This window comes from Eleutherodactylus coqui, chromosome 8 (assembly GCF_035609145.1).
Source record: "Eleutherodactylus coqui strain aEleCoq1 chromosome 8, aEleCoq1.hap1, whole genome shotgun sequence".
NCBI lineage: Eukaryota > Metazoa > Chordata > Amphibia > Anura > Eleutherodactylidae > Eleutherodactylus > Eleutherodactylus coqui.
In genome coordinates, this window is record NC_089844.1 from 203,049,915 (window position 1) to 203,122,003 (window position 72,089).

The window sequence follows — 72,089 nt, forward strand, 5'->3', positions numbered from 1 at the left end:
GATGTCATAATGGAATTTTGCATTATGACATCATAATGGAATTTTACATTATGACATCATAATGGAATTTTGCATTATGACATCATAATGGAATTTTGCATTATGACATCATAATGGAATTTTGCATTATGACATCATAATGGAATTTTGCATTATGACATCATAATGGAATTTTGCATTATGACATCATAATGGAATGTTACATTATGACATCATAATGGAATTTTGCATTATGACATCATAATGGAATGTTACATTATGACATCATAATAGAATTTTGCATTATGACATCATAATGGAATTTACATTATGACATCATAATGGAATTTTACATTATGACATCATAATGGAATTTTGCATTATGACATCATAATGGAATGTTACATTATGACATCATAATGGAATTTTGCATTATGACATCATAATGGAATGTTACATTATGACATCATAATGGAATTTTGCATTATGACATCATAATGGAATGTTACATTATGACATCATAATGGAATTTTGCATTATGACATCATAATGGAATGTTACATTATGACATCATAATGGCATTTTGCATTATGACATCATAATGGAATTTTGCATTATGACATCATAATGGAATGTTACATTATGACATCATAATGGAATTTTGCAATATGACATCATAATGGGATTTTACATTATGACATCATAATGGAATTCTGCATTATGACATCATAATGGAATTTTGCATTATGACATCATAATGGAATGTTACATTATGACATCATAATGGAATTTTGCATTATGACATCATAATGGAATGTTACATTATGACATCATAATGGAATTTTGCATTATGACATCATAATGGAATGTTACATTATGACATCATAATGGAGTTTTGCATTATGACATCATAATGGAATTTTACATTATGACATCATAATGGAATTTTGCATTATGACATCATAATGGAATTTTGCATTATGACATCATAATGGAATGTTACATTATGACATCATAATGGAATTTTGCATTATGACATCATAATGGAATGTTACATTATGACATCATAATGGAATGTTACATTATGACATCATAATGGAATTTTGCATTATGACATCATAATGGAATGTTACATTATGACATCATAATGGAATTTTGCATTATGACATCATAATGGAATGTTGCATTATGACATCATAATGGAATTTTGCATTATGACATCATAATGGAATGTTGCATTATGACATCATAATGGAATTTTACATTATGACATCATAATGGAATTTTGCATTATGACATCATAATGGAATGTTGCATTATGACATCATAATGGAATTTTACATTATGACATCATAATGGAATGTTGCATTATGACATCATAATGGAATTTTGCATTATGACATCATAATGGAATTTTGCATTATGACATCATAATGGAATTTTGCATTATGACATCATAATGGAATTTTGCATTATGACATCATAATGGAATGTTACATTATGACATCATAATGGAATTTTGCATTATGACATCATAATGGAATGTTGCATTATGACATCATAATGGAATTTTGCATTATGACATCATAATGGAATTTTGCATTATGACATCATAATGGAATGTTACATTATGACGTAATAATGGCATTTTGCATTATGACATCATAATGGAATTTTGCATTAAGACATCATAATGGAATGTTACATTATGACATCATAATAAAATTTTGCATTATGACATCATAATGGAATGATACATTATGACATCATAATGGAATTTTTCATTATGACATCATAATGGGATTTTACATTATGACATCATAATGGAATTTTGCATTATGACATCATAATGGAATTTTACATTATGACATCATAATGGAATTTTACATTATGACATCATAATGGAATTTTGCATTATGACATCATAATGGAATTTTGCATTATGACATCATAATGGAATGTTACATTATGATGTCATAATGGAATTTTGCATTATGACATCATAATGGAATTTTACATTATGACATCATAATGGAATTTTGCATTATGACATCATAATGGAATTTTGCATTATGACATCATAATGGAATTTTACATTATGACATCATAATGGAATTTTGCATTATGACATCATAATGGAATTTTGCATTATGACATCATAATGGAATTTTGCATTATGACATCATAATGGAATTTTGCATTATGACATCATAATGGAATGTTACATTATGACATCATAATGGAATTTTTTATTATGACATCATAATGGAATTTTGCATTATGACATCATAATGGAATTTTGCATTATGACATCATAATGGAATTTTGCATTATGACATCATAATGGATTTTTGCATTATGACATCATAATGGAATGTTACATTATGACGTCATAATGGCATTTTGCATTATGACATCATAATGGAATTTTACATTATGACATCATAATGGAATTTTGCATTATGACATCATAATGGAATGTTACATTATGACATCATAATGGAATTTTGCATTATGACATCATAATGGAATGTTACATTATGACATCATAATGGAATTTTGCATTATGACATCATAATGGAATGTTACATTATGACATCATAATGGCATTTTGCATTATGACATCATAATGGAATTTTGCATTATGACATCATAATGGAATGTTACATTATGACATCATAATGGAATTTTGCATGATGACATCATAATGGGATTTTACATTATGACATCATAATGGAATTTTGCATTATGACATCATAATGGAATTTTGCATTATGACATCATAATGGAATTTTGCATTATGACATCATAATGGAATTTTGCATTATGACATCATAATGGAATTTTGCATTATGACATCATAATGCAATTTTGCATTATGACATCATAATGGAATTTTGCATTATGACATCATAATGGAATTTTGCATTATGCCATCATAATGGAATTTTGCATTATGACATTATAATTGAATTTTACATTATGACATCATAATGGAATGTTACATTATGACATCATAATGGAATTTTGCATTATGACATCATAATGGAATTTAAATTATGAGCTCATAATGGAATTTGGCATTATGACATCATAATGGAATGATACATTATGACATCATAATGGAATTTTGCATTTTGACATCATAATGGAATGTTACATTATGACATCATAATGGAATTTTGCATTATGACATCATAATGGAATTTTACATTATGACATCATAATGGAATTTTGCATTATGACATCATAATGGAATTTTGCATTATGACATCATAATGGAATTTTTAATTATGACATCATAATGGAATTTTACATTATGACATCATAATGGAATTTTGCATCATGACATCATAATGGAATTTTTCATTATGACATCATAATGGAATTTTACATTATGACATCATAATGGAGCTTTGCATTATGACATCATAATGGAATTTTTCATTATGACATCATAATGGGATTTTACATTATGACATCATAATGGAATGTTACATTATGACATCATAATAGAATTTTGCATTATGACATCATAATGGAATGTTGCATTATGACATCATAATGGAATTTTACATTATGACATCATAATGGAATATTGCATTATGACATCATAATGGAATGTTACATTATGACATCATAATGGAATTTTGCATTATGACATCATAATGGAATGTTACATTATGACATCATAATGGAATTTTGCATTATGACATCATAATGGAATGTTGCATTATGACATCATAATGGAATTTTGCATTATGACATCATAATGGAATGTTGCATTATGACATCATAATGGAATTTTACATTATGACATCATAATGGAATGTTGCATTATGACATCATAATGGAATTTTGCATTATGACATCATAATGGAATTTTGCATTATGACATCATAATGGAATTTTGCATTATGACATCATAATGGAATTTTGCATTATGACATCATAATGGAATGTTACATTATGACATCATAATGGAATTTTGCATTATGACATCATAATGGAATGTTGCATTATGACATCATAATGGAATTTTGCATTATGACATCATAATGGAATTTTGCATTATGACATCATAATGGAATGTTACATTATGACGTAATAATGGCATTTTGCATTATGACATCATAATGGAATTTTGCATTAAGACATCATAATGGAATGTTACATTATGACATCATAATAAAATTTTGCATTATGACATCATAATGGAATGATACATTATGACATCATAATGGAATTTTTCATTATGACATCATAATGGGATTTTACATTATGACATCATAATGGAATTTTGCATTATGACATCATAATGGAATTTTACATTATGACATCATAATGGAATTTTACATTATGACATCATAATGGAATTTTGCATTATGACATCATAATGGAATTTTGCATTATGACATCATAATGGAATGTTACATTATGACATCATAATGGAATTTTTTATTATGACATCATAATGGAATTTTGCATTATGACATCATAATGGAATTTTGCATTATGACATCATAATGGAATTTTGCATTATGACATCATAATGGAATTTTGCATCATGACATCATAATGGAATGTTACATTATGACGTCATAATGGCATTTTGCATTATGACATCATAATGGAATTTTGCATTATGACATCATAATGGAATGTTACATTATGATGTCATAATGGAATTTTGCATTATGACATCATAATGGAATTTTACATTATGACATCATAATGGAATTTTGCATTATGACATCATAATGGAATTTTACATTATGACATCATAATGTTATTTTGCATTATGACATCATAATGGAATTTTGCATTATGACATCATAATGGAATGTTACATTATGACATCATAATGGAATTTTGCATTATGACATCATAATGGAATGTTACATTATGACATCATAATAGAATTTTGCATTATGACATCATAATGGAATTTACATTATGACATCATAATGGAATTTTACATTATGACATCATAATGGAATTTTGCATTATGACATCATAATGGAATGTTACATTATGACATCATAATGGAATTTTGCATTATGACATCATAATGGAATGTTACATTATGACATCATAATGGAATTTTGCATTATGACATCATAATGGAATGTTACATTATGACATCATAATGGCATTTTGCATTATGACATCATAATGGAATTTTGCATTATGACATCATAATGGAATGTTACATTATGACATCATAATGGAATTTTGCATTATGACATCATAATGGGATTTTACATTATGACATCATAATGGAATTTTGCATTATGACATCATAATGGAATTTTGCATTATGACATCATAATGGAATGTTACATTATGACATCATAATGGAATGTTACATTATGACATCATAATGGAATTTTGCATTTTGACATCATAATGGAATGTTACATTATGACATCATAATGGAATTTTGCATTATGACATCATAATGGAATGTTACATTATGACGTCATAATGGCATTTTGCATTATGACATCATAATGGAATTTTGCATTATGACATCATAATGGAATGTTACATTATGACGTCATAATGGAATTTTGCATTATGACATCATAATGGAATTTTACATTATGACATCATAATGGAATTTTGCATTATGACATCATAATGGAATTTTACATTATGACATCATAATGGAATTTTGCATTATGACATCATAATGGAATTTTGCATTATGACATCATAATGGAATGTTACATTATGACGTCATAATGGCATTTTGCATTATGACATCATAATGGAATTTTGCATTAAGACATCATAATGGAATGTTACATTATGACATCATAATAAAATTTTGCATTATGACATCATAATGGAATGATACATTATGACATCATAATGGAATTTTTCATTATGACATCATAATGGGATTTTACATTATGACATCATAATGGAATTTTGCATTATGACATCATAATGGAATTTTACATTATGACATCATAATGGAATTTTACATTATGACATCATAATGGAATTTTGCATTATGACATCATAATGGAATTTTGCATTATGACATCATAATGGAATGTTACATTATGACATCATAATGGGATTTTTTATTATGACATCATAATGGAATTTTGCATTATGACATCATAATGGAATTTTGCATTATGACATCATAATGGAATGTTACATTATGACGTCATAATGGCATTTTCCATTATGACATCATAATGGAATTTTGCATTATGACATCATAATGGAATGTTACATTATGATGTCATAATGGAATTTTGCATTATGACATCATAATGGAATTTTACATTATGACATCATAATGGAATTTTGCATTATGACATCATAATGGAATTTTGCATTATGACATCATAATGGAATTTTGCATTATGACATCATAATGGAATTTTACATTATGACATCATAATGGAATTTTGCATTATGACATCATAATGGAATTTTGCATTATGACATCATAATGGAATTTTGCATTATGACATCATAATGGAATTTTGCATTATGACATCATAATGGAATTTTTTATTATGACATCATAATGGAATTTTTTATTATGACATCATAATGGAATTTTGCATTATGACATCATAATGGAATTTTGCATTATGACATCATAATGGAATGTTACATTATGACGTCATAATGGCATTTTGCATTATGACATCATAATGGAATTTTGCATTATGACATCATGATGGAATGTTACATTATGATGTCATAATGGAATTTTGCATTATGACATCATAATGGAATTTTACATTATGACATCATAATGGAATTTTGCATTATGACATCATAATGGAATTTTACATTATGACATCATTATGGAATTTTACATTATGACATCATAATGGAATTTTGCATTATGACATCATAATGGAATTTTGCATCATGACATCATAATGGAATGTTACATTATGACGTCATAATGGCATTTTGCATTATGACATCATAATGGAATTTTGCATTATGACATCATAATGGAATGTTACATTATGATGTCATAATGGAATTTTGCATTATGACATCATAATGGAATTTTACATTATGACATCATAATGGAATTTTGCATTATGACATCATAATGGAATTTTGCATTATGACATCATAATGGAATTTTGCATTATGACATCATAATGGAATTTTGCATTATGACATCATAATGGAATTTTGCATTATGACATCATAATGGAATGTTACATTATGACATCATAATGGAATTTTGCATTATGACATCATAATGGAATGTTACATTATGACATCATAATAGAATTTTGCATTATGACATCATAATGGAATTTACATTATGACATCATAATGGAATTTTACATTATGACATCATAATGGAATTTTGCATTATGACATCATAATGGAATGTTACATTATGACATCATAATGGAATTTTGCATTATGACATCATAATGGAATGTTACATTATGACATCATAATGGAATTTTGCATTATGACATCATAATGGAATGTTACATTATGACATCATAATGGAATTTTGCATTATGACATCATAATGGAATGTTACATTATGACATCATAATGGCATTTTGCATTATGACATCATAATGGAATTTTGCATTATGACATCATAATGGAATGTTACATTATGACATCATAATGGAATTTTGCAATATGACATCATAATGGGATTTTACATTATGACATCATAATGGAATTCTGCATTATGACATCATAATGGAATTTTGCATTATGACATCATAATGGAATGTTACATTATGACATCATAATGGAATTTTGCATTATGACATCATAATGGAATGTTACATTATGACATCATAATGGAATTTTGCATTATGACATCATAATGGAATGTTACATTATGACATCATAATGGAGTTTTGCATTATGACATCATAATGGAATTTTACATTATGACATCATAATGGAATTTTGCATTATGACATCATAATGGAATTTTGCATTATGACATCATAATGGAATGTTACATTATGACATCATAATGGAATTTTGCATTATGACATCATAATGGAATGTTACATTATGACATCATAATGGAATGTTACATTATGACATCATAATGGAATTTTGCATTATGACATCATAATGGAATGTTACATTATGACATCATAATGGAATTTTGCATTATGACATCATAATGGAATGTTGCATTATGACATCATAATGGAATTTTGCATTATGACATCATAATGGAATGTTGCATTATGACATCATAATGGAATTTTACATTATGACATCATAATGGAATTTTGCATTATGACATCATAATGGAATGTTGCATTATGACATCATAATGGAATTTTACATTATGACATCATAATGGAATGTTGCATTATGACATCATAATGGAATTTTGCATTATGACATCATAATGGAATTTTGCATTATGACATCATAATGGAATTTTGCATTATGACATCATAATGGAATTTTGCATTATGACATCATAATGGAATGTTACATTATGACATCATAATGGAATTTTGCATTATGACATCATAATGGAATGTTGCATTATGACATCATAATGGAATTTTGCATTATGACATCATAATGGAATTTTGCATTATGACATCATAATGGAATGTTACATTATGACGTAATAATGGCATTTTGCATTATGACATCATAATGGAATTTTGCATTAAGACATCATAATGGAATGTTACATTATGACATCATAATAAAATTTTGCATTATGACATCATAATGGAATGATACATTATGACATCATAATGGAATTTTTCATTATGACATCATAATGGGATTTTACATTATGACATCATAATGGAATTTTGCATTATGACATCATAATGGAATTTTACATTATGACATCATAATGGAATTTTACATTATGACATCATAATGGAATTTTGCATTATGACATCATAATGGAATTTTGCATTATGACATCATAATGGAATGTTACATTATGACATCATAATGGAATTTTTTATTATGACATCATAATGGAATTTTGCATTATGACATCATAATGGAATTTTGCATTATGACATCATAATGGAATTTTGCATTATGACATCATAATGGAATTTTGCATCATGACATCATAATGGAATGTTACATTATGACGTCATAATGGCATTTTGCATTATGACATCATAATGGAATTTTGCATTATAACATCATAATGGAATGTTACATTATGATGTCATAATGGAATTTTGCATTATGACATCATAATGGAATTTTACATTATGACATCATAATGGAATTTTGCATTATGACATCATAATGGAATTTTACATTATGACATCATAATGTTATTTTGCATTATGACATCATAATGGAATTTTGCATTATGACATCATAATGGAATGTTACATTATGACATCATAATGGAATTTTGCATTATGACATCATAATGGAATGTTACATTATGACATCATAATAGAATTTTGCATTATGACATCATAATGGAATTTACATTATGACATCATAATGGAATTTTACATTATGACATCATAATGGAATTTTGCATTATGACATCATAATGGAATGTTACATTATGACATCATAATGGAATTTTGCATTATGACATCATAATGGAATGTTACATTATGACATCATAATGGAATTTTGCATTATGACATCATAATGGAATGTTACATTATGACATCATAATGGCATTTTGCATTATGACATCATAATGGAATTTTGCATTATGACATCATAATGGAATGTTACATTATGACATCATAATGGAATTTTGCATTATGACATCATAATGGGATTTTACATTATGACATCATAATGGAATTTTGCATTATGACATCATAATGGAATTTTGCATTATGACATCATAATGGAATGTTACATTATGACATCATAATGGAATGTTACATTATGACATCATAATGGAATTTTGCATTTTGACATCATAATGGAATGTTACATTATGACATCATAATGGAATTTTGCATTATGACATCATAATGGAATGTTACATTATGACGTCATAATGGCATTTTGCATTATGACATCATAATGGAATTTTGCATTATGACATCATAATGGAATGTTACATTATGACGTCATAATGGAATTTTGCATTATGACATCATAATGGAATTTTACATTATGACATCATAATGGAATTTTGCATTATGACATCATAATGGAATTTTACATTATGACATCATAATGGAATTTTGCATTATGACATCATAATGGAATTTTGCATTATGACATCATAATGGAATGTTACATTATGACGTCATAATGGCATTTTGCATTATGACATCATAATGGAATTTTGCATTAAGACATCATAATGGAATGTTACATTATGACATCATAATAAAATTTTGCATTATGACATCATAATGGAATGATACATTATGACATCATAATGGAATTTTTCATTATGACATCATAATGGGATTTTACATTATGACATCATAATGGAATTTTGCATTATGACATCATAATGGAATTTTACATTATGACATCATAATGGAATTTTACATTATGACATCATAATGGAATTTTGCATTATGACATCATAATGGAATTTTGCATTATGACATCATAATGGAATGTTACATTATGACATCATAATGGGATTTTTTATTATGACATCATAATGGAATTTTGCATTATGACATCATAATGGAATTTTGCATTATGACATCATAATGGAATGTTACATTATGACGTCATAATGGCATTTTCCATTATGACATCATAATGGAATTTTGCATTATGACATCATAATGGAATGTTACATTATGATGTCATAATGGAATTTTGCATTATGACATCATAATGGAATTTTACATTATGACATCATAATGGAATTTTGCATTATGACATCATAATGGAATTTTGCATTATGACATCATAATGGAATTTTGCATTATGACATCATAATGGAATTTTACATTATGACATCATAATGGAATTTTGCATTATGACATCATAATGGAATTTTGCATTATGACATCATAATGGAATTTTGCATTATGACATCATAATGGAATTTTGCATTATGACATCATAATGGAATTTTTTATTATGACATCATAATGGAATTTTTTATTATGACATCATAATGGAATTTTGCATTATGACATCATAATGGAATTTTGCATTATGACATCATAATGGAATGTTACATTATGACGTCATAATGGCATTTTGCATTATGACATCATAATGGAATTTTGCATTATGACATCATGATGGAATGTTACATTATGATGTCATAATGGAATTTTGCATTATGACATCATAATGGAATTTTACATTATGACATCATAATGGAATTTTGCATTATGACATCATAATGGAATTTTACATTATGACATCATTATGGAATTTTACATTATGACATCATAATGGAATTTTGCATTATGACATCATAATGGAATTTTGCATCATGACATCATAATGGAATGTTACATTATGACGTCATAATGGCATTTTGCATTATGACATCATAATGGAATTTTGCATTATGACATCATAATGGAATGTTACATTATGATGTCATAATGGAATTTTGCATTATGACATCATAATGGAATTTTACATTATGACATCATAATGGAATTTTGCATTATGACATCATAATGGAATTTTGCATTATGACATCATAATGGAATTTTGCATTATGACATCATAATGGAATTTTGCATTATGACATCATAATGGAATTTTGCATTATGACATCATAATGGAATGTTACATTATGACATCATAATGGAATTTTGCATTATGACATCATAATGGAATGTTACATTATGACATCATAATAGAATTTTGCATTATGACATCATAATGGAATTTACATTATGACATCATAATGGAATTTTACATTATGACATCATAATGGAATTTTGCATTATGACATCATAATGGAATGTTACATTATGACATCATAATGGAATTTTGCATTATGACATCATAATGGAATGTTACATTATGACATCATAATGGAATTTTGCATTATGACATCATAATGGAATGTTACATTATGACATCATAATGGAATTTTGCATTATGACATCATAATGGAATGTTACATTATGACATCATAATGGCATTTTGCATTATGACATCATAATGGAATTTTGCATTATGACATCATAATGGAATGTTACATTATGACATCATAATGGAATTTTGCAATATGACATCATAATGGGATTTTACATTATGACATCATAATGGAATTCTGCATTATGACATCATAATGGAATTTTGCATTATGACATCATAATGGAATGTTACATTATGACATCATAATGGAATTTTGCATTATGACATCATAATGGAATGTTACATTATGACATCATAATGGAATTTTGCATTATGACATCATAATGGAATGTTACATTATGACGTCATAATGGAATTTTGCATTATGACATCATAATGGAATTTTACATTATGACATCATAATGGAATTTTGCATTATGACATCATAATGGAATTTTACATTATGACATCATAATGGAATTTTGCATTATGACATCATAATGGAATTTTGCATTATGACATCATAATGGAATGTTACATTATGACGTCATAATGGCATTTTGCATTATGACATCATAATGGAATTTTGCATTAAGACATCATAATGGAATGTTACATTATGACATCATAATAAAATTTTGCATTATGACATCATAATGGAATGATACATTATGACATCATAATGGAATTTTTCATTATGACATCATAATGGGATTTTACATTATGACATCATAATGGAATTTTGCATTATGACATCATAATGGAATTTTACATTATGACATCATAATGGAATTTTACATTATGACATCATAATGGAATTTTGCATTATGACATCATAATGGAATTTTGCATTATGACATCATAATGGAATGTTACATTATGACATCATAATGGGATTTTTTATTATGACATCATAATGGAATTTTGCATTATGACATCATAATGGAATTTTGCATTATGACATCATAATGGAATGTTACATTATGACGTCATAATGGCATTTTCCATTATGACATCATAATGGAATTTTGCATTATGACATCATAATGGAATGTTACATTATGATGTCATAATGGAATTTTGCATTATGACATCATAATGGAATTTTACATTATGACATCATAATGGAATTTTGCATTATGACATCATAATGGAATTTTGCATTATGACATCATAATGGAATTTTGCATTATGACATCATAATGGAATTTTACATTATGACATCATAATGGAATTTTGCATTATGACATCATAATGGAATTTTGCATTATGACATCATAATGGAATTTTGCATTATGACATCATAATGGAATTTTGCATTATGACATCATAATGGAATTTTTTATTATGACATCATAATGGAATTTTTTATTATGACATCATAATGGAATTTTGCATTATGACATCATAATGGAATTTTGCATTATGACATCATAATGGAATGTTACATTATGACGTCATAATGGCATTTTGCATTATGACATCATAATGGAATTTTGCATTATGACATCATGATGGAATGTTACATTATGATGTCATAATGGAATTTTGCATTATGACATCATAATGGAATTTTACATTATGACATCATAATGGAATTTTGCATTATGACATCATAATGGAATTTTACATTATGACATCATTATGGAATTTTACATTATGACATCATAATGGAATTTTGCATTATGACATCATAATGGAATTTTGCATCATGACATCATAATGGAATGTTACATTATGACGTCATAATGGCATTTTGCATTATGACATCATAATGGAATTTTGCATTATGACATCATAATGGAATGTTACATTATGATGTCATAATGGAATTTTGCATTATGACATCATAATGGAATTTTACATTATGACATCATAATGGAATTTTGCATTATGACATCATAATGGAATTTTGCATTATGACATCATAATGGAATTTTGCATTATGACATCATAATGGAATTTTGCATTATGACATCATAATGGAATTTTGCATTATGACATCATAATGGAATGTTACATTATGACATCATAATGGAATTTTGCATTATGACATCATAATGGAATGTTACATTATGACATCATAATAGAATTTTGCATTATGACATCATAATGGAATTTACATTATGACATCATAATGGAATTTTACATTATGACATCATAATGGAATTTTGCATTATGACATCATAATGGAATGTTACATTATGACATCATAATGGAATTTTGCATTATGACATCATAATGGAATGTTACATTATGACATCATAATGGAATTTTGCATTATGACATCATAATGGAATGTTACATTATGACATCATAATGGAATTTTGCATTATGACATCATAATGGAATGTTACATTATGACATCATAATGGCATTTTGCATTATGACATCATAATGGAATTTTGCATTATGACATCATAATGGAATGTTACATTATGACATCATAATGGAATTTTGCAATATGACATCATAATGGGATTTTACATTATGACATCATAATGGAATTCTGCATTATGACATCATAATGGAATTTTGCATTATGACATCATAATGGAATGTTACATTATGACATCATAATGGAATTTTGCATTATGACATCATAATGGAATGTTACATTATGACATCATAATGGAATTTTGCATTATGACATCATAATGGAATGTTACATTATGACATCATAATGGAGTTTTGCATTATGACATCATAATGAAATTTTACATTATGACATCATAATGGAATTTTGCATTATGACATCATAATGGAATTTTGCATTATGACATCATAATGGAATGTTACATTATGACATCATAATGGAATTTTGCATTATGACATCATAATGGAATGTTACATTATGACATCATAATGGAATGTTACATTATGACATCATAATGGAATTTTGCATTATGACATCATAATGGAATTTTGCATTATGACATCATAATGGAATGTTACATTATGACGTCATAATGGCATTTTGCATTATGACATCATAATGGAATTTTGCATTAAGACATCATAATGGAATGTTACATTATGACATCATAATAAAATTTTGCATTATGACATCATAATGGAATGATACATTATGACATCATAATGGAATTTTTCATTATGACATCATAATGGGATTTTACATTATGACATCATAATGGAATTTTGCATTATGACATCATAATGGAATTTTACATTATGACATCATAATGGAATTTTACATTATGACATCATAATGGAATTTTGCATTATGACATCATAATGGAATTTTGCATTATGACATCATAATGGAATGTTACATTATGACATCATAATGGAATTTTTTATTATGACATCATAATGGAATTTTGCATTATGACATCATAATGGAATTTTGCATTATGACATCATAATGGAATGTTACATTATGACGTCATAATGACATTTTGCATTATGACATCATAATGGAATTTTGCATTATGACATCATAATGGAATGTTACATTATGATGTCATAATGGAATTTTGCATTATGACATCATAATGGAATTTTACATTATGACATCATAATGGAATTTTGCATTATGACATCATAATGGAATTTTGCATTATGACATCATAATGGAATTTTACATTATGACATCATAATGGAATTTTGCATTATGACATCATAATGGAATTTTGCATTATGACATCATAATGGAATTTTGCATTATGACATCATAATGGAATTTTGCATTATGACATCATAATGGAATGTTACATTATGACATCATAATGGAATTTTTTATTATGACATCATAATGGAATTTTGCATTATGACATCATAATGGAATTTTGCATTATGACATCATAATGGATTTTTGCATTATGACATCATAATGGAATGTTACATTATGACGTCATAATGGCATTTTGCATTATGACATCATAATGGAATTTTACATTATGACATCATAATGGAATTTTGCATTATGACATCATAATGGAATGTTACATTATGACATCATAATGGAATTTTGCATTATGACATCATAATGGAATGTTACATTATGACATCATAATGGAATTTTGCATTATGACATCATAATGGAATGTTACATTATGACATCATAATGGCATTTTGCATTATGACATCATAATGGAATTTTGCATTATGACATCATAATGGAATGTTACATTATGACATCATAATGGAATTTTGCATGATGACATCATAATGGGATTTTACATTATGACATCATAATGGAATTTTGCATTATGACATCATAATGGAATTTTGCATTATGACATCATAATGGAATTTTGCATTATGACATCATAATGGAATTTTGCATTATGACATCATAATGCAATTTTGCATTATGACATCATAATGGAATTTTGCATTATGACATCATAATGGAATTTTGCATTATGCCATCATAATGGAATTTTGCATTATGACATTATAATGGAATTTTACATTATGACATCATAATGGAATGTTACATTATGACATCATAATGGAATTTTGCATTATGACATCATAATGGAATTTAAATTATGAGCTCATAATGGAATTTGGCATTATGACATCATAATGGAATGATACATTATGACATCATAATGGAATTTTGCATTTTGACATCATAATGGAATGTTACATTATGACATCATAATGGAATGTTGCATTATGACATCATAATGGAATTTTACATTATGACATCATAATGGAATTTTGCATTATGACATCATAATGGAATTTTGCATTATGACATCATAATGGAATTTTTAATTATGACATCATAATGGAATTTTACATTATGACATCATAATGGAATTTTGCATCATGACATCATAATGGAATTTTTCATTATGACATCATAATGGAATTTTACATTATGACATCATAATGGAGCTTTGCATTATGACATCATAATGGAATTTTTCATTATGACATCATAATGGGATTTTACATTATGACATCATAATGGAATTTTGCATTATGACATCATAATGGAATTTTGCATTATGACATCATAATGGAATGTTACATTATGACGTCATAATGGCATTTTGCATTATGACATCATAATGGAATTTTGCATTAAGACATCATAATGGAATGTTACATTATGACATCATAATAAAATTTTGCATTATGACATCATAATGGAATGATACATTATGACATCATAATGGAATTTTTCATTATGACATCATAATGGGATTTTACATTATGACATCATAATGGAATTTTGCATTATGACATCATAATGGAATTTTACATTATGACATCATAATGGAATTTTACATTATGACATCATAATGGAGTTTTGCATTATGACATCATAATGGAATTTTACATTATGACATCATAATGGAATTTTGCATTATGACATCATAATGGAATTTTGCATTATGACATCATAATGGAATGTTACATTATGACATCATAATGGAATTTTTTATTATGACATCATAATGGAATTTTGCATTATGACATCATAATGGAATTTTGCATTATGACATCATAATGGAATGTTACATTATGACGTCATAATGGCATTTTGCATTATGACATCATAATGGAATTTTGCATTATGACATCATAATGGAATGTTACATTATGACGTCATAATGGAATTTTGCATTATGACATCATAATGGAATTTTACATTATGACATCATAATGGAATTTTGCATTATGACATCATAATGGAATTTTGCATTATGACATCATAATGGAATTTTGCATTATGACATCATAATGGAATTTTACATTATGACATCATAATGGAATTTTGCATTATGACATCATAATGGAATTTTGCATTATGACATCATAATGGAATGTTACATTATGACATCATAATGGAATTTTGCATTATGACATCATAATGGAATGTTACATTATGACATCATAATAGAATTTTGCATTATGACATCATAATGGAATTTTGCATTATGACATCATAATGGAATGTTACATTATGACATCATAATGGAATTTTGCATTATGACATCATAATGGAATGTTACATTATGACATCATAATGGCATTTTGCATTATGACATCATAATGGAATTTTGCATTATGACATCATAATGGAATGTTACATTATGACATCATAATGGAATTTTGCATTATGACATCATAATGGGATTTTACATTATGACATCATAATGGAATTTTGCATTATGACATCATAATGGAATTTTGCATTATGACATCATAATGGAATTTTGCATTATGACATCATAATGGAATTTTGCATTATGACATCATAATGGAATTTTGCATTATGACATCATAATGGAATGTTACATTATGACATCATAATGGAATTTTGCATTATGACATCATAATGGAATGTTACATTATGACATCATAATAGAATTTTGCATTATGACATCATAATGGAATGTTGCATTATGACATCATAATGGAATTTTACATTATGACATCATAATGGAATATTGCATTATGACATCATAATGGAATTTTGCATTATGACATCATAATGGAATTTTGCATTATGACATCATAATGGAATGTTGCATTATGACATCATAATGGAATTTTACATTATGACATCATAATGGAATATTGCATTATGACATCATAATGGAATGTTACTTTATGACATCATAATGGAATTTTGCATTATGACATCATAATGGAATGTTACATTATGACATCATAATGGAATTTTGCATTATGACATCATAATGGAATGTTGCATTATGACATCATAATGGAATTTTGCATTATGACATCATAATGGAATGTTGCATTATGACATCATAATGGAATTTTACATTATGACATCATAATGGAATTTTGCATTATGACATCATAATGGAATTTTGCATTATGACATCATAATGGAATTTTGCATTATGACATCATAATGGAATTTTACAGTATGACATCATAATGGAATTTTGCATTATGACATCATAATGGAATTTTACAGTATGACATCATAATGGAATTTTGCATTATGACATCATAATGGAATTTTTAATTATGACATCATAATGGAATTTTACATTATGACATCATAATGGAATTTTGCATCATGACATCATAATGGAATTTTACATTATGACATCATAATGGAATTTTGCATTATGACATCATAATGGAATTTTGCATTATGACATCATAATGGAATGTTACATTATGACGTCATAATGGCATTTTGCATTATGACATCATAATGGAATTTTGCATTAAGACATCATAATGGAATGTTACATTATGACATCATAATAAAATTTTGCATTATGACATCATAATGGAATGATACATTATGACATCATAATGGAATTTTTCATTATGACATCATAATGGGATTTTACATTATGACATCATAATGGAATTTTGCATTATGACATCATAATGGAATTTTACATTATGACATCATAATGGAATTTTACATTATGACATCATAATGGAATTTTGCATTATGACATCATAATGGAATTTTGCATTATGACATCATAATGGAATGTTACATTATGACATCATAATGGAATTTTTTATTATGACATCATAATGGAATTTTGCATTATGACATCATAATGGAATTTTGCATTATGACATCATAATGGAATGTTACATTATGACGTCATAATGGCATTTTGCATTATGACATCATAATGGAATTTTGCATTATGACATCATAATGGAATGTTACATTATGATGTCATAATGGAATTTTGCATTATGACATCATAATGGAATTTTGCATTATGACGTCATAATGGAATTTTGCATTATGACATCATAATGGAATTTTGCATTATGACATCATAATGGAATTTTGCATTATGACATCATAATGGAATGTTACATTATGACATCATAATGGAATTTTGCATTATGACATCATAATGGAATGTTACATTATGACATCATAATAGAATTTTGCATTATGACATCATAATGGAATTTACATTATGACATCATAATGGAATTTTACATTATGACATCATAATGGAATTTTGCATTATGACATCATAATGGAATGTTACATTATGACATCATAATGGAATTTTGCATTATGACATCATAATGGAATGTTACATTATGACATCATAATGGAATTTTGCATTATGACATCATAATGGAATGTTACATTATGACATCATAATGGCATTTTGCATTATGACATCATAATGGAATTTTGCATTATGACATCATAATGGAATGTTACATTATGACATCATAATGGAATTTTGCATTATGACATCATAATGGGATTTTACATTATGACATCATAATGGAATTTTGCATTATGACATCATAATGGAATTTTGCATTATGACATCATAATGGAATTTTGCATTATGACATCATAATGGAATTTTGCATTATGACATCATAATGGAATTTTACATTATGACATCATAATGGAATTTTGCATTATGACATCATAATGGAATTTTGCATTATGACATCATAATGGAATGTTACATTATGACATCATAATGGAATTTTGCATTATGACATCATAATGGAATGTTACATTATGACATCATAATAGAATTTTGCATTATGACATCATAATGGAATGTTGCATTATGACATCATAATGGAATTTTACATTATGACATCATAATGGAATATTGCATTATGACATCATAATGGAATGTTACATTATGACATCATAATGGAATTTTGCATTATGACATCATAATGGAATGTTACATTATGACATCATAATGGAATTTTGCATTATGACATCATAATGGAATTTTGCATTATGACATCATAATGGAATGTTGCATTATGACATCATAATGGAATTTTACATTATGACATCATAATGGAATGTTGCATTATGACATCATAATGGAATTTTGCATTATGACATCATAATGGAATTTTGCATTATGACATCATAATGGAATTTTGCATTATGACATCATAATGGAATTTTGCATTATGACATCATAATGGAATGTTACATTATGACATCATAATGGAATTTTGCATTATGACATCATAATGGAATGTTGCATTATGACATCATAATGGAATTTTGCATTATGACATCATAATGGAATTTTGCATTATGACATCATAATGGAATGTTACATTATGACGTAATAATGGCATTTTGCATTATGACATCATAATGGAATTTTGCATTAAGACATCATAATGGAATGTTACATTATGACATAATAATAAAATTTTGCATTATGACATCATAATGGAATGATACATTATGACATCATAATGGAATTTTTCATTATGACATCATAATGGGATTTTACATTATGACATCATAATGGAATTTTGCATTATGACATAATGGAATTTTACATTATGACATCATAATGGAATTTTACATTATGACATCATAATGGAATTTTGCATTATGACATCATAATGGAATTTTGCATTATGACATCATAATGGAATGTTACATTATGACATCATAATGGAATTTTTTATTATGACATCATAATGGAATTTTGCATTATGACATCATAATGGAATTTTGCATTATGACATCATAATGGAATTTTGCATTATGACATCATAATGGAATTTTGCATTATGACATCATAATGGAATTTTGCATCATGACATCATAATGGAATGTTACATTATGACGTCATAATGGCATTTTGCATTATGACATCATAATGGAATTTTGCATTATGACATCATAATGGAATGTTACATTGTGATGTCATAATGGAATTTTGCATTATGACATCATAATGGAATTTTACATTATGACATCATAATGGAATTTTGCATTATGACATCATAATGGAATTTTACATTATGACATCATAATGTTATTTTGCATTATGACATCATAATGGAATTTTGCATTATGACATCATAATGGAATGTTACATTATGACATCATAATGGAATTTTGCATTATGACATCATAATGGAATGTTACATTATGACATCATAATAGAATTTTGCATTATGACATCATAATGGAATTTACATTATGACATCATAATGGAATTTTACATTATGACATCATAATGGAATTTTGCATTATGACATCATAATGGAATGTTACATTATGACATCATAATGGAATTTTGCATTATGACATCATAATGGAATGTTACATTATGACATCATAATGGAATTTTGCATTATGACATCATAATGGAATGTTACATTATGACATCATAATGGCATTTTGCATTATGACATCATAATGGAATTTTGCATTATGACATCATAATGGAATTTTGCATTATGATATCATAATGGAATTTTACATTATGACATCATAATGGAATTTTGCATTATGACATCATAATGGAATTTTGCATTATGACATCATAATGGAATGTTACATTATGACATCATAATGGAATTTTGCATTATGACATCATAATGGAATGTTACATTATGACATCATAATAGAATTTTGCATTATGACATCATAATGGAATGTTGCATTATGACATCATAATGGAATTTTACATTATGACATCATAATGGAATATTGCATTATGACATCATAATGGAATGTTACATTATGACATCATAATGGAATTTTGCATTATGACATCATAATGGAATGTTACATTATGACATCATAATGGAATTTTGCATTATGACATCATAAAGGAATGTTGCATTATGACATCATAATGGAATTTTGCATTATGACATCATAATGGAATGTTGCATTATGACATCATAATGGAATTTTACATTATGACATCATAATGGAATGTTGCATTATGACATCATAATGGAATTTTGCATTATGACATCATAATGGAATTTTGCATTATGACATCATAATGGAATTTTGCATTATGACATCATAATGGAATTTTGCATTATGACATCATAATGGAATGTTACATTATGACATCATAATGGAATTTTGCATTATGACATCATAATGGAATGTTGCATTATGACATCATAATGGAATTTTGCATTATGACATCATAATGGAATTTTGCATTATGACATCATAATGGAATGTTACATTATGACGTAATAATGGCATTTTGCATTATGACATCATAATGGAATTTTGCATTAAGACATCATAATGGAATGTTACATTATGACATAATAATAAAATTTTGCATTATGACATCATAATGGAATGATACATTATGACATCATAATGGAATTTTTCATTATGACATCATAATGGGATTTTACATTATGACATCATAATGGAATTTTGCATTATGACATAATGGAATTTTACATTATGACATCATAATGGAATTTTACATTATGACATCATAATGGAATTTTGCATTATGACATCATAATGGAATTTTGCATTATGACATCATAATGGAATGTTACATTATGACATCATAATGGAATTTTTTATTATGACATCATAATGGAATTTTGCATTATGACATCATAATGGAATTTTGCATTATGACATCATAATGGAATTTTGCATTATGACATCATAATGGAATTTTGCATCATGACATCATAATGGAATGTTACATTATGACGTCATAATGGCATTTTGCATTATGACATCATAATGGAATTTTGCATTATGACATCATAATGGAATGTTACATTGTGATGTCATAATGGAATTTTGCATTATGACATCATAATGGAATTTTACATTATGACATCATAATGGAATTTTGCATTATGACATCATAATGGAATTTTGCATTATGACATCATAATGGAATTTTACATTATGACATCATAATGTTATTTTGCATTATGACATCATAATGGAATTTTGCATTATGACATCATAATGGAATGTTACATTATGACATCATAATGGAATTTTGCATTATGACATCATAATGGAATGTTACATTATGACATCATAATAGAATTTTGCATTATGACATCATAATGGAATTTACATTATGACATCATAATGGAATTTTACATTATGACATCATAATGGAATTTTGCATTATGACATCATAATGGAATGTTACATTATGACATCATAATGGAATTTTGCATTATGACATCATAATGGAATGTTACATTATGACATCATAATGGAATTTTGCATTATGACATCATAATGGAATGTTACATTATGACATCATAATGGCATTTTGCATTATGACATCATAATGGAATTTTGCATTATGACATCATAATGGAATGTTACATTATGACATCATAATGGAATTTTGCATTATGACATCATAATGGGATTTTACATTATGACATCATAATGGAATTTTGCATTATGACATCATAATGGAATTTTGCATTATGACATCATAATGGAATGTTACATTATGACATCATAATGGAATTTTGCATTTTGACATCATAATGGAATGTTACATTATGACATCATAATGGAATTTTGCATTATGACATCATAATGGAATGTTACATTATGACATCATAATGGAGTTTTGCATTATGACATCATAATGGAATTTTACATTATGACATCATAATGGAATTTTGCATTATGACATCATAATGGAATTTTGCATTATGACATCATAATGGAATGTTACATTATGACATCATAATGGAATTTTGCATTATGACATCATAATGGAATGTTACATTATGACATCATAATGGAATGTTACATTATGACATCATAATGGAATTTTGCATTATGACATCATAATGGAATTTTGCATTATGACATCATAATGGAATGTTACATTATGACGTCATAATTGCATTTTGCATTATGACATCATAATGGAATTTTGCATTAAGACATCATAATGGAATGTTACATTATGACATCATAATAAAATTTTGCATTATGACATCATAATGGAATGATACATTATGACATCATAATGGAATTTTTCATTATGACATCATAATGGGATTTTACATTATGACATCATAATGGAATTTTGCATTATGACATCATAATGGAATTTTACATTATGACATCATAATGGAATTTTACATTATGACATCATAATGGAATTTTGCATTATGACATCATAATGGAATTTTGCATTATGACATCATAATGGAATGTTACATTATGACATCATAATGGGATTTTTTATTATGACATCATAATGGAATTTTGCATTATGACATCATAATGGAATTTTGCATTATGACATCATAATGGAATGTTACATTATGACGTCATAATGGCATTTTGCATTATGACATCATAATGGAATTTTGCATTATGACATCATAATGGAATGTTACATTATGATGTCATAATGGAATTTTGCATTATGACATCATAATGGAATTTTACATTATGACATCATAATGGAATTTTGCATTATGACATCATAATGGAATTTTGCATTATGACATCATAATGGAATTTTACATTTTGACATCATAATGGAATTTTGCATTATGACATCATAATGGAATGTTACATTATGACGTCATAATGGCATTTTGCATTATGACATCATAATGGAATTTTGCATTATGACATCATAATGGAATGTTACATTGTGATGTCATAATGGAATTTTGCATTATGACATCATAATGGAATTTTACATTATGACATCATAATGGAATTTTGCATTATGACATCATAATGGAATTTTGCATTATGACATCATAATGGAATTTTACATTACGACATCATAATGTTATTTTGCATTATGACATCATAATGGAATTTTGCATTATGACATCATAATGGAATGTTACATTATGACATCATAATGGAATTTTGCATTATGACATCATAATGGAATGTTACATTATGACATCATAATAGAATTTTGCATTATGACATCATAATGGAATTTACATTATGACATCATAATGGAATTTTACATTATGTGCATCATAATGGAATTTTGCATTATGACATCATAATGGAATGTTACATTATGACATCATAATGGAATTTTGCATTATGACATCATAATGGAATGTTACATTATGACATCATAATGGAATTTTGCATTATGACATCATAATGGAATGTTACATTATGACATCATAATGGCATTTTGCATTATGACATCATAATGGAATTTTGCATTATGACATCATAATGGAATGTTACATTATGACATCATAATGGAATTTTGCATTATGACATCATAATGGGATTTTACATTATGACATCATAATGGAATTTTGCATTATGACATCATAATGGAATTTTGCATTATGACATCATAATGGAATGTTACATTATGACATCATAATGGAATTTTGCATTTTGACATCATAATGGAATGTTACATTATGACATCATAATGGAATTTTGCATTATGACTAGAGATGAGCGAACGTGTTCTTAACGAACACTTACGCACCCGAACACCGGCTTTTCCGAGGACTTCCGTGTTCGCGCGTAAGTATTCGGGGGGCGCCGGGGGGCGGGGAGAGGCGCGGCGGCGCGGGCGGCAGCAGCGGGGAACAGGGGGGAGCCCTCTCTCTCTCCCTCTCCCCCCCACTCCCCGCCGCAACCCCCCGCGCTGCCACGGCGACCCCCGAACTTTTTTCGCCCGAACACGGAATTCCTCGCGAAGTTCGGTGTCCGGGCGAAAAGGGGCGGAGCCGAACACGTTCGCTCATCTCTAATTATGACATCATAATGGAATGTTACATTATGACATCATAATGGAGTTTTGCATTATGACATCATAATGGAATTTTACATTATGACATCATAATGGAATTTTGCATTATGACATCATAATGGAATTTTGCATTATGACATCATAATGGAATGTTACATTATGACATCATAATGGAATTTTGCATTATGACATCATAATGGAATGTTACATTATGACATCATAATGGAATGTTACATTATGACATCATAATGGAATTTTGCATTATGACATCATAATGGAATTTTGCATTATGACATCATAATGGAATGTTACATTATGACGTCATAATGGCATTTTGCATTATGACATCATAATGGAATTTTGCATTAAGACATCATAATGGAATGTTACATTATGACATCATAATAAAATTTTGCACTATGACATCATAATGGAATGATACATTATGACATCATAATGGAATTTTTCATTATGACATCATAATGGGATTTTACATTATGACATCATAATGGAATTTTGCATTATGACATCATAATGGAATTTTACATTATGACATCATAATGGAATTTTGCATTATGACATCATAATAGAATTTTGCATTATGACATCATAATGGAATGTTACATTATGACATCATAATGGGATTTTTTATTATGACATCATAATGGAATTTTGCATTATGACATCATAATGGAATTTTGCATTATGACATCATAATGGAATGTTACATTATGACGTCATAATGGCATTTTGCATTATGACATCATAATGGAATTTTGCATTATGACATCATAATGGAATGTTACATTATGATGTCATAATGGAATTTTGCATTTTGACATCATAATGGAATTTTACATTATGACATCATAATGGAATTTTGCATTATGACATCATAATGGAATTTTGCATTATGACATCATAATGGAATTTTACATTTTGACATCATAATGGAATTTTGCATTATGACATCATAATGGAATTTTGCATTATGACATCATAATGGAATTTTGCATTATGACATCATAATGGAATTTTGCATTATGACATCATAATGGAATGTTACATTATGACATCATAATGGAATTTTTTATTATGACATCATAATGGAATTTTTTATTATGACATCATAATGGAATTTTGCATTATGACATCATAATGGAATTTTGCATTATGACATCATAATGGAATGTTACATTATGACGTCATAATGGCATTTTGCATTATGACATCATAATGGAATTTTGCATTATGACATCATGATGGAATGTTACATTATGATGTCATAATGGAATTTTGCATTATGACATCATAATGGAATTTTACATTATGACATCATAATGGAATTTTGCATTATGACATCATAATGGAATTTTGCATTATGACATCATAATGGAATTTTACATTATGACATCATAATGGAATGTTACATTATGACATCATAATGGAATTTTTTATTATGACATCATAATGGAATTTTTTATTATGACATCATAATGGAATTTTGCATTATGACATCATAATGGAATTTTGCATTATGACATCATAATGGAATTTTGCATTATGACATCATAATGGAATTTTGCATTATGACATCATAATGGAATTTTGCATTATGACATCATAATGGAATGTTACATTATGACATCATAATGGAATTTTTTATTATGACATCATAATGGAATTTTTTATTATGACATCATAATGGAATTTTGCATTATGACATCATAATGGAATTTTGCATTATGACATCATAATGGAATGTTACATTATGACGTCATAATGGCATTTTGCATTATGACATCATAATGGAATTTTGCATTATGACATCATGATGGAATGTTACATTATGATGTCATAATGGAATTTTGCATTATGACATCATAATGGAATTTTACATTATGACATCATAATGGAATTTTGCATTATGACATCATAATGGAATGTTACATTATGACGTAATAATGGCATTTTGCATTATGACATCATAATGGAATTTTGCATTAAGACATCATAATGGAATGTTACATTATGACATAATAATAAAATTTTGCATTATGACATCATAATGGAATGATACATTATGACATCATAATGGAATTTTTCATTATGACATCATAATGGGATTTTACATTATGACATCATAATGGAATTTTGCATTATGACATAATGGAATTTTACATTATGACATCATAATGGAATTTTACATTATGACATCATAATGGAATTTTGCATTATGACATCATAATGGAATTTTGCATTATGACATCATAATGGAATGTTACATTATGACATCATAATGGAATTTTTTATTATGACATCATAATGGAATTTTGCATTATGACATCATAATGGAATTTTGCATTATGACATCATAATGGAATTTTGCATTATGACATCATAATGGAATTTTGCATCATGACATCATAATGGAATGTTACATTATGACGTCATAATGGCATTTTGCATTATGACATCATAATGGAATTTTGCATTATGACATCATAATGGAATTTTGCATTATGACATCATAATGGAATTTTACATTACGACATCATAATGTTATTTTGCATTATGACATCATAATGGAATTTTGCATTATGACATCATAATGGAATGTTACATTATGACATCATAATGGAATTTTGCATTATGACATCATAATGGAATGTTACATTATGACATCATAATAGAATTTTGCATTATGACATCATAATGGAATTTACATTATGACATCATAATGGAATTTTACATTATGACATCATAATGGAATTTTGCATTATGACATCATAATGGAATGTTACATTATGACATCATAATGGAATTTTGCATTATGACATCATAATGGAATGTTACATTATGACATCATAATGGAATTTTGCATTATGACATCATAATGGAATGTTACATTATGACATCATAATGGCATTTTGCATTATGACATCATAATGGAATTTTGCATTATGACATCATAATGGAATGTTACATTATGACATCATAATGGAATTTTGCATTATGACATCATAATGGGATTTTACATTATGACATCATAATGGAATTTTGCATTATGACATCATAATGGAATTTTGCATTATGACATCATAATGAAATGTTACATTATGACATCATAATGGAATTTTGCATTTTGACATCATAATGGAATGTTACATTATGACATCATAATGGAATTTTGCATTATGACATCATAATGGAATGTTACATTATGACATCATAATGGAGTTTTGCATTATGACATCATAATGGAATTTTACATTATGACATCATAATGGAATTTTGCATTATGACATCATAATGGAATTTTGCATTATGACATCATAATGGAATGTTACATTATGACATCATAATGGAATTTTGCATTATGACATCATAATGGAATGTTACATTATGACATCATAATGGAATGTTACATTATGACATCATAATGGAATTTTGCATTATGACATCATAATGGAATTTTGCATTATGACATCATAATGGAATGTTACATTATGACGTCATAATGGCATTTTGCATTATGACATCATAATGGAATTTTGCATTAAGACATCATAATGGAATGTTACATTATGACATCATAATAAAATTTTGCATTATGACATCATAATGGAATGATACATTATGACATCATAATGGAATTTTTCATTATGACATCATAATGGGATTTTACATTATGACATCATAATGGAATTTTGCATTATGACATCATAATGGAATTTTACATTATGACATCATAATGGAATTTTGCATTATGACATCATAATAGAATTTTGCATTATGACATCATAATGGAATGTTACATTATGACATCATAATGGGATTTTTTTATTATGACATCATAATGGAATTTTGCATTATGACATCATAATGGAATTTTGCATTATGACATCATAATGGAATGTTACATTATGACGTCATAATGGCATTTTGCATTATGACATCATAATGGAATTTTGCATTATGACATCATAATGGAATGTTACATTATGATGTCATAATGGAATTTTGCATTATGACATCATAATGGAATTTTACATTATGACATCATAATGGAATTTTGCATTATGACATCATAATGGAATTTTGCATTATGACATCATAATGGAATTTTACATTTTGACATCATAATGGAATTTTGCATTATGACATCATAATGGAATTTTGCATTATGACATCATAATGGAATTTTGCATTATGACATCATAATGGAATTTTGCATTATGACATCATAATGGAATGTTACATTATGACATCATAATGGAATTTTTTATTATGACATCATAATGGAATTTTTTATTATGACATCATAATGGAATTTTGCATTATGACATCATAATGGAATTTTGCATTATGACATCATAATGGAATGTTACATTATGACGTCATAATGGCATTTTGCATTATGACATCATAATGGAATTTTGCATTATGACATCATGATGGAATGTTACATTATGATGTCATAATGGAATTTTGCATTATGACATCATAATGGAATTTTACATTATGACATCATAATGGAATTTTGCATTATGACATCATAATGGAATTTTGCATTATGACATCATAATGGAATTTTACATTATGACATCATAATGGAATTTTGCATTATGACATCATAATGGAATTTTGCATTATGACATCATAATGGAATGTTACATTATGACATCATAATGGAATTTTGCATTATGACATCATAATGGAATGTTACATTATGACATCATAATAGAATTTTGCATTATGACATCATAATGGAATTTTGCATTATGACATCATAATGGAATTTTGCATTATGACATCATAATGGAATTTTGCATTATGACATCATAATGGAATTTTTTATTATGACATCATAATGGAATTTTGCATTATGACATCATAATGGAATTTTGCATTATGACATCATAATGGAATTTTGCATTATGACATCATAATGGAATGTTACATTATGACGTCATAATGGCATTTTGCATTATGACATCATAATGGAATGTTACATTATGACGTCATAATGGCATTTTGCATTATGACATCATAATGGAATTTTGCATTATGACATCATGATGGAATGTTACATTATGATGTCATAATGGAATTTTGCATTATGACATCATAATGGAATTTTACATTATGACATCATAATGGAATTTTGCATTATGACATCATAATGGAATTTTGCATTATGACATCATAATGGAATTTTACATTATGACATCATAATGGAATTTTGCATTATGACATCATAATGGAATTTTGCATTATGACATCATAATGGAATGTTACATTATGACATCATAATGGAATTTTGCATTATGACATCATAATGGAATGTTACATTATGACATCATAATAGAATTTTGCATTATGACATCATAATGGAATTTACATTATGACATCATAATGGAATTTTACATTATGACATCATAATGGAATTTTGCATTATGACATCATAATGGAATGTTACATTATGACATCATAATGGAATTTTGCATTATGACATCATAATGGAATGTTACATTATGACATCATAATGGAATTTTGCATTATGACATCATAATGGAATGTTACATTATGACATCATAATGGCATTTTGCATTATGACATCATAATGGAATTTTGCATTATGACATCATAATGAAATGTTACATTATGACATCATAATGGAATTTTGCATGATGACATCATAATGGGATTTTACATTATGACATCATAATGGAATTTTGCATTATGACATCATAATGGAATTTTGCATTATGACATCATAATGGAATTTTGCATTATGACATCATAATGGAATTTTGCATTATGACATCATAATGGAATTTTGCATTATGACATCATAATGGAATTTTGCATTATGACATCATAATGGAATTTTGCATTATGACATCATAATGGAATGTTACATTATGACATCATAATGGAATTTTGCATTATGACATCATAATGGAATTTAAATTATGAGCTCATAATGGAATTTGGCATTATGACATCATAATGGAATGATACATTATGACATCATAATGGAATTTTGCATTTTGACATCATAATGGAATGTTACATTATGACATCATAATGGAATTTTGCATTATGACATCATAATGGAATTTTACATTATGACATCATAATGGAATTTTGCATTATGACATCATAATGGAATTTTGCATTATGACATCATAATGGAATTTTACAGTATGACATCATAATGGAATTTTGCATTATGACATCATAATGGAATTTTTAATTATGACATCATAATGGAATTTTACATTATGACATCATAATGGAATTTTGCATCATGACATCATAATGGAATTTTTCATTATGACATCATAATGGAATTTTACATTATGACATCATAATGGAGCTTTGCATTATGACATCATAATGGAATTTTGCATTATGACATCATAATGGAATGATACATTATGACATCATAATGGAATTTTTCATTATGGCATCATAATGGGATTTTACATTATGACATCATAATGGAATTTTGCATTATGACATCATAATGGAATTTTGCATTATGACATCATAATGGAATTTTTAATTATGACATCATAATGGAATTTTACATTATGACATCATAATGGAATTTTGCATCATGACATCATAATGGAATTTTTCATTATGACATCATAATGGAATTTTACATTATGACATCATAATGGAGCTTTGCATTATGACATCATAATGGAATTTTGCATTATGACATCATAATGGAATGATACATTATGACATCATAATGGAATTTTTCATTATGACATCATAATGGGATTTTACATTATGACATCATAATGGAATTTTGCATTATGACATCATAATGGAATTTTGCATTATGACATCATAATGGAATGTTACATTATGACGTCATAATGGCATTTTGCATTATGACATCATAATGGAATTTTGCATTAAGATATCATAATGGAATGTTACATTATGACATCATAATAAAATTTTGCATTATGACATCATAATGGAATGATACATTATGACATCATAATGGAATTTTTCATTATGACATCATAATGGGATTTTACATTATGACATCATAATGGAATTTTGCATTATGACATCATAATGGAATTTTACATTATGACATCATAATGGAATTTTACATTATGACATCATAATGGAATTTTGCATTATGACATCATAATGGAATTTTGCATTATGACATCATAATGGAATGTTACATTATGACATCATAATGGAATTTTTTATTATGACATCATAATGGAATTTTGCATTATGACATCATAATGGAATTTTGCATTATGACATCATAATGGAATGTTACATTATGACGTCATAATGGCATTTTGCATTATGACATCATAATGGAATTTTGCATTATGACATCATAATGGAAGTTACATTATGACGTCATAATGGAATTTTGCATTATGACATCATAATGGAATTTTACATTATGACATCATAATGGAATTTTGCATTATGACATCATAATGGAATTTTGCATTATGACATCATAATGGAATTTTACATTATGACATCATAATGGAATTTTGCATTATGACATCATAATGGAATTTTGCATTATGACATCATAATGGAATGTTACATTATGACATCATAATGGAATTTTGCATTATGACATCATAATGGAATGTTACATTATGACATCATAATGGCATTTTGCATTATGACATCATAATGGAATTTTGCATTATGACATCATAATGGAATTTTGCATTATGACATCATAATGGAATTTTGCATTATCACATCATAATGGAATTTTGCATTATGACATCATAATGGAATTTTGCATTATGACATCATAATGGAATTTTACATTATGACATCATAATGGAATATTGCATTATGACATCATAATGGAATTTTGCATTATGACATCATAATGGAATGTTGCATTATGACATCATAATGGAATTTTACATTATGACATCATAATGGAATATTGCATTATGACATCATAATGGAATGTTACATTATGACATCATAATGGAATTTTGCATTATGACATCATAATGGAATGTTACATTATGACATCATAATGGAATTTTGCATTATGACATCATAATGGAATGTTACATTATGACATCATAATGGCATTTTGCATTATGACATCATAATGGAATTTTGCATTATGACATCATAATGGAATTTTGCATTATGACATCATAATGGAATTTTGCATTATGACATCATAATGGAATTTTGCATTATGACATCATAATGGAATTTTGCATTATGACATCATAATGGAATGTTACATTATGACATCATAATGGAATTTTGCATTATGACATCATAATGGAATTTAAATTATGAGCTCATAATGGAATTTGGCATTATGACATCATAATGGAATGATACATTATGACATCATAATGGAATTTTGCATTTTGACATCATAATGGAATGTTACATTATGACATCATAATGGAATTTTGCATTATGACATCATAATGGAATTTTACATTATGACATCATAATGGAATTTTGCATTATGACATCATAATGGAATTTTGCATTATGACATCATAATGGAATTTTACAGTATGACATCATAATGGAATTTTGCATTATGACATCATAATGGAATTTTTAATTATGACATCATAATGGAATTTTACATTATGACATCATAATGGAATTTTGCATCATGACATCATAATGGAATTTTTCATTATGACATCATAATGGAATTTTACATTATGACATCATAATGGAGCTTTGCATTATGACATCATAATGGAATTTTGCATTATGACATCATAATGGAATGATACATTATGACATCATAATGGAATTTTTCATTATGGCATCATAATGGGATTTTACATTATGACATCATAATGGAATTTTGCATTATGACATCATAATGGAATTTTGCATTATGACATCATAATGGAATTTTTAATTATGACATCATAATGGAATTTTACATTATGACATCATAATGGAATTTTGCATCATGACATCATAATGGAATTTTTCATTATGACATCATAATGGAATTTTACATTATGACATCATAATGGAGCTTTGCATTATGACATCATAATGGAATTTTGCATTATGACATCATAATGGAATGATACATTATGACATCATAATGGAATTTTTCATTATGACATCATAATGGGATTTTACATTATGACATCATAATGGAATTTTGCATTATGACATCATAATGGAATTTTGCATTATGACATCATAATGGAATGTTACATTATGACGTCATAATGGCATTTTGCATTATGACATCATAATGGAATTTTGCATTAAGATATCATAATGGAATGTTACATTATGACATCATAATAAAATTTTGCATTATGACATCATAATGGAATGATACATTATGACATCATAATGGAATTTTTCATTATGACATCATAATGGGATTTTACATTATGACATCATAATGGAATTTTGCATTATGACATCATAATGGAATTTTACATTATGACATCATAATGGAATTTTACATTATGACATCATAATGGAATTTTGCATTATGACATCATAATGGAATTTTGCATTATGACATCATAATGGAATGTTACATTATGACATCATAATGGAATTTTTTATTATGACATCATAATGGAATTTTGCATTATGACATCATAATGGAATTTTGCATTATGACATCATAATGGAATGTTACATTATGACGTCATAATGGCATTTTGCATTATGACATCATAATGGAATTTTGCATTATGACATCATAATGGAAGTTACATTATGACGTCATAATGGAATTTTGCATTATGACATCATAATGGAATTTTACATTATGACATCATAATGGAATTTTGCATTATGACATCATAATGGAATTTTGCATTATGACATCATAATGGAATTTTACATTATGACATCATAATGGAATTTTGCATTATGACATCATAATGGAATTTTGCATTATGACATCATAATGGAATGTTACATTATGACATCATAATGGAATTTTGCATTATGACATCATAATGGAATGTTACATTATGACATCATAATGGCATTTTGCATTATGACATCATAATGGAATTTTGCATTATGACATCATAATGGAATTTTGCATTATGACATCATAATGGAATTTTGCATTATCACATCATAATGGAATTTTGCATTATGACATCATAATGGAATTTTGCATTATGACATCATAATGGAATTTTACATTATGACATCATAATGGAATATTGCATTATGACATCATAATGGAATTTTGCATTATGACATCATAATGGAATGTTGCATTATGACATCATAATGGAATTTTACATTATGACATCATAATGGAATATTGCATTATGACATCATAATGGAATGTTACATTATGACATCATAATGGAATTTTGCATTATGACATCATAATGGAATGTTACATTATGACATCATAATGGAATTTTGCATTATGACATCATAATGGAATGTTACATTATGACATCATAATGGCATTTTGCATTATGACATCATAATGGAATTTTGCATTATGACATCATAATGGAATTTTGCATTATGACATCATAATGGAATTTTGCATTATGACATCATAATGGAATTTAAATTATGAGCTCATAATGGAATTTGGCATTATGACATCATAATGGTATGATACATTATGACATCATAATGGAATTTTGCATTTTGACATCATAATGGAATGTTACATTATGACATCATAATGGAATTTTGCATTATGACATCATAATGGAATTTTGCATTATGACATCATAATGGAATTTTACATTATGACATCATAATGGAATTTTGCATTATGACATCATAATGGAATTTTGCATTATGACATCATAATGGAATTTTGCATTATGACATCATAATGGAATGTTACATTATGACATCATAATGGAATTTTGCATTATGACATCATAATGGAATGTTACATTATGACATCATAATAGAATTTTGCATTATGACATCATAATGGAATTTACATTATGACATCATAATGGAATTTTACATTATGACATCATAATAGAATTTTGCATTATGACATCATAATGGAATGTTACATTATGACATCATAATGGAATTTTGCATTATGACATCATAATGGAATGTTACATTATGACATCATAATGGAATTTTGCATTATGACATCATAATGGAATGTTACATTATGACATCATAATGGCATTTTGCATTATGACATCATAATGGAATTTTGCATTATGACATCATAATGGAATGTTACATTATGACATCATAATGGAATTTTGCATTATGACATCATAATGGGATTTTACATTATGACATCATAATGGAATTTTGCATTATGACATCATAATGGAATTTTGCATTATGACATCATAATGGAATTTTGCATTATGACATCATAATGGAATTTTACATTATGACATCATAATGGAATTTTGCATTATGACATCATAATGGAATTTTTCATTATGACATCATAATGGAATGTTACATTATGACATCATAATGGAATTTTGCATTATGACATCATAATGGAATGTTACATTATGACATCATAATAGAATTTTGCATTATGACATCATAATGGAATGTTGCATTATGACATCATAATGGAATGTTACATTATGACATCATAATGGAATTTTGCATTATGACATCATAATGGAATGTTACATTATGACATCATAATGGAATTTTGCATTATGACATCATAATGGAATGTTGCATTATGACATCATAATGGAATTTTGCATTATGACATCATAATGGAATGTTGCATTATGACATCATAATGGAATTTTACATTATGACATCATAATGGAATTTTGCATTATGACATCATAATGGAATTTTGCATTATGACATCATAATGGAATTTTGCATTATGACATCATAATGGAATTTTGCATTATGACATCATAATGGAATTTTGCATTATGACATCATAATGGAATGTTACATTATGACATCATAATGGAATTTTGCATTATGACATCATAATGGAATGTTACATTATGACATCATAATGGAATTTTGCATTATGACATCATAATGGAATGTTGCATTATGACATCATAATGGAATTTTGCATTATGACATCATAATGGAATTTTGCATTATGACATCATAATGGAATGTTACATTATGACGTAATAATGGCATTTTGCATTATGACATCATAATGGAATTTTGCATTAAGACATCATAATGGAATGTTACATTATGACATCATAATAAAATTTTGCATTATGACATCATAATGGAATGTTACATTATGACATCATAATGGAATTTTGCATTATGACATCATAATGGAATGTTGCATTATGACATCATAATGGAATTTTGCATTATGACATCATAATGGAATGTTGCATTATGACATCATAATGGAATTTTACATTATGACATCATAATGGAATGTTACATTATGACATCATAATAGAATTTTGCATTATGACATCATAATGGAATGTTGCATTATGACATCATAATGGAATGTTACATTATGACATCATAATGGAATTTTGCATTATGACATCATAATGGAATGTTACATTATGACATCATAATGGAATTTTGCATTATGACATCATAATGGAATGTTGCATTATGACATCATAATGGAATTTTGCATTATGACATCATAATGGAATGTTGCATTATGACATCATAATGGAATTTTACATTATGACATCATAATGGAATTTTGCATTATGACATCATAATGGAATTTTGCATTATGACATCATAATGGAATTTTGCATTATGACATCATAATGGAATTTTGCATTATGACATCATAATGGAATTTTGCATTATGACATCATAATGGAATGTTACATTATGACATCATAATGGAATTTTGCATTATGACATCATAATGGAATGTTACATTATGACATCATAATGGAATTTTGCATTATGACATCATAATGGAATGTTGCATTATGACATCATAATGGAATTTTGCATTATGACATCATAATGGAATTTTGCATTATGACATCATAATGGAATGTTACATTATGACGTAATAATGGCATTTTGCATTATGACATCATAATGGAATTTTGCATTAAGACATCATAATGGAATGTTACATTATGACATCATAATAAAATTTTGCATTATGACATCATAATGGAATGATACATTATGACATCATAATGGAATTTTTCATTATGACATCATAATGGGATTTTACATTATGACATCATAATGGAATTTTGCATTATGACATCATAATGGAATTTTACATTATGACATCATAATGGAATTTTACATTATGACATCATAATGGAATTTTGCATTATGACATCATAATGGAATTTTGCATTATGACATCATAATGGAATGTTACATTATGACATCATAATGGAATTTTTTATTATGACATCATAATGGAATTTTGCATTATGACATCATAATGGAATTTTGCATTATGACATCATAATGGAATTTTGCATTATGACATCATAATGGAATTTTGCATCATGACATCATAATGGAATGTTACATTATGACGTCATAATGGCATTTTGCATTATGACATCATAATGGAATTTTGCATTATGACATCATAATGGAATGTTACATTATGACGTCATAATGGAATTTTGCATTATGACATCATAATGGAATTTTACATTATGACATCATAATGGAATTTTGCATTATGACATCATAATGGAATTTTGCATTATGACATCATAATGGAATTTTGCATTATGACATCATAATGGAATTTTGCATTATGACATCATAATGGAATGTTACATTATGACATCATAATGGAATTTTGCATTATGACATCATAATGGAATGTTACATTATGACATCATAATAGAATTTTGCATTATGACATCATAATAGAATTTACATTATGACATCATAATGGAATTTTACATTATGACATCATAATGGAATTTTGCATTATGACATCATAATGGAATGTTACATTATGACATCATAATGGAATTTTGCATTATGACATCATAATGGAATGTTACATTATGACATCATAATGGAATTTTGCATTATGACATCATAATGGAATGTTACATTATGACATCATAATGGAATTTTGCATTATGACATCATAATGGAATGTTACATTATGACATCATAATGGCATTTTGCATTATGACATCATAATGGAATTTTGCATTATGACATCATAATGGAATGTTACATTATGACATCATAATGGAATTTTGCATTATGACATCATAATGGGATTTTACATTATGACATCATAATGGAATTTTGCATTATGACATCATAATGGAATTTTGCATTATGACATCATAATGGAATGTTACATTATGACATCATAATGGAATTTTGCATTATGACATCATAATGGAATGTTACATTATGACATCATAATGGAATTTTGCATTATGACATCATAATGGAATGTTACATTATGACATCATAATGGAGTTTTGCATTATGACATCATAATGGAATTTTACATTATGACATCATAATGGAATTTTGCATTATGACATCATAATGGAATTTTGCATTATGACATCATAATGGAATGTTACATTATGACATCATAATGGAATTTTGCATTATGACATCATAATGGAATGTTACATTATGACATCATAATGGAATGTTACATTATGACATCATAATGGAATTTTGCATTATGACATCATAATGGAATTTTGCATTATGACATCATAATGGAATTTTGCATCATGACATCATAATGGAATGTTACATTATGACGTCATAATGGCATTTTGCATTATGACATCATAATGGAATTTTGCATTATGACATCATAATGGAATGTTACATTATGACATCATAATGGAATTTTGCATTATGACATCATAATGGAATTTTACATTATGACATCATAATGGAATTTTGCATTATGACATCATAATGGAATTTTGCATTATGACATCATAATGGAATTTTGCATTATGACATCATAATGGAATTTTGCATTATGACATCATAATGGAATGTTACATTATGACATCATAATGGAATTTTGCATTATGACATCATAATGGAATGTTACATTATGACATCATAATAGAATTTTGCATTATGACATCATAATGGAATTTACATTATGACATCATAATGGAATTTTACATTATGACATCATAATGGAATTTTGCATTATGACATCATAATGGAATGTTACATTATGACATCATAATGGAATTTTGCATTATGACATCATAATGGAATGTTACATTATGACATCATAATGGAATTTTGCATTATGACATCATAATGGAATGTTACATTATGACATCATAATGGCATTTTGCATTATGACATCATAATGGAATTTTGCATTATGACATCATAATGGAATGTTACATTATGACATCATAATGGAATTTTGCATTATGACATCATAATGGGATTTTACATTATGACATCATAATGGAATTTTGCATTATGACATCATAATGGAATTTTGCATTATTACATCATAATGGAATGTTACATTATGACATCATAATGGAATTTTGCATTATGACATCATAATGGAATGTTACATTATGACATCATAATGGAATTTTGCATTATGACATCATAATGGAATGTTACATTATGACATCATAATGGAGTTTTGCATTATGACATCATAATGGAATTTTACATTATGACATCATAATGGAATTTTGCATTATGACATCATAATGGAATTTTGCATTATGACATCATAATGGAATGTTACATTATGACATCATAATGGAATTTTGCATTATGACATCATAATGGAATGTTACATTATGACATCATAATGGAATGTTACATTATGACATCATAATGGAATTTTGCATTATGACATCATAATGGAATTTTGCATTATGACATCATAATGGAATGTTACATTATGACGTCATAATGGCATTTTGCATTATGACATCATAATGGAATTTTGCATTAAGACATCATAATGGAATGTTACATTATGACATCATAATAAAATTTTGCATTATGACATCATAATGGAATGATACATTATGACATCATAATGGAATTTTTTATTATGACATCATAATGGAATTTTGCATTATGACATCATAATGGAATTTTGCATTATGACATCATAATGGAATTTTGCATTATGACATCATAATGGAATTTTGCATCATGACATCATAATGGAATGTTACATTATGACATCATAATGGAATTTTGCATTATGACATCATAATGGAATGTTACATTATGACATCATAATGGAATTTTGCATTATGACATCATAATGGAATGTTACATTATGACATCATAATGGCATTTTGCATTATGACATCATAATGGAATTTTGCATTATGACATCATAATGGAATGTTACATTATGACATCATAATGGAATTTTGCATTATGACATCATAATGGGATTTTACATTATGACATCATAATGGAATTTTGCATTATGACATCATAATGGAATTTTGCATTATGACATCATAATGGAATGTTACATTATGACATCATAATGGAATGTTACATTATGACATCATAATGGAATTTTGCATTTTGACATCATAATGGAATGTTACATTATGACATCATAATGGAATTTTGCATTATGACATCATAATGGAATGTTACATTATGACGTCATAATGGCATTTTGCATTATGACATCATAATGGAATTTTGCATTATGACATCATAATGGAATGTTACATTATGACGTCATAATGGAATTTTGCATTATGACATCATAATGGAATTTACATTATGACATCATAATGGAATTTTACATTATGACATCATAATGGAATTTTGCATTATGACATCATAATGGAATGTTACATTATGACATCATAATGGAATTTTGCATTATGACATCATAATGGAATGTTACATTATGACATCATAATGGAATTTTGCATTATGACATCATAATGGAATGTTACATTATGACATCATAATGGCATTTTGCATTATGACATCATAATGGAATTTTGCATTATGACATCATAATGGAATGTTACATTATGACATCATAATGGAATTTTGCATTATGACATCATAATGGGATTTTACATTATGACATCATAATGGAATTTTGCATTATGACATCATAATGGAATTTTGCATTATTACATCATAATGGAATGTTACATTATGACATCATAATGGAATTTTGCATTATGACATCATAATGGAATGTTACATTATGACATCATAATGGAATTTTGCATTATGACATCATAATGGAATGTTACATTATGACATCATAATGGAGTTTTGCATTATGACATCATAATGGAATTTTACATTATGACATCATAATGGAATTTTGCATTATGACATCATAATGGAATTTTGCATTATGACATCATAATGGAATGTTACATTATGACATCATAATGGAATTTTGCATTATGACATCATAATGGAATGTTACATTATGACATCATAATGGAATGTTACATTATGACATCATAATGGAATTTTGCATTATGACATCATAATGGAATTTTGCATTATGACATCATAATGGAATGTTACATTATGACGTCATAATGGCATTTTGCATTATGACATCATAATGGAATTTTGCATTAAGACATCATAATGGAATGTTACATTATGACATCATAATAAAATTTTGCATTATGACATCATAATGGAATGATACATTATGACATCATAATGGAATTTTTTATTATGACATCATAATGGAATTTTGCATTATGACATCATAATGGAATTTTGCATTATGACATCATAATGGAATTTTGCATTATGACATCATAATGGAATTTTGCATCATGACATCATAATGGAATGTTACATTATGACGTCATAATGGCATTTTGCATTATGACATCATAATGGAATTTTGCATTATGACATCATAATGGAATGTTACATTATGATGTCATAATGGAATTTTGCATTATGACATCATAATGGAATTTTACATTATGACATCATAATGGAATTTTGCATTATGACATCATAATGGAATTTTACATTATGACATCATAATGTTATTTTGCATTATGACATCATAATGGAATTTAAATTATGAGCTCATAATGGAATTTGGCATTATGACATCATAATGGAATGATACATTATGACATCATAATGGAATTTTGCATTTTGACATCATAATGGAATGTTACATTATGACATCATAATGGAATTTTGCATTATGACATCATAATGGAATTTTGCATTATGACATCATAATGGAATTTTGCATTATGACATCATAATGGAATTTTGCATCATGACATCATAATGGAATGTTACATTATGACGTCATAATGGCATTTTGCATTATGACATCATAATGGAATTTTGCATTATGACATCATAATGGAATGTTACATTATGATGTCATAATGGAATTTTGCATTATGACATCATAATGGAATTTTACATTATGACATCATAATGGAATTTTGCATTATGACATCATAATGGAATTTTACATTATGACATCATAATGTTATTTTGCATTATGACATCATAATGGAATTTAAATTATGAGCTCATAATGGAATTTGGCATTATGACATCATAATGGAATGATACATTATGACATCATAATGGAATTTTGCATTTTGACATCATAATGGAATGTTACATTATGACATCATAATGGAATTTTGCATTATGACATCATAATGGAATTTTACATTATGACATCATAATGGAATTTTGCATTATGACATCATAATGGAATTTTGCATTATGACATCATAATGGAATTTTTAATTATGACATCATAATGGAATTTTACATTATGACATCATAATGGAATTTTGCATCATGACATCATAATGGAATTTTTCATTATGACATCATAATGGAATTTTACATTATGACATCATAATGGAGCTTTGCATTATGACATCATAATGGAATTTTTCATTATGACATCATAATGGGATTTTACATTATGACATCATAATGGAATGTTACATTATGACATCATAATGGAATGTTACATTATGACATCATAATAGAATTTTGCATTATGACATCATAATGGAATGTTGCATTATGACATCATAATGGAATTTTACATTATGACATCATAATGGAATATTGCATTATGACATCATAATGGAATGTTACATTATGACATCATAATGGAATTTTGCATTATGACATCATAATGGAATGTTACATTATGACATCATAATGGAATTTTGCATTATGACATCATAATGGAATGTTGCATTATGACATCATAATGGAATTTTGCATTATGACATCATAATGGAATGTTGCATTATGACATCATAATGGAATTTTACATTATGACATCATAATGGAATGTTGCATTATGACATCATAATGGAATTTTGCATTATGACATCATAATGGAATTTTGCATTATGACATCATAATGGAATTTTGCATTATGACATCATAATGGAATTTTGCATTATGACATCATAATGGAATGTTACATTATGACATCATAATGGAATTTTGCATTATGACATCATAATGGAATGTTGCATTATGACATCATAATGGAATTTTGCATTATGACATCATAATGGAATTTTGCATTATGACATCATAATGGAATGTTACATTATGACGTAATAATGGCATTTTGCATTATGACATCATAATGGAATTTTGCATTAAGACATCATAATGGAATGTTACATTATGACATCATAATAAAATTTTGCATTATGACATCATAATGGAATGATACATTATGACATCATAATGGAATTTTTCATTATGACATCATAATGGGATTTTACATTATGACATCATAATGGAATTTTGCATTATGACATCATAATGGAATTTTACATTATGACATCATAATGGAATTTTACATTATGACATCATAATGGAATTTTGCATTATGACATCATAATGGAATTTTGCATTATGACATCATAATGGAATGTTACATTATGACATCATAATGGAATTTTTTATTATGACATCATAATGGAATTTTGCATTATGACATCATAATGGAATTTTGCATTATGACATCATAATGGAATTTTGCATTATGACATCATAATGGAATTTTGCATCATGACATCATAATGGAATGTTACATTATGACGTCATAATGGCATTTTGCATTATGACATCATAATGGAATTTTGCATTATGACATCATAATGGAATGTTACATTATGATGTCATAATGGAATTTTGCATTATGACATCATAATGGAATTTTACATTATGACATCATAATGGAATTTTGCATTATGACATCATAATGGAATTTTACATTATGACATCATAATGTTATTTTGCATTATGACATCATAATGGAATTTTGCATTATGACATCATAATGGAATGTTACATTATGACATCATAATGGAATTTTGCATTATGACATCATAATGGAATGTTACATTATGACATCATAATAGAATTTTGCATTATGACATCATAATGGAATTTACATTATGACATCATAATGGAATTTTACATTATGACATCATAATGGAATTTTGCATTATGACATCATAATGGAATGTTACATTATGACATCATAATGGAATTTTGCATTATGACATCATAATGGAATGTTACATTATGACATCATAATGGAATTTTGCATTATGACATCATAATGGAATGTTACATTATGACATCATAATGGCATTTTGCATTATGACATCATAATGGAATTTTGCATTATGACATCATAATGGAATGTTACATTATGACATCATAATGGAATTTTGCATTATGACATCATAATGGGATTTTACATTATGACATCATAATGGAATTTTGCATTATGACATCATAATGGAATTTTGCATTATGACATCATAATGGAATGTTACATTATGACATCATAATGGAATGTTACATTATGACATCATAATGGAATTTTGCATTTTGACATCATAATGGAATGTTACATTATGACATCATAATGGAATTTTGCATTATGACATCATAATGGAATGTTACATTATGACGTCATAATGGCATTTTGCATTATGACATCATAATGGAATTTTGCATTATGACATCATAATGGAATGTTACATTATGACGTCATAATGGAATTTTGCATTATGACATCATAATGGAATTTTACATTATGACATCATAATGGAATTTTGCATTATGACATCATAATGGAATTTTACATTATGACATCATAATGGAATTTTGCATTATGACATCATAATGGAATTTTGCATTATGACATCATAATGGAATGTTACATTATGACGTCATAATGGCATTTTGCATTATGACATCATAATGGAATTTTGCATTAAGACATCATAATGGAATGTTACATTATGACATCATAATAAAATTTTGCATTATGACATCATAATGGAATGATACATTATGACATCATAATGGAATTTTTCATTATGACATCATAATGGGATTTTACATTATGACATCATAATGGAATTTTGCATTATGACATCATAATGGAATTTTACATTATGACATCATAATGGAATTTTACATTATGACATCATAATGGAATTTTGCATTATGACATCATAATGGAATTTTGCATTATGACATCATAATGGAATGTTACATTATGACATCATAATGGGATTTTTTATTATGACATCATAATGGAATTTTGCATTATGACATCATAATGGAATTTTGCATTATGACATCATAATGGAATGTTACATTATGACGTCATAATGGCATTTTCCATTATGACATCATAATGGAATTTTGCATTATGACATCATAATGGAATGTTACATTATGATGTCATAATGGAATTTTGCATTATGACATCATAATGGAATTTTACATTATGACATCATAATGGAATTTTGCATTATGACATCATAATGGAATTTTGCATTATGACATCATAATGGAATTTTGCATTATGACATCATAATGGAATTTTACATTATGACATCATAATGGAATTTTGCATTATGACATCATAATGGAATTTTGCATTATGACATCATAATGGAATTTTGCATTATGACATCATAATGGAATTTTTTATTATGACATCATAATGGAATTTTTTATTATGACATCATAATGGAATTTTTTATTATGACATCATAATGGAATTTTGCATTATGACATCATAATGGAATTTTGCATTATGACATCATAATGGAATGTTACATTATGACGTCATAATGGCATTTTGCATTATGACATCATAATGGAATTTTGCATTATGACATCATGATGGAATGTTACATTATGATGTCATAATGGAATTTTGCATTATGACATCATAATGGAATTTTACATTATGACATCATAATGGAATTTTGCATTATGACATCATAATGGAATTTTACATTATGACATCATTATGGAATTTTACATTATGACATCATAATGGAATTTTGCATTATGACATCATAATGGAATTTTGCATCATGACATCATAATGGAATGTTACATTATGACGTCATAATGGCATTTTGCATTATGACATCATAATGGAATTTTGCATTATGACATCATAATGGAATGTTACATTATGATGTCATAATGGAATTTTGCATTATGACATCATAATGGAATTTTACATTATGACATCATAATGGAATTTTGCATTATGACATCATAATGGAATTTTGCATTATGACATCATAATGGAATTTTGCATTATGACATCATAATGGAATTTTGCATTATGACATCATAATGGAATTTTGCATTATGACATCATAATGGAATGTTACATTATGACATCATAATGGAATTTTGCATTATGACATCATAATGGAATGTTACATTATGACATCATAATAGAATTTTGCATTATGACATCATAATGGAATTTACATTATGACATCATAATGGAATTTTACATTATGACATCATAATGGAATTTTGCATTATGACATCATAATGGAATGTTACATTATGACATCATAATGGAATTTTGCATTATGACATCATAATGGAATGTTACATTATGACATCATAATGGAATTCTGCATTATGACATCATAATGGAATTTTGCATTATGACATCATAATGGAATGTTACATTATGACATCATAATGGAATTTTGCATTATGACATCATAATGGAATGTTACATTATGACATCATAATGGAATTTTGCATTATGACATCATAATGGAATGTTACATTATGACATCATAATGGAGTTTTGCATTATGACATCATAATGGAATTTTACATTATGACATCATAATGGAATTTTGCATTATGACATCATAATGGAATTTTGCATTATGACATCATAATGGAATGTTACATTATGACATCATAATGGAATTTTGCATTATGACATCATAATGGAATGTTACATTATGACATCATAATGGAATGTTACATTATGACATCATAATGGAATTTTGCATTATGACATCATAATGGAATGTTACATTATGACATCATAATGGAATTTTGCATTATGACATCATAATGGAATGTTGCATTATGACATCATAATGGAATTTTGCATTATGACATCATAATGGAATGTTGCATTATGACATCATAATGGAATTTTACATTATGACATCATAATGGAATTTTGCATTATGACATCATAATGGAATGTTGCATTATGACATCATAATGGAATTTTACATTATGACATCATAATGGAATGTTGCATTATGACATCATAATGGAATTTTGCATTATGACATCATAATGGAATTTTGCATTATGACATCATAATGGAATTTTGCATTATGACATCATAATGGAATTTTGCATTATGACATCATAATGGAATGTTACATTATGACATCATAATGGAATTTTGCATTATGACATCATAATGGAATGTTGCATTATGACATCATAATGGAATTTTGCATTATGACATCATAATGGAATTTTGCATTATGACATCATAATGGAATGTTACATTATGACGTAATAATGGCATTTTGCATTATGACATCATAATGGAATTTTGCATTAAGACATCATAATGGAATGTTACATTATGACATCATAATAAAATTTTGCATTATGACATCATAATGGAATGATACATTATGACATCATAATGGAATTTTTCATTATGACATCATAATGGGATTTTACATTATGACATCATAATGGAATTTTGCATTATGACATCATAATGGAATTTTACATTATGACATCATAATGGAATTTTACATTATGACATCATAATGGAATTTTGCATTATGACATCATAATGGAATTTTGCATTATGACATCATAATGGAATGTTACATTATGACATCATAATGGAATTTTTTATTATGACATCATAATGGAATTTTGCATTATGACATCATAATGGAATTTTGCATTATGACATCATAATGGAATTTTGCATTATGACATCATAATGGAATTTTGCATCATGACATCATAATGGAATGTTACATTATGACGTCATAATGGCATTTTGCATTATGACATCATAATGGAATTTTGCATTATAACATCATAATGGAATGTTACATTATGATGTCATAATGGAATTTTGCATTATGACATCATAATGGAATTTTACATTATGACATCATAATGGAATTTTGCATTATGACATCATAATGGAATTTTACATTATGACATCATAATGTTATTTTGCATTATGACATCATAATGGAATTTTGCATTATGACATCATAATGGAATGTTACATTATGACATCATAATGGAATTTTGCATTATGACATCATAATGGAATGTTACATTATGACATCATAATAGAATTTTGCATTATGACATCATAATGGAATTTACATTATGACATCATAATGGAATTTTACATTATGACATCATAATGGAATTTTGCATTATGACATCATAATGGAATGTTACATTATGACATCATAATGGAATTTTGCATTATGACATCATAATGGAATGTTACATTATGACATCATAATGGAATTTTGCATTATGACATCATAATGGAATGTTACATTATGACATCATAATGGCATTTTGCATTATGACATCATAATGGAATTTTGCATTATGACATCATAATGGAATGTTACATTATGACATCATAATGGAATTTTGCATTATGACATCATAATGGGATTTTACATTATGACATCATAATGGAATTTTGCATTATGACATCATAATGGAATTTTGCATTATGACATCATAATGGAATGTTACATTATGACATCATAATGGAATGTTACATTATGACATCATAATGGAATTTTGCATTTTGACATCATAATGGAATGTTACATTATGACATCATAATGGAATTTTGCATTATGACATCATAATGGAATGTTACATTATGACGTCATAATGGCATTTTGCATTATGACATCATAATGGAATTTTGCATTATGACATCATAATGGAATGTTACATTATGACGTCATAATGGAATTTTGCATTATGACATCATAATGGAATTTTACATTATGACATCATAATGGAATTTTGCATTATGACATCATAATGGAATTTTACATTATGACATCATAATGGAATTTTGCATTATGACATCATAATGGAATTTTGCATTATGACATCATAATGGAATGTTACATTATGACGTCATAATGGCATTTTGCATTATGACATCATAATGGAATTTTGCATTAAGACATCATAATGGAATGTTACATTATGACATCATAATAAAATTTTGCATTATGACATCATAATGGAATGATACATTATGACATCATAATGGAATTTTTCATTATGACATCATAATGGGATTTTACATTATGACATCATAATGGAATTTTGCATTATGACATCATAATGGAATTTTACATTATGACATCATAATGGAATTTTACATTATGACATCATAATGGAATTTTGCATTATGACATCATAATGGAATTTTGCATTATGACATCATAATGGAATGTTACATTATGACATCATAATGGGATTTTTTATTATGACATCATAATGGAATTTTGCATTATGACATCATAATGGAATTTTGCATTATGACATCATAATGGAATGTTACATTATGACGTCATAATGGCATTTTCCATTATGACATCATAATGGAATTTTGCATTATGACATCATAATGGAATGTTACATTATGATGTCATAATGGAATTTTGCATTATGACATCATAATGGAATTTTACATTATGACATCATAATGGAATTTTGCATTATGACATCATAATGGAATTTTGCATTATGACATCATAATGGAATTTTGCATTATGACATCATAATGGAATTTTACATTATGACATCATAATGGAATTTTGCATTATGACATCATAATGGAATTTTGCATTATGACATCATAATGGAATTTTGCATTATGACATCATAATGGAATTTTGCATTATGACATCATAATGGAATTTTTTATTATGACATCATAATGGAATTTTTTATTATGACATCATAATGGAATTTTGCATTATGACATCATAATGGAATTTTGCATTATGACATCATAATGGAATGTTACATTATGACGTCATAATGGCATTTTGCATTATGACATCATAATGGAATTTTGCATTATGACATCATGATGGAATGTTACATTATGATGTCATAATGGAATTTTGCATTATGACATCATAATGGAATTTTACATTATGACATCATAATGGAATTTTGCATTATGACATCATAATGGAATTTTACATTATGACATCATTATGGAATTTTACATTATGACATCATAATGGAATTTTGCATTATGACATCATAATGGAATTTTGCATCATGACATCATAATGGAATGTTACATTATGACGTCATAATGGCATTTTGCATTATGACATCATAATGGAATTTTGCATTATGACATCATAATGGAATGTTACATTATGATGTCATAATGGAATTTTGCATTATGACATCATAATGGAATTTTACATTATGACATCATAATGGAATTTTGCATTATGACATCATAATGGAATTTTGCATTATGACATCATAATGGAATTTTGCATTATGACATCATAATGGAATTTTGCATTATGACATCATAATGGAATTTTGCATTATGACATCATAATGGAATGTTACATTATGACATCATAATGGAATTTTGCATTATGACATCATAATGGAATGTTACATTATGACATCATAATAGAATTTTGCATTATGACATCATAATGGAATTTACATTATGACATCATAATGGAATTTTACATTATGACATCATAATGGAATTTTGCATTATGACATCATAATGGAATGTTACATTATGACATCATAATGGAATTTTGCATTATGACATCATAATGGAATGTTACATTATGACATCATAATGGAATTTTGCATTATGACATCATAATGGAATGTTACATTATGACATCATAATGGAATTTTGCATTATGACATCATAATGGAATGTTACATTATGACATCATAATGGCATTTTGCATTATGACATCATAATGGAATTTTGCATTATGACATCATAATGGAATGTTACATTATGACATCATAATGGAATTTTGCAATATGACATCATAATGGGATTTTACATTATGACATCATAATGGAATTCTGCATTATGACATCATAATGGAATTTTGCATTATGACATCATAATGGAATGTTACATTATGACATCATAATGGAATTTTGCATTATGACATCATAATGGAATGTTACATTATGACATCATAATGGAATTTTGCATTATGACATCATAATGGAATGTTACATTATGACATCATAATGGAGTTTTGCATTATGACATCATAATGAAATTTTACATTATGACATCATAATGGAATTTTGCATTATGACATCATAATGGAATTTTGCATTATGACATCATAATGGAATGTTACATTATGACATCATAATGGAATTTTGCATTATGACATCATAATGGAATGTTACATTATGACATCATAATGGAATGTTACATTATGACATCATAATGGAATTTTGCATTATGACATCATAATGGAATTTTGCATTATGACATCATAATGGAATGTTACATTATGACGTCATAATGGCATTTTGCATTATGACATCATAATGGAATTTTGCATTAAGACATCATAATGGAATGTTACATTATGACATCATAATAAAATTTTGCATTATGACATCATAATGGAATGATACATTATGACATCATAATGGAATTTTTCATTATGACATCATAATGGGATTTTACATTATGACATCATAATGGAATTTTGCATTATGACATCATAATGGAATTTTACATTATGACATCATAATGGAATTTTACATTATGACATCATAATGGAATTTTGCATTATGACATCATAATGGAATTTTGCATTATGACATCATAATGGAATGTTACATTATGACATCATAATGGAATTTTTTATTATGACATCATAATGGAATTTTGCATTATGACATCATAATGGAATTTTGCATTATGACATCATAATGGAATGTTACATTATGACGTCATAATGACATTTTGCATTATGACATCATAATGGAATTTTGCATTATGACATCATAATGGAATGTTACATTATGATGTCATAATGGAATTTTGCATTATGACATCATAATGGAATTTTACATTATGACATCATAATGGAATTTTGCATTATGACATCATAATGGAATTTTGCATTATGACATCATAATGGAATTTTACATTATGACATCATAATGGAATTTTGCATTATGACATCATAATGGAATTTTGCATTATGACATCATAATGGAATTTTGCATTATGACATCATAATGGAATTTTGCATTATGACATCATAATGGAATGTTACATTATGACATCATAATGGAATTTTTTATTATGACATCATAATGGAATTTTGCATTATGACATCATAATGGAATTTTGCATTATGACATCATAATGGATTTTTGCATTATGACATCATAATGGAATGTTACATTATGACGTCATAATGGCATTTTGCATTATGACATCATAATGGAATTTTACATTATGACATCATAATGGAATTTTGCATTATGACATCATAATGGAATGTTACATTATGACATCATAATGGAATTTTGCATTATGACATCATAATGGAATGTTACATTATGACATCATAATGGAATTTTGCATTATGACATCATAATGGAATGTTACATTATGACATCATAATGGCATTTTGCATTATGACATCATAATGGAATTTTGCATTATGACATCATAATGGAATGTTACATTATGACATCATAATGGAATTTTGCATGATGACATCATAATGGGATTTTACATTATGACATCATAATGGAATTTTGCATTATGACATCATAATGGAATTTTGCATTATGACATCATAATGGAATTTTGCATTATGACATCATAATGGAATTTTGCATTATGACATCATAATGCAATTTTGCATTATGACATCATAATGGAATTTTGCATTATGACATCATAATGGAATTTTGCATTATGCCATCATAATGGAATTTTGCATTATGACATTATAATGGAATTTTACATTATGACATCATAATGGAATGTTACATTATGACATCATAATGGAATTTTGCATTATGACATCATAATGGAATTTAAATTATGAGCTCATAATGGAATTTGGCATTATGACATCATAATGGAATGATACATTATGACATCATAATGGAATTTTGCATTTTGACATCATAATGGAATGTTACATTATGACATCATAATGGAATTTTGCATTATGACATCATAATGGAATTTTACATTATGACATCATAATGGAATTTTGCATTATGACATCATAATGGAATTTTGCATTATGACATCATAATGGAATTTTTAATTATGACATCATAATGGAATTTTACATTATGACATCATAATGGAATTTTGCATCATGACATCATAATGGAATTTTTCATTATGACATCATAATGGAATTTTACATTATGACATCATAATGGAGCTTTGCATTATGACATCATAATGGAATTTTTCATTATGACATCATAATGGGATTTTACATTATGACATCATAATGGAATTTTGCATTATGACATCATAATGGAATTTTGCATTATGACATCATAATGGAATGTTACATTATGACGTCATAATGGCATTTTGCATTATGACATCATAATGGAATTTTGCATTAAGACATCATAATGGAATGTTACATTATGACATCATAATAAAATTTTGCATTATGACATCATAATGGAATGATACATTATGACATCATAATGGAATTTTTCATTATGACATCATAATGGGATTTTACATTATGACATCATAATGGAATTTTGCATTATGACATCATAATGGAATTTTACATTATGACATCATAATGGAATTTTACATTATGACATCATAATGGAATTTTGCATTATGACATCATAATGGAATTTTACATTATGACATCATAATGGAATTTTGCATTATGACATCATAATGGAATTTTGCATTATGACATCATAATGGAATGTTACATTATGACATCATAATGGAATTTTTTATTATGACATCATAATGGAATTTTGCATTATGACATCATAATGGAATTTTGCATTATGACATCATAATGGAATGTTACATTATGACGTCATAATGGCATTTTGCATTATGACATCATAATGGAATTTTGCATTATGACATCATAATGGAATGTTACATTATGACGTCATAATGGAATTTTGCATTATGACATCATAATGGAATTTTACATTATGACAGCATAATGGAATTTTGCATTATGACATCATAATGGAATTTTGCATTATGACATCATAATGGAATTTTGCATTATGACATCATAATGGAATTTTACATTATGACATCATAATGGAATTTTGCATTATGACATCATAATGGAATTTTGCATTATGACATCATAATGGAATGTTACATTATGACATCATAATGGAATTTTGCATTATGACATCATAATGGAATGTTACATTATGACATCATAATAGAATTTTGCATTATGACATCATAATGGAATTTTGCATTATGACATCATAATGGAATGTTACATTATGACATCATAATGGAATTTTGCATTATGACATCATAATGGAATGTTACATTATGACATCATAATGGCATTTTGCATTATGACATCATAATGGAATTTTGCATTATGACATCATAATGGAATGTTACATTATGACATCATAATGGAATTTTGCATTATGACATCATAATGGGATTTTACATTATGACATCATAATGGAATTTTGCATTATGACATCATAATGGAATTTTGCATTATGACATCATAATGGAATTTTGCATTATGACATCATAATGGAATTTTGCATTATGACATCATAATGGAATTTTGCATTATGACATCATAATGGAATGTTACATTATGACATCATAATGGAATTTTGCATTATGACATCATAATGGAATGTTACATTATGACATCATAATAGAATTTTGCATTATGACATCATAATGGAATGTTGCATTATGACATCATAATGGAATTTTACATTATGACATCATAATGGAATATTGCATTATGACATCATAATGGAATTTTGCATTATGACATCATAATGGAATTTTGCATTATGACATCATAATGGAATGTTGCATTATGACATCATAATGGAATTTTACATTATGACATCATAATGGAATATTGCATTATGACATCATAATGGAATGTTACTTTATGACATCATAATGGAATTTTGCATTATGACATCATAATGGAATGTTACATTATGACATCATAATGGAATTTTGCATTATGACATCATAATGGAATGTTGCATTATGACATCATAATGGAATTTTGCATTATGACATCATAATGGAATGTTGCATTATGACATCATAATGGAATTTTACATTATGACATCATAATGGAATTTTGCATTATGACATCATAATGGAATTTTGCATTATGACATCATAATGGAATTTTGCATTATGACATCATAATGGAATTTTACAGTATGACATCATAATGGAATTTTGCATTATGACATCATAATGGAATTTTACAGTATGACATCATAATGGAATTTTGCATTATGACATCATAATGGAATTTTTAATTATGACATCATAATGGAATTTTACATTATGACATCATAATGGAATTTTGCATCATGACATCATAATGGAATTTTACATTATGACATCATAATGGAATTTTGCATTATGACATCATAATGGAATTTTGCATTATGACATCATAATGGAATGTTACATTATGACGTCATAATGGCATTTTGCATTATGACATCATAATGGAATTTTGCATTAAGACATCATAATGGAATGTTACATTATGACATCATAATAAAATTTTGCATTATGACATCATAATGGAATGATACATTATGACATCATAATGGAATTTTTCATTATGACATCATAATGGGATTTTACATTATGACATCATAATGGAATTTTGCATTATGACATCATAATGGAATTTTGCATTATGACATCATAATGGAATTCTATATTATGACATCATAATGGAATTTTGCATTATGACATCATAATGGAATTTTGCATTATGACATCATAATGGAATGTTACATTATGACATCATAATGGAATTTTTTATTATGACATCATAATGGAATTTTGCATTATGACATCATAATGGAATTTTGCATTATGACATCATAATGGAATGTTACATTATGACGTCATAATGGCATTTTGCATTATGACATCATAATGGAATTTTGCATTATGACATCATAATGGAATGTTACATTATGATGTCATAATGGAATTTTGCATTATGACATCATAATGGAATTTTGCATTATGACGTCATAATGGAATTTTGCATTATGACATCATAATGGAATTTTGCATTATGACATCATAATGGAATTTTGCATTATGACATCATAATGGAATGTTACATTATGACATCATAATGGAATTTTGCATTATGACATCATAATGGAATGTTACATTATGACATCATAATAGAATTTTGCATTATGACATCATAATGGAATTTACATTATGACATCATAATGGAATTTTACATTATGACATCATAATGGAATTTTGCATTATGACATCATAATGGAATGTTACATTATGACATCATAATGGAATTTTGCATTATGACATCATAATGGAATGTTACATTATGACATCATAATGGAATTTTGCATTATGACATCATAATGGAATGTTACATTATGACATCATAATGGCATTTTGCATTATGACATCATAATGGAATTTTGCATTATGACATCATAATGGAATGTTACATTATGACATCATAATGGAATTTTGCATTATGACATCATAATGGGATTTTACATTATGACATCATAATGGAATTTTGCATTATGACATCATAATGGAATTTTGCATTATGACATCATAATGGAATTTTGCATTATGACATCATAATGGAATTTTGCATTATGACATCATAATGGAATTTTACATTATGACATCATAATGGAATTTTGCATTATGACATCATAATGGAATTTTGCATTATGACATCATAATGGAATGTTACATTATGACATCATAATGGAATTTTGCATTATGACATCATAATGGAATGTTACATTATGACATCATAATAGAATTTTGCATTATGACATCATAATGGAATGTTGCATTATGACATCATAATGGAATTTTACATTATGACATCATAATGGAATATTGCATTATGACATCATAATGGAATGTTACATTATGACATCATAATGGAATTTTGCATTATGACATCATAATGGAATGTTACATTATGACATCATAATGGAATTTTGCATTATGACATCATAATGGAATTTTGCATTATGACATCATAATGGAATGTTGCATTATGACATCATAATGGAATTTTACATTATGACATCATAATGGAATGTTGCATTATGACATCATAATGGAATTTTGCATTATGACATCATAATGGAATTTTGCATTATGACATCATAATGGAATTTTGCATTATGACATCATAATGGAATTTTGCATTATGACATCATAATGGAATGTTACATTATGACATCATAATGGAATTTTGCATTATGACATCATAATGGAATGTTGCATTATGACATCATAATGGAATTTTGCATTATGACATCATAATGGAATTTTGCATTATGACATCATAATGGAATGTTACATTATGACGTAATAATGGCATTTTGCATTATGACATCATAATGGAATTTTGCATTAAGACATCATAATGGAATGTTACATTATGACATAATAATAAAATTTTGCATTATGACATCATAATGGAATGATACATTATGACATCATAATGGAATTTTTCATTATGACATCATAATGGGATTTTACATTATGACATCATAATGGAATTTTGCATTATGACATAATGGAATTTTACATTATGACATCATAATGGAATTTTACATTATGACATCATAATGGAATTTTGCATTATGACATCATAATGGAATTTTGCATTATGACATCATAATGGAATGTTACATTATGACATCATAATGGAATTTTTTATTATGACATCATAATGGAATTTTGCATTATGACATCATAATGGAATTTTGCATTATGACATCATAATGGAATTTTGCATTATGACATCATAATGGAATTTTGCATTATGACATCATAATGGAATTTTGCATCATGACATCATAATGGAATGTTACATTATGACGTCATAATGGCATTTTGCATTATGACATCATAATGGAATTTTGCATTATGACATCATAATGGAATGTTACATTGTGATGTCATAATGGAATTTTGCATTATGACATCATAATGGAATTTTACATTATGACATCATAATGGAATTTTGCATTATGACATCATAATGGAATTTTACATTATGACATCATAATGTTATTTTGCATTATGACATCATAATGGAATTTTGCATTATGACATCATAATGGAATGTTACATTATGACATCATAATGGAATTTTGCATTATGACATCATAATGGAATGTTACATTATGACATCATAATAGAATTTTGCATTATGACATCATAATGGAATTTACATTATGACATCATAATGGAATTTTACATTATGACATCATAATGGAATTTTGCATTATGACATCATAATGGAATGTTACATTATGACATCATAATGGAATTTTGCATTATGACATCATAATGGAATGTTACATTATGACATCATAATGGCATTTTGCATTATGACATCATAATGGAATTTTGCATTATGACATCATAATGGAATTTTGCATTATGATATCATAATGGAATTTTACATTATGACATCATAATGGAATTTTGCATTATGACATCATAATGGAATTTTGCATTATGACATCATAATGGAATGTTACATTATGACATCATAATGGAATTTTGCATTATGACATCATAATGGAATGTTACATTATGACATCATAATAGAATTTTGCATTATGACATCATAATGGAATGTTGCATTATGACATCATAATGGAATTTTACATTATGACATCATAATGGAATATTGCATTATGACATCATAATGGAATGTTACATTATGACATCATAATGGAATTTTGCATTATGACATCATAATGGAATGTTACATTATGACATCATAATGGAATTTTGCATTATGACATCATAAAGGAATGTTGCATTATGACATCATAATGGAATTTTGCATTATGACATCATAATGGAATGTTGCATTATGACATCATAATGGAATTTTACATTATGACATCATAATGGAATGTTGCATTATGACATCATAATGGAATTTTGCATTATGACATCATAATGGAATTTTGCATTATGACATCATAATGGAATTTTGCATTATGACATCATAATGGAATTTTGCATTATGACATCATAATGGAATGTTACATTATGACATCATAATGGAATTTTGCATTATGACATCATAATGGAATGTTGCATTATGACATCATAATGGAATTTTGCATTATGACATCATAATGGAATTTTGCATTATGACATCATAATGGAATGTTACATTATGACGTAATAATGGCATTTTGCATTATGACATCATAATGGAATTTTGCATTAAGACATCATAATGGAATGTTACATTATGACATAATAATAAAATTTTGCATTATGACATCATAATGGAATGATACATTATGACATCATAATGGAATTTTTCATTATGACATCATAATGGGATTTTACATTATGACATCATAATGGAATTTTGCATTATGACATAATGGAATTTTACATTATGACATCATAATGGAATTTTACATTATGACATCATAATGGAATTTTGCATTATGACATCATAATGGAATTTTGCATTATGACATCATAATGGAATGTTACATTATGACATCATAATGGAATTTTTTATTATGACATCATAATGGAATTTTGCATTATGACATCATAATGGAATTTTGCATTATGACATCATAATGGAATTTTGCATTATGACATCATAATGGAATTTTGCATCATGACATCATAATGGAATGTTACATTATGACGTCATAATGGCATTTTGCATTATGACATCATAATGGAATTTTGCATTATGACATCATAATGGAATGTTACATTGTGATGTCATAATGGAATTTTGCATTATGACATCATAATGGAATTTTACATTATGACATCATAATGGAATTTTGCATTATGACATCATAATGGAATTTTGCATTATGACATCATAATGGAATTTTACATTATGACATCATAATGTTATTTTGCATTATGACATCATAATGGAATTTTGCATTATGACATCATAATGGAATGTTACATTATGACATCATAATGGAATTTTGCATTATGACATCATAATGGAATGTTACATTATGACATCATAATAGAATTTTGCATTATGACATCATAATGGAATTTACATTATGACATCATAATGGAATTTTACATTATGACATCATAATGGAATTTTGCATTATGACATCATAATGGAATGTTACATTATGACATCATAATGGAATTTTGCATTATGACATCATAATGGAATGTTACATTATGACATCATAATGGAATTTTGCATTATGACATCATAATGGAATGTTACATTATGACATCATAATGGCATTTTGCATTATGACATCATAATGGAATTTTGCATTATGACATCATAATGGAATGTTACATTATGACATCATAATGGAATTTTGCATTATGACATCATAATGGGATTTTACATTATGACATCATAATGGAATTTTGCATTATGACATCATAATGGAATTTTGCATTATGACATCATAATGGAATGTTACATTATGACATCATAATGGAATTTTGCATTTTGACATCATAATGGAATGTTACATTATGACATCATAATGGAATTTTGCATTATGACATCATAATGGAATGTTACATTATGACATCATAATGGAGTTTTGCATTATGACATCATAATGGAATTTTACATTATGACATCATAATGGAATTTTGCATTATGACATCATAATGGAATTTTGCATTATGACATCATAATGGAATGTTACATTATGACATCATAATGGAATTTTGCATTATGACATCATAATGGAATGTTACATTATGACATCATAATGGAATGTTACATTATGACATCATAATGGAATTTTGCATTATGACATCATAATGGAATTTTGCATTATGACATCATAATGGAATGTTACATTATGACGTCATAATTGCATTTTGCATTATGACATCATAATGGAATTTTGCATTAAGACATCATAATGGAATGTTACATTATGACATCATAATAAAATTTTGCATTATGACATCATAATGGAATGATACATTATGACATCATAATGGAATTTTTCATTATGACATCATAATGGGATTTTACATTATGACATCATAATGGAATTTTGCATTATGACATCATAATGGAATTTTACATTATGACATCATAATGGAATTTTACATTATGACATCATAATGGAATTTTGCATTATGACATCATAATGGAATTTTGCATTATGACATCATAATGGAATGTTACATTATGACATCATAATGGGATTTTTTATTATGACATCATAATGGAATTTTGCATTATGACATCATAATGGAATTTTGCATTATGACATCATAATGGAATGTTACATTATGACGTCATAATGGCATTTTGCATTATGACATCATAATGGAATTTTGCATTATGACATCATAATGGAATGTTACATTATGATGTCATAATGGAATTTTGCATTATGACATCATAATGGAATTTTACATTATGACATCATAATGGAATTTTGCATTATGACATCATAATGGAATTTTGCATTATGACATCATAATGGAATTTTACATTTTGACATCATAATGGAATTTTGCATTATGACATCATAATGGAATGTTACATTATGACGTCATAATGGCATTTTGCATTATGACATCATAATGGAATTTTGCATTATGACATCATAATGGAATGTTACATTGTGATGTCATAATGGAATTTTGCATTATGACATCATAATGGAATTTTACATTATGACATCATAATGGAATTTTGCATTATGACATCATAATGGAATTTTGCATTATGACATCATAATGGAATTTTACATTACGACATCATAATGTTATTTTGCATTATGACATCATAATGGAATTTTGCATTATGACATCATAATGGAATGTTACATTATGACATCATAATGGAATTTTGCATTATGACATCATAATGGAATGTTACATTATGACATCATAATAGAATTTTGCATTATGACATCATAATGGAATTTACATTATGACATCATAATGGAATTTTACATTATGTGCATCATAATGGAATTTTGCATTATGACATCATAATGGAATGTTACATTATGACATCATAATGGAATTTTGCATTATGACATCATAATGGAATGTTACATTATGACATCATAATGGAATTTTGCATTATGACATCATAATGGAATGTTACATTATGACGTCATAATGGCATTTTGCATTATGACATCATAATGGAATTTTGCATTATGACATCATAATGGAATGTTACATTATGACATCATAATGGAATTTTGCATTATGACATCATAATGGGATTTTACATTATGACATCATAATGGAATTTTGCATTATGACATCATAATGGAATTTTGCATTATGACATCATAATGGAATGTTACATTATGACATCATAATGGAATTTTGCATTTTGACATCATAATGGAATGTTACATTATGACATCATAATGGAATTTTGCATTATGACATCATAATGGAATGTTACATTATGACATCATAATGGAGTTTTGCATTATGACATCATAATGGAATTTTACATTATGACATCATAATGGAGTTTTGCATTATGACATCATAATGGAATTTTACATTATGACATCATAATGGAATTTTGCATTATGACATCATAATGGAATTTTGCATTATGACATCATAATGGAATGTTACATTATGACATCATAATGGAATTTTGCATTATGACATCATAATGGAATGTTACATTATGACGTCATAATGGCATTTTGCATTATGACATCATAATGGAATTTTGCATTATGACATCATAATGGAATTTTGCATTATGACATCATAATGGAATGTTACATTATGACGTCATAATGGCATTTTGCATTATGACATCATAATGGAATTTTGCATTAAGACATCATAATGGAATGTTACATTATGACATCATAATAAAATTTTGCACTATGACATCATAATGGAATGATACATTATGACATCATAATGGAATTTTTCATTATGACATCATAATGGGATTTTACATTATGACATCATAATGGAATTTTGCATTATGACATCATAATGGAATTTTACATTATGACATCATAATGGAATTTTGCATTATGACATCATAATAGAATTTTGCATTATGACATCATAATGGAATGTTACATTATGACATCATAATGGGATTTTTTATTATGACATCATAATGGAATTTTGCATTATGACATCATAATGGAATTTTGCATTATGACATCATAATGGAATGTTACATTATGACGTCATAATGGCATTTTGCATTATGACATCATAATGGAATTTTGCATTATGACATCATAATGGAATGTTACATTATGATGTCATAATGGAATTTTGCATTTTGACATCATAATGGAATTTTACATTATGACATCATAATGGAATTTTGCATTATGACATCATAATGGAATTTTGCATTATGACATCATAATGGAATTTTACATTTTGACATCATAATGGAATTTTGCATTATGACATCATAATGGAATTTTGCATTATGACATCATAATGGAATTTTGCATTATGACATCATAATGGAATTTTGCATTATGACATCATAATGGAATGTTACATTATGACATCATAATGGAATTTTTTATTATGACATCATAATGGAATTTTTTATTATGACATCATAATGGAATTTTGCATTATGACATCATAATGGAATTTTGCATTATGACATCATAATGGAATGTTACATTATGACGTCATAATGGCATTTTGCATTATGACATCATAATGGAATTTTGCATTATGACATCATGATGGAATGTTACATTATGATGTCATAATGGAATTTTGCATTATGACATCATAATGGAATTTTACATTATGACATCATAATGGAATTTTGCATTATGACATCATAATGGAATTTTGCATTATGACATCATAATGGAATTTTACATTATGACATCATAATGGAATGTTACATTATGACATCATAATGGAATTTTTTATTATGACATCATAATGGAATTTTTTATTATGACATCATAATGGAATTTTGCATTATGACATCATAATGGAATTTTGCATTATGACATCATAATGGAATTTTGCATTATGACATCATAATGGAATTTTGCATTATGACATCATAATGGAATTTTGCATTATGACATCATAATGGAATGTTACATTATGACATCATAATGGAATTTTTTATTATGACATCATAATGGAATTTTTTATTATGACATCATAATGGAATTTTGCATTATGACATCATAATGGAATTTTGCATTATGACATCATAATGGAATGTTACATTATGACGTCATAATGGCATTTTGCATTATGACATCATAATGGAATTTTGCATTATGACATCATGATGGAATGTTACATTATGATGTCATAATGGAATTTTGCATTATGACATCATAATGGAATTTTACATTATGACATCATAATGGAATTTTGCATTATGACATCATAATGGAATGTTACATTATGACGTAATAATGGCATTTTGCATTATGACATCATAATGGAATTTTGCATTAAGACATCATAATGGAATGTTACATTATGACATAATAATAAAATTTTGCATTATGACATCATAATGGAATGATACATTATGACATCATAATGGAATTTTTCATTATGACATCATAATGGGATTTTACATTATGACATCATAATGGAATTTTGCATTATGACATAATGGAATTTTACATTATGACATCATAATGGAATTTTACATTATGACATCATAATGGAATTTTGCATTATGACATCATAATGGAATTTTGCATTATGACATCATAATGGAATGTTACATTATGACATCATAATGGAATTTTTTATTATGACATCATAATGGAATTTTGCATTATGACATCATAATGGAATTTTGCATTATGACATCATAATGGAATTTTGCATTATGACATCATAATGGAATTTTGCATCATGACATCATAATGGAATGTTACATTATGACGTCATAATGGCATTTTGCATTATGACATCATAATGGAATTTTGCATTATGACATCATAATGGAATTTTGCATTATGACATCATAATGGAATTTTACATTACGACATCATAATGTTATTTTGCATTATGACATCATAATGGAATTTTGCATTATGACATCATAATGGAATGTTACATTATGACATCATAATGGAATTTTGCATTATGACATCATAATGGAATGTTACATTATGACATCATAATAGAATTTTGCATTATGACATCATAATGGAATTTACATTATGACATCATAATGGAATTTTACATTATGACATCATAATGGAATTTTGCATTATGACATCATAATGGAATGTTACATTATGACATCATAATGGAATTTTGCATTATGACATCATAATGGAATGTTACATTATGACATCATAATGGAATTTTGCATTATGACATCATAATGGAATGTTACATTATGACATCATAATGGCATTTTGCATTATGACATCATAATGGAATTTTGCATTATGACATCATAATGGAATGTTACATTATGACATCATAATGGAATTTTGCATTATGACATCATAATGGGATTTTACATTATGACATCATAATGGAATTTTGCATTATGACATCATAATGGAATTTTGCATTATGACATCATAATGAAATGTTACATTATGACATCATAATGGAATTTTGCATTTTGACATCATAATGGAATGTTACATTATGACATCATAATGGAATTTTGCATTATGACATCATAATGGAATGTTACATTATGACATCATAATGGAGTTTTGCATTATGACATCATAATGGAATTTTACATTATGACATCATAATGGAATTTTGCATTATGACATCATAATGGAATTTTGCATTATGACATCATAATGGAATGTTACATTATGACATCATAATGGAATTTTGCATTATGACATCATAATGGAATGTTACATTATGACATCATAATGGAATGTTACATTATGACATCATAATGGAATTTTGCATTATGACATCATAATGGAATTTTGCATTATGACATCATAATGGAATGTTACATTATGACGTCATAATGGCATTTTGCATTATGACATCATAATGGAATTTTGCATTAAGACATCATAATGGAATGTTACATTATGACATCATAATAAAATTTTGCATTATGACATCATAATGGAATGATACATTATGACATCATAATGGAATTTTTCATTATGACATCATAATGGGATTTTACATTATGACATCATAATGGAATTTTGCATTATGACATCATAATGGAATTTTACATTATGACATCATAATGGAATTTTGCATTATGACATCATAATAGAATTTTGCATTATGACATCATAATGGAATGTTACATTATGACATCATAATGGGATTTTTTTATTATGACATCATAATGGAATTTTGCATTATGACATCATAATGGAATTTTGCATTATGACATCATAATGGAATGTTACATTATGACGTCATAATGGCATTTTGCATTATGACATCATAATGGAATTTTGCATTATGACATCATAATGGAATGTTACATTATGATGTCATAATGGAATTTTGCATTATGACATCATAATGGAATTTTACATTATGACATCATAATGGAATTTTGCATTATGACATCATAATGGAATTTTGCATTATGACATCATAATGGAATTTTACATTTTGACATCATAATGGAATTTTGCATTATGACATCATAATGGAATTTTGCATTATGACATCATAATGGAATTTTGCATTATGACATCATAATGGAATTTTGCATTATGACATCATAATGGAATGTTACATTATGACATCATAATGGAATTTTTTATTATGACATCATAATGGAATTTTTTATTATGACATCATAATGGAATTTTTTATTATGACATCATAATGGAATTTTGCATTATGACATCATAATGGAATGTTGCATTATGACATCATAATGGAATGTTGCATTATGACATCATAATGGAATTTTGCATTATGACATCATAATGGAATTTTGCATTATGACATCATAATGGAATATTGCATTATGACATCATAATGGAATGTTACATTATGACATCATAATGGAATGTTGCATTATGACATCATAATGGAATGTTACATTATGACATCATAATGGAATTTTACATTATGACATCATAATGGAATTTTGCATTATGACATCATAATGGAATGTTGCATTATGACATCATAATGGAATTTTACATTATGACATCATAATGGAATGTTACATTATGACATCATAATGGAATTTTGCATTATGACATCATAATGGAATTTTGCATTATGACATCATAATGGAATGTTGCATTATGACATCATAATGGAATGTTACATTATGACATCATAATGGAATTTTACATTATGACATCATAATGGAATTTTACATTATGACATCATAATGGAATTTTACATTATGACATCATAATGGAATTTTGCATTATGACATCATAATGGAATGTTGCATTATGACATCATAATGGAATTTTGCATTATGACATCATAATGGAATGTTACATTATGACATCATAATGGAATTTTGCATTATGACATCATAATGGAATGTTACATTATGACATCATAATGGAATGTTACATTATGACATCATAATGGAATTTTGCATTATGACATCATAATGGAATTTTGCATTATGACATCATAATGGAATGTTACATTATGACGTCATAATGGCATTTTGCATTATGACATCATAATGGAATTTTGCATTAAGACATCATAATGGAATGTTACATTATGACATCATAATAAAATTTTGCACTATGACATCATAATGGAATGATACATTATGACATCATAATGGAATTTTTCATTATGACATCATAATGGGATTTTACATTATGACATCATAATGGAATTTTGCATTATGACATCATAATGGAATTTTACATTATGACATCATAATGGAATTTTGCATTATGACATCATAATGGAATTTTGCATTATGACATCATAATGGAATGTTACATTATGACATCATAATGGAATTTTGCATTATGACATCATAATGGAATGTTACATTATGACATCATAATGGAATGTTACATTATGACATCATAATGGAATTTTGCATTATGACATCATAATGGAATTTTGCATTATGACATCATAATGGAATGTTACATTATGACGTCATAATGGCATTTTGCATTATGACATCATAATGGAATTTTGCATTAAGACATCATAATGGAATGTTACATTATGACATCATAATAAAATTTTGCACTATGACATCATAATGGAATGATACATTATGACATCATAATGGAATTTTTCATTATGACATCATAATGGGATTTTACATTATGACATCATAATGGAATTTTGCATTATGACATCATAATGGAATTTTACATTATGACATCATAATGGAATTTTGCATTATGACATCATAATAGAATTTTGCATTATGACATCATAATGGAATGTTACATTATGACATCATAATGGGATTTTTTATTATGACATCATAATGGAATTTTGCATTATGACATCATAATGGAATTTTGCATTATGACATCATAATGGAATGTTACATTATGACGTCATAATGGCATTTTGCATTATGACATCATAATGGAATTTTGCATTATGACATCATAATGGAATGTTACATTATGATGTCATAATGGAATTTTGCATTTTGACATCATAATGGAATTTTACATTATGACATCATAATGGAATTTTGCATTATGACATCATAATGGAATTTTGCATTATGACATCATAATGGAATTTTACATTTTGACATCATAATGGAATTTTGCATTATGACATCATAATGGAATTTTGCATTATGACATCATAATGGAATTTTGCATTATGACATCATAATGGAATTTTGCATTATGACATCATAATGGAATGTTACATTATGACATCATAATGGAATTTTTTATTATGACATCATAATGGAATTTTTTATTATGACATCATAATGGAATTTTGCATTATGACATCATAAT